We start from the raw sequence: 72,089 nt of genomic DNA on the forward strand, positions 1-72,089 counted from the left end.
TAGAGTGAGGGCAATAATGGTTAAGTTTCCTATCACGCTGAACATGTAATTCAGAAGTAGAAATAAAAAAATTACAATCTGTAACTGAGGATTGTCTGTCAGTCCCAGAAGGATAAACTCTGTCTGTTTTGTATGATTCTTCATCTCTCTTTCAAGATTACAAACTCTAGAAATAAAAAAAAAAATGAGAAACTACATAAGTAGCTTTATCCTGGAAATGTTATGTAAAGGATCCATATTCATAAACATACCCATTTACAAGGTAATCTTCCGTGATGTTGAAGATATGATCTAGAACTGTGCAACAGACATTATTTTAAATAGCACTATAGAAATCAAATCAGTTTTGGAAATTGACCTGCAAAACCCGTAATAGTTGATTTTTTTACCCTTACTTACAAACTTCGAGTCATTTGTAACTAATTCCAAATTTTTGTATTTGTAAAATAAATTATATAAAATCTTGATTCAGTATTCAAAAATAATCCATTCATTTTTATTAACTTCATCAAAATAAAATTATACCAGTATAATGAATTAAGATCAACAGTTAAATTCTGAAACTTTTGATTTCATAATAAAGTGACATTTGCTTAGTGCCCCATTGTAGCCTCTTGCAACTTTTCTATGAACTACTAAAATGAAGACAGAAAATGAAAAAAGAAAAAAAAGAGCATAAGGTTGTAATATCACAACAAAATAAATACTAGTTGAATCTAGGAAAAATTGAAAAGGAGTATAAAGCAGATATACCAACATTTATAAAAAAAAGTAATAATAATCTATTCAGAATGTCAACATTTTGCACGTGTAACTGAGACCATAAGAATAAAAGAGAAAACGCATTGCGTTTCTTCACAATGTCCACTCAGTTATAGATACCTAGAATCCAAACCTACTTTCAGGTTCAGCTTCGTGACAGTGAAAAATCACTGTTTTCTTGTTATATTGCCTATGTCCTCATGTCCCCAGCAATCACTCATATACATAATCATTGACTATGAATTTGAAGAAGTATTTATTGGTGAAGGAACTGTGTGATGATTTGGATGGAACAACAGCATTATGCTAGTACTTTGTTTGTAGTTGTCGGCTTTCAGAATCTCAATGATGAAAACAGAGTGAATAACAGAGCTGAAGTATAGAAATGGTGGGAGCCTGTTAGGAATTAGAAAATGGACTTAAAATTATGCTAATCCGCACAAAATCCAGTTATGTATCTGAGAAAGAAAAACAATGGCTAATGAGACAAAGGACAATCCACTATTAAGGATAAAAGTTTGGCCACTCTTTTTATTGGTTAAGAATGAACCTTTTAAAGTGTAAGTATCTCACAAACACACACACATACACAAAAAAAAACAAAAAAACAAACAAACAAAACATAAGGAACAGTGTAATATGGCTAAGAGTTTAGAATCAAAGCCAGAGAGATCTTTTTGCAAATTTTACTCTATCACTTATTATTAGTTATATGGTCTTGAAAAAATTAATTTCCTTGTTTCAGATTTTCAACTATAAAATGGAGGTGAAATTGTTTTGACCTCAATTATAAGGATAAAATGAGATGTGTACAGAATGAATCAATGTCTAGTAACTGCTTAATAATCAGTGAAGAGATCAGTACACATAAAAACTGTAAATGTGTAGCAATATTTTAAATCTGTCACTTCATACTTTAACATCTCATATAAGTTCCTTAATTAAAGCAATAGTAAGGTTACCAAGAATAGGAAGATTATGTGGGTGGGCATTAATAATTGACTAAATGATAGCAGGTTTGTTTTTTTACTGGCATCAGACCTACACAAGGATGCTGATGATCCCTAGTTTTCATCAGTATCCTAAAATCTCTAACAATTAAATAAGATTAGAAAGAGACATTATAAATTATACAATTCAGTAAAATTCTTGGTTGGTAAATAAAATAAATTTACTTTCTACTGATCTGATTGGGTCCTTAGAATATCCAAGATATTAAACTGAAACTATTACAACAAGAGCATAGCTCAATAATGTGAACAGACAAAACAAATTTCTAAAGAGGAAAGAAATGTTTAGACAATATAAGGGAAATTTACCTTTTTCAAAAAGCAACTTTCATATTAGATGTAAGGTATATATCATGGCATACTTTAAGAGTAAAAAAAGAAAATAATTTAAATATTTAAAAATAAGGAATTCTTTAAATAATTGTATTTATTTCTAAGTGAGGACAATGATGAATATGTATTCTCATTAAAAATAATCTAAAAATATTTTAGATATTACAAAAAGATTTATACAAATTGATCCCATTTTCATAAATGTCCACATATGGTACATGCAAGCACGATTTCTTCAACTATATTAAAAAATAGTAAAAAATAATAAAGCACTCTTTCAGTGAGATATTAAATTATAGTGCATTTATATTTGTCATAAAAATTTATTCATTCTTAGTATCATCCTACTAAAAGACATTATTCAATAAAATACATTTTTTTCAAACGTTTCTAATTTATAAAAGCAAAACAATTAACTGTTAGTGAATTCAGAACACTGGCCAAATATTTTCAACTAAAATAAATCTAGTGATGCACTTCATTTTCCTCTTGACCTGAGGAAATCTTTTTCCCAATTTGCAAAATAGGTAAACTATTTCCAAATAAACTTAGAACACATGCACTGACAGAGAAAAAAATAAACTACATCATATGGCATACACTTTTTCCTTTCTTTTAAATTAAAAAGTATTTAAATTATGTTCCTTCTTGTTAATTAAAATTTGCCAATCGATATCTTTGCCTGTTCTGAAGTTTTTCTTCTTTTTGTTATTAAATACATAATATTTTTCCTTCTACATAATTTAGCCTATTAACTCACATATGGACACTACATTATTTAAATTAACAATTTTATTCCTTTAGGAAATCATGGTTATCTCATTTTATATTTCTTAGCATATTTCTTCTCATAATTTTCTGGTGAATTATCTCTAGGCTATTGATGGAAATGGTAGATCTTAGAGAACCACAAATGAATCTAAATTTTTCTTCCTTGATCTCATCTTCATTTGGCCCTGTTCGTTTTGTTAATATCTCCTTGCTTTAACTTCCACTTTTTCTGCAAAATACTTTGAGCATTCATGTAGGTTCAATGTTGGTATCAGAGTAATTTCAAACCACAAAACAGATTTTTGTTCTGAACCAGTGCAGATCTGGCAATCAGTAATTATCAATGATAAATTGTCATTGCTCAAAGTGTTGATTAAAATTAGCATTTCCAAAAGACCTATTTGTTTCTATCTTTAAAAATGTATTAGAACATGTGAAGTCAATTCTCCAGGAAAAATACCCTCCAACCTTGTTATGTTTGATTGACTTTTAAGATTGTTCAGGCTTTCTTTATATAGAGAACAGTAGAATAGTTTTCCTTCCCCCTACATTTCTAAAGTATTAGAAATGCAGATGCAAGTGAATAAATCAAAACACATGCTCTTGCACTTATAGATTCATAAAATAGAAAATGAGAAATAATGTTTTATTCAAAGAGGAATAATAAAATGTCACATTTAAATCACTGTTATTTATTTGTATGTGACTTATGTGGTATTTGTAATTATTCTTAAAGTTTTGAAAGAAAAGTAATACCATTGTCTGACTTACCATTAGCAGTATATGTTGGTATCTTTTTGTTTTTCTCTAGATTACATGAACAAGGATCAACCATAATGAAACACAAATGTACTTACTGGAAAACAATATTTAATTTTGTAGGCAGGAATATTCATATAAAATAATTTTTCAGGTTAATTCAAATTGGAGACCTAACTGTGACTCTTTAGTAATGTAACTTTTCTTCACTATCACATATATCTGAACATATGGTAATATCTATGCCTTGGATAATAAAGATTTTTAATAAATACCTCTTTTAATACCAAATAATTTATAAAATGTGTGTCCAACTAACTCCACATTGCAAACTCTTGTAAAGATTAACGCAGCTGAGATGATTAGCTTGGAACTTGGGAAATATTTGCTGGTTTCAACTTATTTAAAAGGAGTGAATGCTTTTCTACAGGAAATCTAAGGGGATAGTGTCTCTAAGGAGAAATAAGGAAGATGAAAAAAATATATAAAAGAACTTACAAATGCCAGTTGGCCTTTGTCTTTATAATTTAATTAAAAAATAAGCTTATTGTTTCAAGCATGATGTTATAAAATACCACTAGGGTGGTAACATGAAAAAATATTCATTTCAAGACAACCATGTAGGCACTGCAAACTAACAGATTATTTTAGATCTTCAGTAATGCATATGGGCCAAGATACCAAGATAATTCTTTTTGAGGTTTTGGTGTGTGTGTTTTTTTCCCCAATGTGTGAACCTATCACTAGGAAAACACATATTGGTCCCTAACACAAATACTACTCCTACCAATTTTTTAAAAACAACTGTGTTCAATATTAAGAAAAAATAGAATTTCCACATACTATTATGACTTAACAATTAATATTTTCTTCAGTAATTTGACACTGTGCACCTAAGTTCAACCTTTTTGAAATATTACTAATTATTATAACACCAATCATGTACTAAACATTTACTATGCATGAAATACTATGCTAATTGTTGTACATACATCATTCAATCTAATCATCATAATAGGAAAGTACACATAGTTATGAACACTTCCTTTTTGCTGTTAAAAGGAAACAGTTTACTTGCTCACACTCATGACAAAATTTAGAAATTATGAAATAGGATTGCAATTACATCTTTGATTCCAAAGTGTAGCTTGTTAACCACTGTGCAGGACATCATGTTAAGTAAATGCTAGAAAGCATTTTGACAGCATCACTATGTTCAAACAACAAGGGGCAATTCCAAAATGACACAGGAGCCTTCTTGAAGGCCAAATTTGCAAAATAGTGAGTACCAAAGAAAAATTACCATTAAAATAAAGAATTACAGCATTAAAAAATTCCATAGTGATATCACTATAAATATAAATATCAGTATGATATAGATGTGGATATGACTGGAATAATCCACATCTATAGTCTCTAGAAGAATTCGAATGTCAAATTATTTATGTATAAAAAATTTAAAAATTAGGGGCTCTGCTCTGCTAATCTCATAATTAATGGAGAAAAACTGAAGCCCTTTGCTCTACGTTCAGGAACACGACAGGGATGTCCCCTATCACCTCTGCTTTTCAACATCGTGTTGGAAGTCCTTGCCAGAGCAATCAGGCAAGAGAAAGAAATAAAAGGCATCCAAATTGGGAATGAAGAAGTTAAATTATCACTCTTTGCAGATGACATGATGCTATATATAGAAAACCCTAAAGACTCCACCAAAAAGCTATTAGAAACAATCAATGAATACAGTAAAGTTGCCGGCTACAAAATCAACGCACAAAAGTCCATTGCCTTCCTATATACTAACAATGAAATCTCAGAAAAAGAAATACAAAAAATAATTCTTTTTGCAATTGCAGCAAAAAGAATAAAATACCTAGGAATAAACTTAACCAAGGATGTGAAAGACCTATATGCTGAAAACTATAAGACATTTTTGAAAGAAATTGAAGAAGACACAAAGAAATGGAAAGACATTCCGTGCTCATGGATTGGAAGAATCAACATAGTTAAAATGGCCACATTACCCAAAGCAATATACAGATTCAATGCAATCCCCATCAAAATCTCAATGGCATATTTTAAAGAAATAGAACAAAAAATCATCAGATTTGTTTGGAACCACAAAAGACCCGAATAGCCAAAGCAATCTTAAGAAAAAAGAACAATAATGGAGGTATCACACTTCCTGACTTTGGCTTGTACTACAGGGCTTCAATAATCAAAACAGCATGGTATTTGCAGAAAAACAGACACATAGACCAATGGAATAGAATTGAGAACCCAGAAATAAAACCACATAAATATGGACAGATAATTTTTGACAAAGAAGCTAAAAACATACAATGGAGCAAAGACAGCCTCTTCAATAAATGGTGCTGGGAGAATTGGATAGCCACGTGCAAAAGAATGAAACTGGACTGCTACTTGTCACCATGTACCAAAGTTAATTCAAAATGGATCAAAGACTTAAGCATAAGACCTGACACAATAAACTGCATAGAAGAAAACATAGGTACTAAACTTATGGACCTTGGGTTCAAAGAGCATTTTATGAATTTGACTCCAAAGGCAATGGAAGTAAAAGCTAAAATAAACGAATGGGACTATATGAAACTTAACAGCTTCTGCACAGCAAAAGAAACCATTGACAAAATAAAGAGGCCACCAACTGAATGGGAGAAGATTTTTGCAAACAGTGCCTCCGATAAGGGGCTAGTATCCAGAATATACAAGGAACTCATGCAACTCAACAACAAAAAAACAAACAACCCAATTGAAAAATGGGCAGAGGACTTGAAGAGACATTTCTCCAAAGAGGACATACAAATGGCAAATAGACATATGAAAAAATGCTCAACATCATTAATCATCAGAGAAAAGCAAATCAAAACCACAATGAGATATCACCTCACCCCAGTCAGAATGGCTATCATCAACAAGACAAATAGTAACAAATGTTGGAGAGGCTGTGGAGAAAAAGGAACCCTTATATACTGTTGGTGGGAATGCAGACTGGTGCAGCCATTATGGAAGGCAGTGTGGAGGTTCCTCAAAAAATTACGAATAGAATTGCCATATGACCCAGCAATCCCTCTCCTGGGTATCTACCCAAAAAATCTGAAAACATTTAGAGATAAAGACACGTGTGCTCCAATGTTCATTGCAGCTTTGTTTACGGTGGCCAAGACATGGAAACAACCAAAATGTCCTTCGATAGATGAATGGATAAAGAAGTTGTGGTATATATACACAATGGAATACTATTTGGCGGTAAGAAAAGATGATATAGGAACATTTGTGACAACATGGATGGATCTTGAGAGAGTAATGATGAGCGAAATAAGTCAGACAGAAAAAGCAGAGAACCATGTGATTTCACTGATATGTGGTATATAAACCAAAAACAACAAAAGAACAAGACAAACAAATGAGAAACAGAAACTCATAGACACAGACAATAGTTTAGTGGTTGCCAGAAGGTAAGAGGGGTAGGGGGTGGGGGGTGGGAGATGAGGGTAAGGGGGATCGAATATATGGTGATGGAAGGAGAACTGACTCTGGGTGATGAACACACAATGGGATTTATAGATGATGTAATACAGAATTGTACACCTGAAATCTATGTAATTTTACTAACAATTGTCACCCCAATAAATTTAATAAGATGAAATTTAAAAAAAAAAAATTAGGGGCTCTGGTCAAGATGGCAGATTAGGTAAACACGGTGCTCGCCTCCTCCCATGACCACATCAAAATTACAACTAAACTATAGAAAAACCATCACTGAGAATCACCTGAAGTCTAGTGGAACAGAAGTCCTACAACTAAGGACATTCAGAAGAAGCAACCTCAAGAAGGGTAGAAGAAACAGAGACATAGAATGGGCTGGTTCCACAACCACATGTAGTGGTTTAAAATTGGGAGGGATATCTTGGCTGCAGAGGTCCCCCCAGAGGAGCAAGGGATCTCAGCCTGGCACCAGGCTCCCCAATCAGGGTTCCAGTGCTGGGAAGAGAAGTCCCCACAACTTCTGACTATGAACACCAGCAAACATTATGAGTGAGTCAGAGGGTGGCTGGAGTCCCAAACACTCCTCTTAAAGGGGCCACACACAGACTTGCTGAGGGACTCACATGCTCTGTGTTCCAGCACTGGGGCAGCAGCTCGCAAAGCACCAGGAACATAGGGGAAGGAACTGAATTGTCTGGCCTTAGAGCGAAGCTGGAGGGGCAGCTTTCTTCCAGACAGAAGTGCTGGCAGCTGCCCTTGTTCCTTTGTTGAGTTCACCCCATGCAAGTGCAGGCTGCTGCTATATCTGAGTCTCCATCAACCTGGCTAACCTGTTTGCCTCACCCTGGTTATTCCCTGAGACTCTCTCCCACCAAATTTGTGGGCCCACCCAAGGCACTTCCAGTGACTTTTCCATATAAATGGCCTGTCTTGACTCTGCTGTCATCTTTCCTAAAATCTCTCAAAGTTTCACAAACCCCAAGCAAGCAGCATCTGGCCCCAGCATGCCAAGTACTTCTTGCTGAGTAGCCCTGACTCGGCACTAATGACAGCTGGCCTCAGTTCACAGGTTGGCCTCTCCCAGGCACCTCCAAGCCCATTGCAAGTGGCAACCATCTGAAGGTCATTTTGTATCCCATACCAAGTGGCTCTGGGCAGGGAACAAGCAGGAGCTGACTTTGGCCTGCAACAGAGCCCCTCCCAAGAGGCCCCAGAACCAAGACACCTGGTGGCCAGCTTCAGAACAACTCCCAGCCACCTCCAAAAAAGACACAACCAAAGGGCAAACTGGGCAGGCACCAGAGCCCCACTAAAGCAAATCCTGCCTCATAGGGTCAGCTCTTGTACAACAACTCTTCTACTGCAGTCACATCCAGTCCTCAAAACTAATCAACCTGAGGCAACAAGGCTCAACTACAACAAGAGGGCACACACAACCCACACAAGGGATACCCCTGGAGCACTCAGCTCAGGTGACCAGAGAGACTGAACAAGTTGACACCTACTACATAAGGCCATTCGACTAAGATCGAGAGACATAGCAGCTCTACCTAATACATAGAAACAAACACAGGGAGTCAGCCAAAACATGGAGACAAAGAAATATGTCCCAAATGAAAGAGCAGAACAAACCTCAAAAGAAGAAGAACTGAACAAAATGGAGACAAGTAATCCACCAGATGCAGAGTTCCAAACACTGGTTAAGGATGCACAGTGAGCTCAGGGAGAATTTCAACAATAAGATAGGAAACAGAAAAATGGAGACAGAAAACACAATAACAAACCACTCAGAAACAAAGACTATAGTAACTAAAATAAAGAATACATTAAAGGGAATCAACATAGATTAGATGTAGCACAGAATCAAATCAGCGATTTAGAAGATAAAGTAACAGGATTTCCTTTACAGACGCTGAATAATATTTATGGGGTGATGGCAATGGGAGGTGTTGGTCAAAAGGTATAATGTTTCAGTGAAGCAGGATGAGTAAGTTCTGGAGATCAAATGTACAGCATGCTGACTATAGTTAACAATACTATACTATATGCTTAAAATTTGCTAAGGGAATAGATCTTATGTGTTCTCATTGCATACACATAAAAAGGAAACATGTGAAGTGATGGATATATTAATTAGCTTGATTATGGTAATTATTTCACAATGCATACATATATCAAACCATCAGGTTATATACCCTAAATATATACAATTTCTGTCAGTTATACCTCAATAAAGCTGGGAAAATAAACATAATAAAAAATCTTAAAGATGAAAAAAAAGAAGATAAGGTAGCAGAAAACAACCAGTCAGAACAGCAAAAAGAAGAAAGAATCCAAAAAATGAGGATAGTTTAAGGGCCTGTGGGACAAATCAAGCATACTAAGATTTGCATTATAGGGATACAAGAAGAAGAGAGAGAGCAAGGAATTGAAAACCTATTTGAAGAAATAATAATGGAAAATTTCCATAACGTGGCAAACGAAATAGACATATAAGCACATACAGTCCCAAGCAAGATGAACCCAAACAGGCCCACACCATGACACATTATAATTAAAATGCCAAATGTTAAAGACAAAGACAGAATCTTAAAAGCAGCAAGAGAAAAGCAGTTAGTTACTTACAAGCGAGCTCCCAGAAGACTGTTAACTGATTTCTCAACAGAAACTTTGCTGGCCATAAGGGATTGGCACAAAATATTCAAAGTGATGAAAAGCAAGGACCTACAGGCAAGATTACTCTACCTAGCAAGGCTATCATTTAGAATCAAAGGGCAAATAAAAATCTTCCCAGAAAAGAAAAAGCTAAAGAAGTTTATCACCACCAAGCCAGTATTACAAAAAATGTTAGAGGGACTTCTTTAAGAGAAAGAAATATATATATATATATATATATATATATATATATATATATATATATACACACACACACATACTAAAATGTCAATAACTACACACATATATCAACAATTACTTTGAATATAAATGGATTTAGGTCATCATCAGCCACCCTATAATTTAATGCTCCAATCAAATTATAGGGTGGCTGATGATGACCTAAAATCTATGGGATGCAGCAAAAGCAGTCCTAAGAGGGAAATTCATAGCATTGCAGTCCTACCTAAAGAAACAAGAAAAATCACTAATCAATAGTTTATCTTCACACTTAAGGAATCTGGAAAAAGAACAGCAAAATAAGCCCAAAGGGAGTACAAGGAAGGAGATAATAAAGATCAGAACGGAAATAAATGAAATAGAAACCAGAAAAACAATACAAAAGATCAATGTATCCAAGAGTTGGTTTTTAGAGAAGATAAACAAAATCAACAAACCTTTAGCCAACTCATCAAAACAGAGAGAGAGAGGACCCAGATTAATAAAATCAGAAATGAAAGAGGAGAAGTGACAATAGATACCACAGAAATACAAAAATATTTAAGTAATTACTATGAGCAACTATATGCCAACAAATTTGACAATCTGGAAGAAATGGACAATTTTCTAGAAGCATACAACCGTCCAAGGCTAATTCAAGAAGAAACGGAAAACCTGAGTAGACTGATTACCACCAGGGAAATTGAATCAGTAATCAACAATCTCCCAACAAACAAAAGCCCTGGACCAGATGGCTTTACAGGTGAATGTTACAAAACATTCAAAAAAGAATTATTACCTATTCTACTCAAGCTCTTCCAAAAAATCCAGAAGGAGGGAAGGCTCCCAAACACTTTTTATGAGGCCACTATCACCCTGCTCCCAAAATCAGACAAAGACACTACAAAAAAAGAAAACTACAGGCCGATATCTCTAATGAACATAGATGCAAAAATCCTCAACAAAATATTAGCGAACAGAATTCAGCAATACATTAAAAAGATCATACACCATGATCAAGTGGGATTCATCCCTGGTATGCAACGGTGGTTCAACATCTGCAAATCAATTAATGTGATACACCACATTAACAAAATGAAAAATAACAATCACATGATTATATCAATAGATGCAGTAAAAGCACTTGACAAAATCCAGCAGCCATTTATGATAAAATCCCTTAAGCAAGTGGAAATAGAGGGATCATATCTCAACATAATAAAGGCCATATATGATAAACCCACAGATAACATCATACTCAATGGGGAAAAGCTAAAACTATTCCCCTTAAGATCCGGAACAAGGCAAGGTTGCCCACTATCACCACTTCTACTCAACATAGTGCTGGAAGTTCTAACCACTATAAGACAAGAAAAAGAAATAAAAAACATCCAAATTGGTAAAGAGGAAGTAAAATTGTCATTATATGCAGATGACATGATACTATATATAGAGACCCTAAAGACTCCACCAAGAAATTATTAGAGCTGATAAATAAATTTAGTAAAGTAGCAGGATACAAAATTAATATTCAGAAATCAGTTGCATTTGTATATACCAATAATAAAATATCAGAAGGAGAAATTAAGAAAACAATTCCTAAATCTATGTAATTTTACTAACAATTGTCACCCCAATAAATTTAATAAAATAAAATTTAAAAAAAAAGCAATTCCATCCATTTACAATTGCTTCAAAGACTATAAAATACCTGGGAATAAATTTAACCAAAGAAGTAAAAGCTCTGTACTCAGAAAATTATAAGACACTGAAGAAAGAAATGAAAGAAGATACAAATAGATGGAAACACATATCATGTTCATGGATAGGAAGAATTAATATAGTTAAAATGTCCATACTGTCTAAGGCAATATACAGATTCAACGCAATTCCTATCAAACTACCAATGACATTTATCACAGAAATAGAACATATAATCCTAAAGTTTATATGGAAACATAAAAGACCCCGTATAGCCTCGGCAATCTTGAGAAAGAAGAACAAAGTGGGAGGTATCACGATACCTGACATCAGATTATACTACAAGGCTACAGTAATCAAAACAGCATGGTACTGGCATAAAAACAGACACATAGATCAATGAAACAGAATAGAGAGCCCAAAAATAAATCCATGCCTACATGGTCATTTAATCTATGACAATGGAAGCAAGAATTGACGGTAGGGTAAAGACAGTTTATTCAATAAATGGTGCTGGGAAACCTGGACAGACACATGCAAAAAAATGAAGCTGGACCACCTCCTTACACCATATACAAGAATAAATTCAAAATGGCTTAAAGACTTAAATGTAAGATCTGAAACCATAAAATTTCTAGAAGAAAATTTCGGAAGAAACTTTACAGACATTACCCAGAGTAAGATTTTTACTGATATATCTCCTCGGGCAAGGGAAGTAAGAGAGAAAATAAACATGTGGGATTACATCAAACTAAAAAGTTTCTTCACAGCAAAGGAACCCATCAATAAAACAAAAAGGGATCCAGCTGAATGGGAAAAATATTTGCCAATGATATATCCAATAAGGGGTTAATATCCCAAATTTATTAAAAAACTCACTCAACTCAACTCCAAAAACACAAACAAACCATTTAAAAATGGGCAGAGGACAAGAAGAGACATTTTTCTAAAAAGGACATACAGATGGCAAACCGACATATGAAAAAATGCTCAACCTCACTAACCATCAAAGACATGCAAATAAAAACCACAATGAGATACCACCTCACCCCAGTCAAAATGGCTATTATCAATAAATCAACAAACAACAAGTGCTGGCAAGGATGTGGAGAAAAGGGAATCCTTATGCACTGTTGGTGGGATTTCAGATTGGTGCAGCCACTATGGAAAATGGTATGGAGGTATCTCAAAAATCTGAAAATGGAACTACCTTATGACCCAGCAATTCCACTCCTATGTATCTATCCAGAGAAATCCAAAACTCTAATTCAAAAAAATTCATGCACTCCTCTGTTTATTGCAGCACTATATACAATAGCCAAGGCATGGAAAAAACTGAAATGCCCATTGGTAGACGACTGATTAAGAAACTGTGGTACATTTATACAATGGAGTATTATGCAGCCATAAAGAAGAAAGAAATCTTACCATTTGCAACAACATGGATGGACCTAGAGAACATTATGTTAAGTGAAATAAGTCAGACAGAGAAAGACAAATACCATATGATCTCACTTATATGTGTAATCTAAAGAAAAGAATAAATAAATTAATCAGAAACAGTTTCAGAGACATAGAGGAAAAACTGAGGTTGCTAGTCAGAGGGGGGGTGTGGATAAGGGGGAAAGTGAGGGGATTAGAAAGCAGTCAGTAACCACAAGATTGCCATGGGGTTATGAAAGTTATTTTGGGGAATGTAATCGATAATGCTGTAAAGATTTTGTAGGGTATCCAATGGACACTTGTTTCATTAGGGAGACCACCTCAGGGAAGATGTAGTAGATGCCTGATTATTGCACTGTACACCTGAAGCTGAAGCTGAAAAATAATGAATGTCAACTACAAGTTTATATATTATATAAATATATAATGTATATGGTTACTATAATGTATATAGTTACAAGAAGTAGAGTACAGCATTAGGAATATAGACAGTGGAAATGTAATGGCTGTGTGCCATTACAGAGGGATAGTGGATGGGGGAGGTGGGTTGACACAGTGTGAGGGATATAAACGATAAATGTCTAACGATTGCATTGTTTTGTGCTCTTGAAACTAATTATATATATATATATATATGGTAGCTGATTGGATAAGAAAACAAAAGTCTTATATTTACTGCCTACAGGAGACTCACTTCACATCAAAAGACACACAGAGTCTGAACATAAAGGCATGGAAAAAGTTATTTCATGAAAATGGAAACAAAAATAAAAAAGCTGAGTAGCAATACTTATACCAAATAAAATAGACTTTAAAACAAAGGCTATAACAAGAGACAAAGAAGGACCTAGTAATCCCACTTGTGGGTATTTATCTGAAGAAACTCAAAATACTTATTTCATAGGAAATTTTGTATCTATATGTTCATTGCAGCATTATTCAAATAGCCAAGATATGGAGGCAACCTGGGTGTCCAGCAATGGCTGAATGGATAAAGAAGAGGTGGCACACCCATCTAAAGTACAGAATAAACGAGCAAACTAAACAGAAATAGTCTCAGAGATACAGAGAATAAAATGCTGGTTGCTAGATGGGAGAAGTGGGGAAGAGGAGAAGGTAAGGGGATTAGAAAGCACAAATTGGTAGCCACCATATGGCCACGGGGATATGAAAGACAGTTTGGGGAATATAATCAATAATGTTGTAAAGATTTTGTAGGATGTCAGATCGGCACTTGAGATATTAGGGAGATCACTTAATGGACAGTGTAGATGCCTGAACATTGCACTATACACCTGAAGCTGAAGCTGAATAATATTGAATGTCAACCATAACATATATAGTCTCGGAATGTGGAGTACAGCATAGGGAATAGAATCAGTGGAATAGTAACAGCTATATATGATGTGAGCGGTAGTAGATTGGGGGAGGGGGGTTATTACTTTGTGAGGGGTGTAAATGTCTAACTATTACATTGTTTTGTACACCTGAAACTAATAAAAATAATAAGAGGTGGTATATATATACAATGGAATATTACTCGGCCATAAAAAAGAATGAAATTTTGCCATCTGCAACAACATGGATGGCCCTAGAGGGTAGTGTGCTGAGTGGAATAAGTCAAATACCATATGAGAAAAAGATAAATACATATGATTTCACTTATATGTGAAATATAGAAAACAGGATAAATGAACAATAAAAACAGAAACAAGCTCTTGCATACAGAGAACATGTTGATGGTTGCCAAATTAGAGAGCAGGGTTAGGAGAATGGGTGAGGAGGGGTAGGGAAATAAGAGGTACAAATTCGTAGTTACAAAATAGTCATGGGAATGTAGAAAATAGCATAAGGAATCTACTCAGTAGTATTATAATAACTATGTATGGTGTCAGACGGGTACTGGATTTATTGGGATAATCACTTCATAAGTTATATAAATGTCTAACCACTAAATTGTGCACCTGAAATTAATATAATATTGTATGTCAACTGTAATTGAAACATAAAAATATCAAAAAAAATTTAGTATTTCATTGGGCATCCAGTAAGCACTCAGTGAAAATTAAGAATTATTATGTATAGCTTCTCAATTCAAAGGGAAGAAGGTGGCTCAATAATAAAAATTTCATATCCAAAAAAAAATTTTTGTTTTAAAGTCTCTATTTTAAAACCTCATGGCATATATGAAATAATCCACAGCCAGCTGAGTTCACTCACGAGAGACACAAGGAGATCAAGTGATCAAATTTTAGTGGCAGATCTGGCTTTTATATTGTCATATTCTGTAGCTTTCAGCCATACCATATATTCTATTGTTTCAAACTTATACATCACCTTTATCAGTGACTTTATACTCCTAATAAACAATAATGTATACAAAAGATGTTCCCTGTTTACAAATTACATTTTACATATTTACAACGTTGAAGTTTGTTTGTTTAAATGAAAATCAAAATTAAAATTGCATAGGAAATGCAGCCTTTAAAAAGGACTGTGGTTGGTTATTGTGTCTTGAATAAAGTGCATTTTACTGACATCAATATTTTGAATAGTCTCTTTGGTGCCCCATAAGTGTTAATAACTGAGGTTCATTATAGTAATTATAGTATTACAGTATTACAACAATATAGTAAGACTAAGGTGAGAAGTGTGCCTGTCTTTTGTAATGTGGACAAAGGACAATTGTGGTAGGAAAGTTGAGAAAGAATAACAGGCCTAACATCTGGACCACAAGTGAATCTTCATTTAAATGTTATTTTTTAAAAAAAACATAAGTCAACTATCCAGAAATTAGATTTCAGCTTTTGTTTTTGAACACAGTACACATAGTTTGATATAGTAAATAGATAATTCCAACATCTGGAGACACTGTTTGTTTCTGTATTACTGGGTTTTTTTCCTTAATTATTTCATGTCTGATCATTTGCTAGTCACCGTGTTTGAAATTTTCCTTAATGAAAAAAATTGAGCTAATATGGTTTTATCTCCTTCAGAGAGAATGTTTCTTCTTTTTCTGCCAGGCCAAAGAAGAACCTTTTATCTGCCTGAAACCCTTTCTTCACTTAATTTTCTTAATACCATACTCTTCTGGTGTTTGTCCCTCCTACCTCACTATGTGCTCTTTCTACATATTTTCTGCTGATCCCTCCTTATTTTTCTGACCTCAGCGTGTTGGATTGGCCCAAGGCTCAGTCTTTGGATCTACTGTTTTCTTTCTACTCTTATTCCCAAGGTGTTCTCATTCAGGCTCATGTTTTAAATTTCTTAAATGAAACAATGGGAATATAATGCATAATCTGCTGCCACACTTCATACCATCTCTTTCTTAAATAAAGCATAAATTACTAATAAATATTTGAAAATTGCTGTATATCATTAGCAATCAATAAAATGTGAATTAAAGTGAACAAAACAAAATCGAGAACCATATGATTTCACTGACATGTGTGATATAAAACTGAAAGCAACAAAGGGACAAGACAAACAAATAAAGAAACAAAAACTCATAGACACAGACAATAGTTTAGTGGTTACCAAAGGACAAGGGAGGAGGAAAGTGGTAGATGAGGGTAAACAGTGTCAAATATATGGTGATGGAAGGAGAACTGACTCTGGGTGGTAAATATACAATGTGATATATAGATGATGTTTTACATAATTGTACACTTGAAATCTATGTAATTTTACTACCATTGTCACCCCAATAAATTTTAATTTTAAAAAAAGAACAAAATATTTTTGGATCATCATTTCAGTAAAGATTTAATACACTGATAATGCATGTTGACCTTAGCGTTATTAATTCATCTTCCAGTCTCCAAGGTACTGTCCCAATTCCTAGGTGTATTAATTAGATTTTTGTTTAGTTTTATTTTTCTATATTAATTATATTTTACATTTATTAATCACTTTGAAACAGTGTCACCAATGACACTTTTTTTTTTAACTTAGTTGATCTTACCTATTACACTTGGCCATATAAAGCATTCTCAATCATATCAATTGTGAAAATTTTAAGGGAGGCACTCTGTGTTGAAATTGTATGGTCAAATCATCAGCTTTACAAGAAGAAAAGAGAATTTCTGGTTTACCTTTGCCCGTTTACTAGTCTTTCCTTCTATCTAGCTATTCAGATTATGCATATGTACTCTAGTTCCTTTTTAAATTTAGATTGATATTGTAATTCATGATAAATGTTAGACATAGGATGCAAAAGTTGATACAGCTTGTGCGTGCATCTCCACTGCTACCTTTAAGTGAAAGTTAAGTGAGAAAGCATAACTAGATTATATATGTGTCACTACTAATAATTCTAGTTTAATTGTGAGTTGCACTAAGGATCTGTGAGGATGAAACAAAAACTGAAGCCTCAATGAGAGACTAAAGAGTAAGTACGTTCATATTTCTCAAATCAATGTTTTTCTATTCTAAAATTTGGAAAAATAATTAAAATATTTCCTGTCACTCTCCTAAGTGTGCATATATTATATATAAACACACATTTATATATAAACACACATATGCTTGTATATGTGACTATGCATTTTTTGTATGTAAATTAAATTTTATAATACTTTCTCTTTACTGTGTATATATTTCCCCTTGGCATACTACTTTGCAATTTACCCATGTTTACACATGAATTCTTTATTACTTTTATTTATACAGGATATAGCATTTCCTGTATAAATATATCTGTGTAAATAAATTTTTAATTTATTCACCTATGTTTACTTGTATTTCATTCCACTTTTGGTTATTATGAATAAAGTTGCAATTATCAAGTCTCCCTGTGGACATACTTTTTTTCTCTTGGGTAAATTCTTTGGAATGAATTTACCATGTCATATAATAGGTACATTTTTAATTTTATAAAAATTATACAATTAAAACTGTATCCCAAAGTGGTTTTATTATTTTATATTTCCACTAGCAATACATAAAAATCTCAATTACCTCAAATTTTCCCACACTTGTTATTGTTAGTACATTTAATTTTGACTATCCTAAGAAATGGTGAGTAATATTGTTATTTTAGTTTTCATTACCTTGATGATTAATGATGTTGAGCATCTCTTCATGTGCACATTTGCCATTTATCCATCTTCCTTTGTGAAGTATATATTCAAATCTTTGACCATTTTTTATCGGGTTGTGTGTTTTTTATTAGTAAATTGTATGTGTATATACATATATACAGACATACTATTTTGTATCTTAATCATATTATTCATATAATATGCATTTACTAGTATTTAATATATGTAACATACAAAATACATGATCTTTGTCAGATACAAACATGTTTTATAAATACCTTCTAGCGCATGACTTTTCAATTAACAGCATCTTTCAAAAAGCAGAGTTTTAAATTAGATCTATGTATAATATATTTCAAGTTTATTTTTTGTTGTGACATTTTTATTTATATGTATATCTTACTGTAGCAGCACCTTTTGTGATAAGACTATTTTCCCCCCAATTTGTCTTTTGTTAGTCTATTTCAGTATACATTGTTCTATTCTAATGAGTTATATGTTTATCCTCACCTCAATATCAGTTTTATTAAATTTATTGGAGTGACATTGGTTAGTAAAATTATATAGGTTTAAAGTGTACAATTCTATAATAATTGTAGGACTATTAGGCTACCTATTTCTTTTTGGGTGTGTTTTAGTAGTTTAAATTGTCTAAAATATTTCTGTGAGTTGCTCATAGTATTCTCTTATTATCCATTTAATATCTGAGATCCGGGATGATAGCTTTCATTTCTGATATTTTCAGTATAGTTTTTTTCTCTCGTTGTTTTGTTTTGTTTTGCTTGTCAGTCTTGTTATAAGTTCATCAAGATTATTAATCACCAAAGAACCAATTTTGGTTTCACTAACTTTCTCTATTATCTTTTTGTTTCCAATATTGTTGATTTCTGGTGTTATCTTTATCTCTACTTCTCTTTCATGTTTTGGGTTTATTTTACTCACTCTTTTTTTTCAGGGTTTTTTTTTATTGTCAAAGATTATATACTTGAGTTGAAATATTTCTTCTTTTCTAATATAGATATTAACATTATAAATGTGTGTGGGCTATGAATTATAATATACACTGAACATTTCACAGATCACTTAGAATCAATATTTAACCATTGGACATAGAATGTAGAACATTCATTACTATATACAACCATTTACTCTTCCCTTTCTATTATGGTTATTATTTATATTTTGTATACATACATTGGAAACTCCATCAGATAATGTTATAATTTTTGCTCTCAACATCTAGTTTATGAAAGGATTTGTGTAAAACTGGTATTTTTTCTTTATTTTTAAATGTTTGGTAGAAATCTACAATTAAGATATCTGCATTTGGAGTTCTTTTTGGGGATGATTTAAGTACATATTTGTTACTTTAACAGGTATAGGGATATATAGGTTATGTATTTCATCTTGAATTAGCTTTGGTGGATTATATCTTTCAAAGGATTAGTTCATTTCATTTAAATTGACAATCCTACTTTGCAGAGTTTTTCAAAATATTTCATTTTATTGTTTTAATATTTGCATAACCTGTAATTGTGTCATATTTCTCATTCCTGATAAATTTTATATTTTCTTTTTTTTCTAGCTCAGTCTCACAACAGTCTTATCAATGTGATTCATCCTCTCTAACATTCAGCTTTTGATTCCATTAATCTTCTCTCTTATTTTTCTGTTTTCTATTTCATTGATTTTGCTTTCTTATTTCCTTTCTTCAAATTTAGGTGCTTCTTTTTTGGTATTTTACATGTATGCTGTCTAAAACATCAAAGGTAGTAATGAGAAATTACACGGCAATAACAACATTCATCCTGTTGGGACTCACAGAGGATCCACAGCTGCAGATTCTGGTTTTTATCTTTTTGTTTCTCACCTACATGCTGAGTATTACTGGAAATATGACCATTATCATTCTTACACTCACGGATTCGCATCTTGAAACACCTATGTATTTTTTCCTTCGAAATTTCTCCTTCTTAGAAATCTCATTTACAACGGTCTGTATTCCCAGATTCCTGTACAGCTTATCAACTGGAGATAATACTATTACTTATAATGCTTGCGCCAGTCAAATATTTTTTATTGGACTTTTCGGGGCCACAGAATTTTTTCTTCTGGCAGCCATGTCCTATGACCGCTATGTGGCCATCTGTAAACCCCTTCATTACACGACCATCATGAACAACAGGGTCTGTACCATCCTGGTCCTGTGCTGCTGGATCTCTGGGTTAATGATCATCATCACGCCACTTGGCCTGGGCCTCCAGCTGGAATTCTGTGACTCCAGTACCGTTGATCATTTTGGCTGTGATGCATCTCCCCTTTTTAAGATTTCATGCTCAGATACGTGGTTCATAGAACAGATGGTTATAATCTGTGCAGTATTGACATTCATTATTACACTGATAGGTGTCATTCTTTCATACATATATATCATCAGAACAATTCTAAGATTCCCTTCTGCTCAGCAAAGAAAAAAAGCTTTCTCCACCTGTTCTTCTCACATGATTGTTGTTTCCATCACCTATGGCAGCTGCATCTTCATCTATATCAAGCCTTCAGCCAAAGAAGAGGTGGACATCAATAAAGGGGTATCTTTGCTCACTACATCTGTTGCCCCTTTATTGAACCCCTTCATTTATACCTTGAGGAACAATCAAGTGAAACAAGCTTTCAATGACACCATCAAAAAAATTGCATTTATCTTACACAGGTAGGAGCATACTGAATTTGAACAATCCAGCGAAAATGAAAGATTTGTTTCTTAACATTTTTATGCAAGTCCTAACTACTTCAGTCAGGTTAACCTTTTCATAATCCTTTGAATTTGATTTGCAAGTGTACTTGGAACAAATCATTTCTCTCTCTCTTTAATTTCAATCAAGATTGTTTCTACCATGTAAAGAACATGAGAATTTGTTTCCAGTAAACAAAACCTTCCCTCATCTCTCATTGAGCTTTTTCTAATATTATTAAAAAAGAAGTTATATAACATGTTAAATGTAGTATTCATGTTTCCCGGGAAATTTTTGGAATAATAGTTTTGCTAAACTCCTTTAACGTATGTATGTAAATATACTAAAAGAAATATTTGAAATATAAGAAGATAGATTTCATCTTTGTTTTAAGGTATTAATAAGACAAACTTTAAAATAAAATAACTAAATTAGAAATATAAAGTAAAATTAAAGTATATTATAACCAGGATGTAGATATCAGGAAACTAGAAACAAATAGGATAAACAAAAGATTTAAGCAAGCAAAAATATTTCAAAGGTTTACTTCAAGAAACAGGAGAAAACTTCAGATGACGGGTGCTTGACAATAGATTCAAGCACTCCTACATGTGAGTACACACACAAACAAAAATAACACAAGATAAAAAAAATCAGAGAATTTTGGTTCCGACTCTCCCAGAGTAACTAGGTTGAGCCCATGTTTTCTGCCTAATATAATTATAAAACTGAATCAACTATATGAGGAAATTTTGACAACAAGCAGCTCAAAACTGTGTCACTCTGGAAAAGGGAAACTTAGTAGATGAGTCCACAATTAGCACTAGCCCAATCCACACTATGGACTATGAGCTAGAGACTAAGCTCAACATCATTGCCTCTCTGGGTTGAGTTGGCAGAGATAAGTTCAGCTTGAAGTGATTAATATTCTGAGGTCTGCGCTACACTGAGCTGGGATATTGGCAGAAAAACTCCCTATGTAGACTTGGCTGAGTAACTGAATATATGTAGGGCAAGTATAGTCCAGGTTTACCAGTGAGAAGGCTGAGAATTTAATACAGATACTAGAAGCCAAGCAGCCTGTGGGCTTGGAGTTTGGGTCCAGCCAATGTGAAGAGACCTTATTAATATCTTTTAAAGCACAGGCTTCTAGCTGAACACTGGGAAAACCACTTAGGAGTACCTTGGGAGTAAGGACCACATTCTAAAACAAGAGTCCAAAAACTGAGGTCTGAGGGTAAAATCTATCCATCAGTGCTTCCTGTAAATAAAGTTTTATTGGAACATGTCCACTCCTGCTCATTTGCATATTGTCTGTGGCTGCTTTTAATGGCAGAGTTGAATAGTTTAACAAAGACTTCATGGTCCAAAAAGCCAAAAATGTTTACTATCTGGCCTTTTACAGAAAAAGTTTGCCCATCTCTGGTGTAGAACTCACTTTTTTGTTTTTATAATTTTTTATCATTTGGGAAGAAATAATGAGAGGTAGGTTGCTATGATGTGACATTCTCTTTATCTCCCCAAAAGCCTCTAGGGAGTCACTCTTAAGCTTGTTGTCCAGCTAAAACAATTTGATTAGTCCAACCCTCTGCAATTTCCCCCTTTGTCTTTGAATGTACTTGAAAGGATGAGAATTTGGGGAAGCCAACTATTCTGTCCACCTAGATCTAACAAACCACTAAAGTTAGAACCACATCAGTGTTTTACAGCAAATGGGAAATTCATTTCCTTTGTCATTTAACAGAAAGTTTTGTTCAGCCCACCAATTCCTATAAATCTTGAATCTCACCTCAACCACCCCTGAAAAAAAACAGACTTATTTACAACTCCCAAAGTTGTATGTGTGCAATTCAAAAAATCAAGCCACAGGAATATATTCAGTATGGCTACTGAATTCTGTCAGGCCACCGCACGAACTGCCCATCATTTGGTCAATCCTTTACGTGCCATAAATGCAAGACACTGTTGTTGAAGTTTGGATAGTGCCTCTCCAGTGCTATTTGGCTGAATCATCACAAGTGCTGCCTAATCTGCATTCACATAAAATCAGCCTTTCATTTTTGGACAGATACTAGAAGCCACCGCAAGCTGAAGGGACTCTCCAAGACAGAAAAATTATGTGAGACTAGTTCTTACTAAATTCTGCTGGAAAATTTAACTTTTTTTTTCTTTATTATTAATGAAAGTTTATTGTGGTGACAATTGTTAGTAAAGTTACATAGGTTTCAGGTGTACAATTCTGTAATACATAATCTATATATCACATTGTGTGTTCACCACCCAGAGTCAGTTCTCCTTCCATCACCGTATGTTTGATCTCTTTTACCCTCATCTACCACCCCCTGTCCCGCTTACCTTCTGGTAACCAACTGTTGTTGTTTTTTTAAAGAAACTACATTTACTAATCCTTATGTTTTATCTTGTCTCATAAAGAATGTCTTTTTTGTCGTAGATATTTAAAGTAGATATTGGTATTTTGGGTTGCAAAATGAAAATAAAATACAATATATGTCAAAATCAGATAATTTATTAGATGATTTAAAGTTTACTTTTGATTTTTCCCTCTCTGATAAAATATTAATCATCTCTGAATTTTTACTTCATACCCAAAATAAACAATAGCACATATTTGTTATATATACTAGACTTCTATTTATTTGAGTAATCGTTTAAAGTGCTTGTTTTATTGTGTGAACAGTGAAAAAAGTGAATAACTATTCTGTTTATATAGACTACTTCAAAATTTTGTTACTCAAAAGTTTCATTTTGGAAATTACTAATTGACTGATGGTATTTATCTATACATGGTTTATTTTTGCCTTTAAAAAAATACTATGTAGGTGCTCTGGAACTGTTGATGGACAATGAGTGAGGAATAACCAATTAGATCCATTTAATGTAAAATTTGCACTGGTTACAGATAAATTCCTGCTCTCTAGTTTGGAAATTAATCTTATATTCTCTTTGAATATAAAGGAAAATAGCTATTGTGTTATACAAATTAAAATAGAATTTAGTACCACACTACATTAGCAATACAAAAAGCATAATATAAAGATTTGTTCAAAGAGTAAAACTCTTAGCTTTACTTATCTTTACTTCTTGTACTCTAAGATTCACCAAATCCATTGAAAGCCTGTAAGTAATTCTAAAGAGAAAGAAGACTGTACTACCACACTACCTAGTGATTGTACTACTCTTAGGTATTTATCCCTGATAAAACCTGTACATAAATATTCACAACAACTTTATTAAAACCAAAAATTGGCAACAACCTAGGTGTTTTTCAAAAAGTAAATGGTTGGTCAGACTATTACATATCTATACCATGGGATACTACTTAGTAATATAAAGAAACAAACTATTTATATTGAAGGACATTTGGGTTGTTGCCAATTGGTGGTTATTGTAAAGTAATATAAAGAAACAAATTATTGATACAGACAATTTGAATGAATCTCCAGGGAATTATGTCAAGTGAAAAAAAAATCCCCAAAGTCATCTACTCTATGATTTGTTTGTGTAATACTGAAATTACAGAAATAGACAACAAATTAGTGAATGCCAGTGATGGTGTGGGTCAGGGGAAAGGGATCTTGGTATGGCTAAAGAGGAGTAAAATGAGGGATCCTTGTGGTAATGAAATCTTTCTGTACTTTGTGTGATTATCAGTATCCTGGCTGTGAGATTATACTGTAGTCTTGTAAGATACTACCACCAGAGGAAACTGAGTAAAGCATGCATTAATTCTTCTGTATTATTTCTTACAACTGCATGTGCATCTATAATTATCTCAAAATAAAACTTTTAATTAAAAAAAGAAAAATCCACCACACTAAAATCAAAGATAGAAAAAAATAGTATGTTCTAGAATGATTGTAGAAGCATTATTCATAATAGCATAAAACTAGAAACTATATAAAGACAGAAACCGAGTATGGATAAATAAAATATAGTGAATTTACCTAAAAGTATATTACAAAGCAATTAAGAGTTAATGATCTACAATCACATGCAATAATGTGGGAGGATCTCACTAACTTATATTGAGTGAGTCAGACATAAAATATCGTATGCTCTATGACTCCACAACTATAAAGTACAGAAACATGAATAACTAATCTATGTTATTACAAATCAGGGCAGTGATTGTTCTGCCAAGGGTGAGGGAGAATGTTTAGGGGGATATTTAAAAACTTACGATGAAGCAAGCACTAGGGAAATTTTTTGTGTGATGGTAATGTTCTGTTCCTTGATTCTGTTGCTAGCTATATGTATATGTTCAATTAATGAAAATTCATTGTGATGCGCAATTAAAATATGTGTACTTTTATATATGCATATTCCTTTATAAAACATTTAACAGTTTTAGTGTGAAAATTTTTAATTAAAATTAAAAATAAAATTCACGTATTAACTTGCCTTAGAAGAAAAGTCAGGCATTTGCTTTGTTTTAATACCATCATTGCATTTCTATTATGTGTTTAATACTATTCTTATGCTTTTATGTCTCTAAGGAAACTGTCCCACTGCTACCTGTATTTTTTGTGTGTCAAAGTTCATTATCAGAAAATTCATTACTGGCTTTACTACATTAATCACAAAGGACCCTTTTGTTTATTTTTCACTGGGTCCCTATGCACCAACAGCATATTCAACAAATACAATAAATGTCATTGTTAGTTGAAAATTTATAGGACACCCTATATCTATGTCCAGAAAAGATCAGGCCATCAATTTTTCCATAACCAGTTATTAATATTCCCTTAAAATATGTATGTATCAGTCTTTACTTCCCTTTCAACTACTGAATGTAAAGAAGTTGTTTCCTAATTTTGTTATTGGAAACACTATCTAGTGACAGGATCTTTGAATACAACGTTTTGAAGATCTGTGGCATTCCCAGGGCTTTCTATGAATGTGGATTCCTGAAAAAATAAGGTGACAGCATGTACATATCTTCACTAAAATATCTTATTCAAGTTTCAGTCCGAAGGATATGTGTGGTGAAAGTGTCAACAGAAGTTATGAAATACTGTCAGAAAAGTAAGTATGATACTTTTTTAATTTAAAATTTTAATAACTACTTTGAAAATTGTCAGGAAGAAAAACAATGATAAAATAACTCTAGATTTGAAGAACATCCATTTTGGGTGGGGTATTTCATGCTTTGTGTAGAAACGATTTGGAAATTTCATGAGGTAAATTCATAGTTACTTCTAAGTTATTTTTAATGGCTCCTGACCTGTAAATAAGTTCCATTCATGACCAAAGCTAGCTTTGAATTACTAAAATTAGTCTTCTTCCTACTTCCGTGTCCTCATTCGAACAATTTATATTGTGGAAGGAGGGAAAAAATAACCAAAACCCATTAGCTCATGCCTGTGTTTAAAAGTTTTAACATGAGAACAACTCAATTACGAGGTGAGCAAGGAGGTTAGAGATTTATACGGAATATTGAAGAGAGTCAATCAAAGCTCAGTATTGTACAGACAAGTGTTTCATATTCAAATTCTCAGCAAGTATGAGGAAACTAAGGTTGTCTTAATCATGGGATAGAATGAAGGGGTTGCAAGACTGAAACTTGTTTAGCAGCTATTTGTTGGTCAATTTGGGTTGAACAAGAGGAATGGTGAAGAACACTTGGGGATGTAGTTTTACTAGTGTTGAGTGGAAATGCTTCAGTCTTTCAGAGTGTATCACAATAGTTAACAATAGAAGGTCAAAAACCTGAACTTTTACAAAAAGATTTGAATCATAATAAATTATTAGTCACACAATGAAACTTTGTCAGATTTTCATGTACTTCTTCTTAATAATCACAGTGAATTCTTGGACATGGAGAAAATAAGAAAAGAATTCAGAAGCTTGCCGAAGAGATAATGGATGGAACGTAGAGATAATTGTATTCTACAACACAAGTTGGCCTTTTGATCATCCCTCGAGGGACTCAACAATAAATGCGAGGGTATAATTACACTAACACACACCCTTTTCCTTAAGTCAAGTTCAACATCCCTTTTGTGATCAAACCTATAAATCTGAAGGCCATGAATGAGTTACTTAGTATCTCCATGAAGGAAAATCCATAGTGCTAGGACCACTGATTAAAACAATTGAATAGCTACCAATGCAAATGAATTAGTGACAGCGGAGGAAAAACAGTATACCAGGTATTATCCCACCCTGTGAATGGCAGAGTCCCTGACATCTGGTTTCCTTACTTCTCCAGCAGAAACACTGTGCATTTAAGAATGGCATTAGCAAAAATAAATAGGGGATAAAATTAAGTAAACTTTGTTTTGTTTATTTTTATTCTGCATTTGGTTAGTATGACAAAATGAGACCCCAAACTGACAAATATGTCTAGGGAGTTCTCTACTGTCAGGCCAAGCAAACAAGGTGAAAAAAGATTATAGAAAGAGAATGACTTGTAATTTAAAGGGAAAACTTAGTCTCACTAAATATTGTGTTAAAAAAAAAATTGTGTCAGGCTTAAATGATCTCACTGGCAAATTAACCTTACTGCCTTTGGAGGAAAGATTTCACAAGAAAACAAAGCAGAATAACAAGAAATAAAGGAGTTCGTGGAGTATTCATGAAAGATGAAGTGTCAGTATTTCTCACTCAGAACAGAGAGAAAACGTAAATGAATGTAGAGATTTGGCAGATAACCATATTAGAAAGCAGAAGACATATAAACAACAGAGCCCCAGGTCAAATTATTAAAAAAGTAAAGTCTGTCCTTTGGAACATTCATAGTTATCAAACCACTCCTTTATTTTTAATAATAGCATGTAATTAATAATACTGTTAGCGTCCTTTATTGAATCTTATTAAATTTCTTTAATGTATTGGATATGAAATATGAATATATTTTTAAGATCATGGGTGTAATGGTATTAAAAACCTAGAGAACAGATGCCTTAGGTAGTATGGTTGGAGGAGGAAGATAGGAAAACAGAATGTACAGGAAATAGAAAAGTGATTATTGGAAATGATGGCATTTTTATCATGCATAGGTGTGACCAATTAGTTCATCTTTACAATTAATCTTCTCCTTGTAAATATGATATTTTCTTAGAATTTCACTAACTTACATGAGGAAAGGAAAATAGGACATCTAAATTAGTAATGTCAGAGACATTAAAAATTTAGGTAATCCTAATACAGACATGAAAAAGAAGAAATTTGTCTTAAATCTCTGGCTATTACAATGAACCATATTGTTGTGAATTGCGGATGAGAGGTTGAGATGGTGGTATGAAAATGGAGATTGTAAGGGGTAAAGTGGATGAGCTTAAAAGGTAATGAAAAACTAATATGCTTAGGATAGTCAACCTGATTTTTGCCTCAGGGATACCCAAATTAAAGTAAGAGAAAATCTCAATTTGAGGCAAGCTATCTGAAAGACTGCAACTTCTGTGATGATACTCAACCTGTAGCCAACATTTCTTCTCCAAAGAGGATCAAAATAATCTGCATGTGCCAAGATTCCAAGATATGTGATGAAGTATCAGCACTTTTAGAAAAGTTTAGCGTTCCAAAAGAAAGGGCCCAAAGCCAAAAGGTGACATTTCACTGGAGAAACTTCTGTAGTAGCTCTTTAAACAAGCAAACAAAAACAAAGAAAAAATTTTCCAGTTCTAATAATGATTAGAGAAGCCAAGTTCTGTATAAATTGAAGATCTACATTTTGGAAAACAGCACTACATTTCATTACTTGCATTTCAAAGATAAAAAAAAGTTGAGAGTTTAAGAATGACACTCAAGTTTGCTATCAGGTTTAAGTTCCTAATATTAATCTCAGAACTAGGTTATGGCAGTGTCCCCAAGTCTGAAAAGTGTCCTAGAGATGTTAAGAAGAGTGCTGAAGAATACCCGCTCCATCAGGTAAAAGTGGGAGCCAAACCAAAAATACTAGGTTGGTGCAAAAGAAATTGCGGTTTTTGCAAGTATTTTTCACCTTTTAAACTGAATACTTTTGCACCAACCTAAAATTATTTTGTTGTTTTCCCAACTGTATCAATCAGATAATCAATCACATCATCTAAGATTGAGTAAAATAATGAAAGTTGAAAAAAAAGAAAGAAGTTTTCTTGAAGAATTCATTTGATCTCGCTCACTCTTCCTACAAAGGAAAAACAAAACAAAACAAAGAATTAAAAGAGAATTCTGTCCTTAATTTGTAATTCAATAACAAGAATTAAGCAAATCTCTTTTGCTAATAGAAGCAGAGAAAGAGTCAAAATTATACTGGAAATGATTACTCGTAGGTCAAAAAAGGAAAAAATCACATGTGATCTGGCTTGCCTTTATGGCTCACCTCTTGTTCTCATGTGATAATTGAGAGACTCCTCTTATCAGATTCGATTTCTCAAATTGTCCTTGCAGACTGGAGACAAGTCAGAAGTTAGTAATGAGAAACCATACAGTAGTAACCACATGATCACATTAGGATTAACCCATAATCCACAGATGAAGTCTCTTCTTTTTAGTTTTCTACCTGTCACCTTCATATTGAGTATAAAGGAAACATGACTATAAACACACTCTTATTTGTTCATTCTCACCTTAAAACTCCCATCTATTTTTTTTCTCAGAAATGTCTCATTCTTCAAAGTCACACTCACAAGTGTTTGCTCCCAGATTCCTTTATAGTCGGCCAACTGGTGATAATACCATTACTTAACAATGCTTGTGCTACTCAAATATTTTTTGTCATACTTTTTGGAGCAACAGGATTTTTTTCTCCTTGCCGCCATGTTGTATGATCACTATGTGGTCATACGTAAACCCCTTGCATTATGTGACCAACGTGAACCAAGCGGTCTATACTCTCCTTGTCCTTGGCTGTTGACTGGCAGGTTTGTTCATCCTCCTCCCTCTACTTTATGTGGGCTTTCAGGTAGAATTCTATGACTCCAATGTGATTGATCGTTTTGGCTGTGCTGCATCTCCTCCCCTGAAGATTTCATGTTCAGATACACAGTCCAGACAGAAAATGATCATTACCTGTGCTGTGTTAACATTGATTATCATGCGCATTTGTGTGGTGCTGTCTTATACTTACATCACCGAGGCTATCTTGATTTCCTCTGCTCAACAGAGGAAAAACGCCTTTTCCACCTGCTTTTCCCGCACAACTGTGGTTTTTTATTACCGATGGCAGTTGCATCTTCATCTATATCAAGCTTCAGCAAAGGAAGGCGTGCCTATTAATAAGGGAGTGTCAGTGCTCACTATTTCTCTGGCCACCACGGAATCCTTTTATTTGTACCCCGAGAAACAGGCAAGTGAAGCAAGTTTTCAAGGATTCAATCAAAAGAATTAATATTTCTATCAAAATAAGAGGATGAAGAAGCTCAGAAATAATGTTCTCTTCTGAATATTCTAGTCAATTTTGCTACATCCAAAACTTTTGCCAGTTTAGCCTTCTTTCGAAAATTTAAAATGTTCACTACAAAAATCTATCTTCATATCATTACTTCCTCTTGTATTGTATGAAAAAAATAAACATGTGCCTTTCCTCATTAAAGTAACAATTTTTTTTCTAGAAAAGTCAATCCTAAACTCAACTCTTACCTAACCTTTTTACAATACAGCCCCCAAAAATAATTATTTCACATGATTAAATATTTAAATAGGGACTTCTGGGTAAAGTGACAGAATTTGTTAACTAATAATGATATCAAAAGGATAAAACACTGAAAAAAATTACAGAAGGAATGAAAACCAAAGGAATACTTCATTATCAACAATAAAATACAAAGATGAAATTTATAACAAAATCAATTCCAGCTCCAATTAAATTTTGTATAACACCAAAGAAGTAAATGCAAAGGGTTAGGAAACTGGAAACATTAGCACTGTAGAAACATACAAAATTTATGAAAGACACAGTAAGATTGATTGGCTTCACTCTAACATAAGAGAGACCTTTGTTTTTTTCAAAAATCATATAAAGTAATAATGAATTACATTGGCATGCCCATATGGTAAATCAAATGCACCATAGAGTTTCATAAAAGTGTAATAGATGATAAAAAGCAAGTGTTAGACCACACGTCCTACCAGCACAGGTTCCTCTTCACCCCTTGCTTTGGACCTCCTGCCTCACCTCTGCTGGAAATGGACCCCCACTGCTTCTGCCCCACTGATGGCTCCTGCACCTGCACCGGCTCCTGCAAATGCAAAGACTGCAAATGCACCTCCTTCAAGAAGAGCTGCTGCTTCCTGCTGCCCTGTGGGCTGCACCGGGTGCGCCCAGGGCTGGTCTGCAAAGGAGCATTGGACAAGCGCAGCTGCTGTGCATGACGTCAGGGGAGAGCCTGCTCCCAGATGGAAATAGAGCAGCGTGTTCATACCACGTGTTCTACTGATGTGTCTCATTTGTATACTCTAGCTTAATTATTTTTCTATTTTTCATTTTTATTTTATTTTTGTAAGAGCACTTAACATGAAGTCTATCCCATTTACAGATACTGAAGTGCACAATACAAAGTTGTTAACTAGAGACACAATGTTGTGCAGCAGATCTCACAACGTACTCATCTTGTATAACTGAAGCTTTAACCCCAATGATTAGCAACTCCTCGTTTTCTCCTCCTCCCTGTCCCTGGTAACCACCCTTCTACTCCCTGCTTCTATGAGTTTGACTATTCTAGATTCCATATATAAATAATATCATACAGTATGTGAACCTATAGGTCACTTTAGGCAACATGGACATTTTAACATATTTCATTGTGTGTTCACCACCCAAAGTCAAATCTCCTTCTGTCACCATATATTTGATCCCCTTTTCTTTTTCTACTTCTCCCTCTACCCCCTTTCCTTCTGGTAACAGCCATACTGTTGTCTGTGTCTGAGTTCTTGTTTTGTTTATTTGTCTTGTTCATTTTTCACTTTCAAATTTATATCCCACATATGAGTAAAATCACATGGTTCTCAACTTTGTCTGACTTATTTTGCTTAGCATGATATTCTCAAGATCCATCCATGTTGCTGCAAATGACAGTATTTAATCTTTTCTTATAGCTGAGTAACTTTTTAAATTAAAACCAAAACACAAGGTAAATGAAGAAAAGTTCAAGAAGTGATTAAAGGTAGCAGGAAGAATAAGACAGTACCATTAATAAATGGTGTTGGAACAACTGACTAATTGCATGAAGGCAAGTTTAGATTTAGCTTGTCTTGTAATCAAATGTTATTCAAATAATCAAAGCTATAGATGCTAATAAATTAAAACCTAAAGAGTCTATCTAGAAGAAAACGTAATGAAATGCTTATATAAGGTACATGTCAGTAATGCCTTTCTAATAATGAAAGCAAATTTTAAAATTATAAAACAAAAATTAGACATATATTAATACATATTAATAAAGTATAACAAAATATTGTTATATTAAATCTTACATAAAATTAAAATATTTAAAACATATGACTAACAAAATATAATTATTCATATAATATATAAAATATGTATAAAATGATAAGTACACAACAACACTCCAATTTGTGAAACTCATGTATAGTCTAATGTAAATGAAGAATAAATGACTGATTAATATCTGAAATATTATTTTTCCCAGTTAGCAATCTATTACATTAAATTAAAATGAAGCAATTTTTTGTAAATAAATTTAGATGACTGGTTATGCCATGTTTACACTTATGTGTGTAGTTGCTGTATCTTTCAGTCCTTTCTGACACTGTTCCAATGGCTTTGTTTTAATTATATGCTAAATTAATAACTTTGAACCAGGGTCACTAAAGACAGTTTCATTTGATTTTATTTTTTGCTGTTGTTTTAATTTGTTTAGTTGATCCCAGTACACCTATTGCAGATTAAGTAGATAAAAACCCCTTTAGTCTTCTTAATATGAAACATACTAAAATAAAATTAATCTCCTTTAAGAGTGTTGGGTCAGATTATCAATTCTTCAAGAACCAAATTTTTCTGGCTTTCCCCAAATGTTCACTATTCTTTCCTTCCACTTAGCTATCCAAATCCTATATTCTAATTTTTCAAGTAGGGCGGATTCTAAAATGAAAAATAATATGACTTGCAGGATATGACAATCAAGATATCTCTGTGCCTTTATTCCCAGAACTATCTATGAGTGCGTGTATAGTTCAGGAAAAACATAGACATCCATGTTACTATTAGAATATTCTTGTTTAATGTTTTGTCCCTCTACAGAATTTTGTGGTTAACTACAACTCAAGACTGAATGATTATTATAAAAGTAAGTATTTTGACATTCATATCAATTTACTTTCTCTGGAATGTGGATAATATGCAAGTAATGATGCTTACTTTCTTCTAAAATCTAAAAGGTTTATCATCATAGCCCATAGAGATACTAAGTAGAAAATCTGGGATGAGAATTGAAAAAATAAAGTCAGAATGTCAAATTTAGAGAAATTCTATGAAAGAAAATAATTTTACTTTTTCCACTAATGAAAATAATGTAAGCTTTCTAACTGATAACACTCTTCCAGCAGCACGAAAAAATGTCTTTACCATGACTACCTCCATGAAAAAAAGTATCCTTGCCACCATTAAATTGATACACCAATGAAATATTTTCCAGAGGCAAGATTTTGCTCAGGGTATGTCCATAATTCTAAACCTATGATTGGGCTGTGTTCTGGAAGTAATCCTGTACAAACCAGAACTTTATTTTGGATGCTCCACAAACAATGAGTACTATTTAAACAACGTAAAGCATTTACTTGAGATTTACCAAGAATATAGCAAGAAATAAATTCAAGGAGCAGTATGTTGTCTAGAGAGAATAGAATCAGACTATCGCTCAGAACAATGTAATTCAAACTGATATTGAAGACATACCCTTTTTTGAGAGTATAATAAGCTTTGGTATTAACCCCAAGGATTGCCTTCTCTATACTATTCTCACAATTAAGAGATACTACTCTCAGCCATTTTTTATGCTTTTTTATTTTTCAGCTTAAAAGAAAAGACAGTATTTTTAAAAGAATATAAAGCATAAAATTATAATTTGATTGTAGTGTTTTAGAACAGGCACAACTCTAGATTCTTATATTCTTATATAAACATTTTGTACCACCCTCAAGACTCTCTTAATCTGTTTAAGAGGATAAAGTTAACTTTATCTCTTCATAATCTATAATAAATAAGAAAAACCTCGAGCTCAATAATCTCATATCTGGGACACAGTTCCATAAATAAGCAATAAGCCTTGTGCCGTGTGCAGGCATATGGCATATGATAACCTACTTGACCTAGTCCAGGACAAATTGAGGTGCTTTATCAAAAGTTATTCTAGTTGCAATGTAGAAAATGGATTGTAATGCTTTTGAACAAGATAGGGATATAAATTTGGGATGGATTTGAATCAAGGTGAGAGATTTACTATGTAGCACTGATTCATAAACTTTGATTGAGATAGAATCAAAAGTTAATGGCACCTGACTAAAAACTAAAGTGAAAAATGAAAGGGTTCTGAATGAAATCCAGGTTTTCTGGTTTAATAGTTGATAGAAGTTAGTGTCATTCACTGAAATGTGGAATACAGAAGGAGTGACAGGTTTTCCAGGATTAAGTGAGCAAAGAAGGAATGGGGCAAGGTATGAGGAAGACAGCTCTTACTTCAAGAGGAAGAGACAACAGGTTCAATTATCGTATTATGTTTGAAGTGCCTATTAAATAGTCAAATAAAAAATCCCTGTTGTTACTTGTCTGAAATATATGGAACTGAAATTCAGAAGAGAGCAATGTACTAGATTTTAGGGCACAGATAGCTCTTGGCAATTGAAAAGTCAATGAGAAGTACAGGAGAGTGTAGAGTTGGAAGACAATATAGAGTGGAATATTCAGTATTACCTATATTTAAGATGTGCAGATAAAAGAAATCTATAAAGAATTTTAAGAGAAGTACCCAAAATGAGGACAAGCAAAACATGTTATCCAAAAAAAAAATCAATAAACTATCTAAGAACTTGAAAAGACATTCACCTTGAAAAATACAACAAAGGAATAAAGTAAGATCAGAATTATATCCTTTGACTTTGGCATTAAGGCTGACATTATTACTTGGGCAAGGATGGTATTAATTTATTAGTGAATAAAGAAGAGAGATTTAAGATGTTCCGGCAATCAACAACGGGTAATTGTGTAGAGAAAATATCTATAAACAGCATGGAAATTAAAGAGGAGTAAAACAGGATAACATACTTAATCTTTAAAAATTGTATTTAAGTGTGATCTTGAATATACAACCAGTTAAGTCAGTTGTATCCTGAGCTGAGATGAATGATACAAGAGAAAAGTAGTTGATATCTTGTATTTAACAGTCCTCAAATTATCGTAGAAAACTGATTGAACAACAAAATTGTGTGGGTGTGTATGTGAAACCCTAGTGAAAAAAGTATGAAGATAAGGTGTTTCTAGAAAAAAAAATGAGAATCAGAATAAATGGCAGGATTTAGGTTCGGATTTTTTAAATGCAAATAATTTTTCTTGATTTTTAAAGAATGTTAGTACAGAATGGAGAACACATATTTTAAAAGAGATGATTGGGATTTCTGCAGGAAGAGAAGTACATGGAGCTCAAAGCCCTTTTCAGGGGAGATCTTTGTAACTAAGTTTTATAAAAGTCATGAAATCCATAATGAAAAGCAGAAGGGAATAATTCGAAATAATTTGGCATTTGTTCTTTCTGAGATGTTATGTTCCTTTTGATCACTGAGAAGAGCAAAGATTCTTTTCCCCCAACTACAGGCAGACTGCATAAAACACCAAAGGTAATAACAAAAAATCACACGACGATAACAACATTTATCTTGTTGAGACTTACAGAGGATCCAGAGCTTCAAGCTCTGGTTTTTTGACATACATTCTGAACATAACGGCAAACCTGACCATTCTCATTCTTACACTCATGGATTCTCATCTTACAACGCCTATGTATTTTTTTCTTCAAAATTTCTCCTTCTTAGAAATCTCATTCGCAACGGTCTGTATTCCCAGATTCCTGTACAGCTTATCAACTGGAGATAACACCATTACTTACAATGCTTGTACCAGTCAAATTTCTTATCTGGACTCTTTGGGGCCACAGAATTTTTTCTTCTGGCAGCCATGTCCTATGACCGCTATGTGGCCATCTGTAAGCCCCTTCATTACACGACCATCATGAACAACAGGGTCTGTACCATCCTGGTCCTGTGCTGCTGGATCTCTGGGTTAATGATCATCATCACGCCACTTGGCCTGGGCCTCCAGCTGGAATTCTGTGACTCCAGTACCGTTGATCATTTTGGCTGTGATGCATCTCCCCTTTTTAAGATTTCATGCTCAGATACGTGGTTCATAAAACAGACTGTTATTATTTGTGCAGTGTTAACATTCTTTATCACACTATGAGGTGTGATTCTTTCATACCTATATATCATTAGGACAATTCTAAGATTCCCCTCTACTCAGGAAAGAAAGAAAGCTTATTCCACTTGTTCTTCTCATATGATTGTTGTTTCCATCACTTATGGCAGCTGTATTTTCATCTATATTAAACCTTCAGCCAAAGAAGAGGTGGACATCAATAAAGGGGTATCTTTGCTCACTACATCTGTTGCCCCTTTACTGAACCCCTTCATTTATACCTTGAGGAACAAGCAAGTGAAACATGCTTTCAATGACATATTCAAAAAGATTTCATTTCTTGTCCGCACTAAGCTTGCAGTATATTTGATTAATCACAGAGAAGAAAAAATAATAACTTAAAATTATCTTTAAAAGCCTAAACACATTTTTATTCTTATTAATTTAAAAGCCCAGTCAGGTTAACCTTCTCACAGCCCTTTGAATCTTGCTTTGGGTACCCACTATGCACAAGCTGCAACCTTTCCCTCCTTTCAACTTAACTTTAACCAGGACAAGGTATCTCATTAATAGAAAATCAAAATAGCTTTTTAGAATATAAAAATCTTCCTTCACCTATCACTCACTCATTTTACACAACCTAAAAAGAAACTAAATAGGATGACGTGAATAGTATCAGTGACATTCAGGAAATTGTTGGGACTGTATTATGTATGGACTCCTTTTAAAACTTTTTAAATACTTAAAGAATAATTGGAAATTTAATAAGAATCTTCACCCTTACTTTCAGACAGTAAAAAGATAAACTTTAATATAAGGAAAACCAAAACACCAGCCAATATATAATAATTTAAGCTTTGCTGTAACCAGTGGAGAAATAAAGTTTTATAAGCAAAGTTAAAACAAAGTTTCTATTAAGAAAGTTTGGAAACAAATATTTATAATTGAGAAATTTATAAATCCCAATAAATTGCCATTTGTGACAATATGGATGGATCTTGAGATTATTAAGCTAAGCAAAATAAGTCAGACAGAAAAAGTCAAGAACCATATGATTTCACTCATAGTGTGATATAAAAATGAAAGCAACAAAGGAACAAAACAAACAAATAAAGAAACAAAAATTCATAGACACAGACAACAGTTTAGTGGTTACTGCGGGGTAAGCGGGGAGGGGAGATGGTAGAAAAGGGTAAAGGGGGTCAAATATATGGTGACAGGAGAACTGACTCTGGGTGGTGAGCACACAATGCAATATATAGATGGTGTATTATAGAATTGTATGCTTGAAACCTATGTAATTTTACTAACCATTGTCACGCCAATTAATTTAACTTTTAAAAACTCTAACTGAATAGATGAATGAATAAATTATGAATGAATATCTAACTTGGAAAGATAAGAGTTGTTCAATACTGGCACAAAGGAATATTTTGAAAATTTTATTTTGGAAACAGTAAAGAATTTACCATAAAGAATTCAGTAGGTTAGATTATTTAGATTATACCTACTTGATGTTATCACAAAAAAATAGAAATAAAGAATATAAAAAATAAAAATTAGTGAACACATAATAGGTCTTTAGTATGCCAGATAATGTAGTAAATACAAACTAAATAATCATCTACTGAACGTTCTTTTTCTCCACATTATCTTACCTACAGCAACTTCAGTAGTTTTATACCGTTGTTAGCACAATTTAAAAAATGTTCAAGATCACACAGTTTCTAAGTGATTGAGCTATGATTTCAATGCTTCTGTCTTCTCTTATATTGCACTCTGAATTCCCTACACGCCTTTCTTTCCAAGAAAATGAAAGACAATTTGATTTGATGAAGAAAAGATATAGACAACCAAATGAGTTGTAAAGTACTCAAAATAAATAATAAAATGAAATATATATTGAATAAATAATATAATGAAATGAAATATATACATATATATATGTAAGAGTTAGATAAAAGCAGATTAAAGAAAGAGTCAGAAAAAAAACAGATTAAAGAGAAAATAATCTGGAAACTGAAGACGTATCTGTGAATCTCTGACATGTTATTAATAACTAGCCACCGTGAGTTTCCAAAAGCAATGACCACAGCTTATCTTCCAGCTTCCAAATCTTATACGACTCATTTTTTTAAAACTCTAACCTGACATCAGATGACAATAGAATGATCCAGCACAGTGCACTCCTTGTCAGCTTTATATCCATATACACATGCTGGGTTTCATACTAATTTCCAAATAAAGGAAAAGCAAAATCATGCTTCCACCTACCATAATGGGACTGTTTCTTGTGCATCGTAACCTCCTCAGAAGAGAAGACACAAGTCCCACTTTATCCTTTTGGTGTTTTGATGATAGGCATTCCTGTTCTAACTGAGACACACTCCCCTGTGATAGTCTGTAACTTAGCTACTGATACAGGAAGTTAATTGTTATTCAATATTAACACCATATTTTAGATTATAAGGGAATGGAAAACTGGAAAAAAAATAGAAAGAAATGTGTGCTGTGGGCAATGTTGATAATGGGAGAGGCTATGCATATTAGGGGCAGGATGTATTTTTTTCTCCCACCCTGACGTTATATTTTATTGTCTTAGCACATTTGTATTTATTTATAAATAAAAGAATAATTACTGCTCAATAAAAAAAGAAATGTGTGTATGTGTTAAGGATAAAAAAATATCACCTACTTGATTTCTGCAACTAATCGTGTGGCTATAGCTAATATTTAAAACTTTCTTCTGTTCTCCTTTCTTTTTGTTGTTTGGTTTTACATTTATTTTTATTGAGATATAGTTGACATACAACACTGTGTAAGTTTATAAGCAAAGTTATACAACAGGTTGGTTTGTAGATTTATATATTGCAATATGATTATCACTGAAGCATTTAACTAACACCTTTAACATGCCACACATAGTTATCGTTTCATTTTGTGTGATGAGAACAAACTTGCAACTAGTAGATAAATACATTCTGGAGACCTAATGCACAGCATAGTGATTATAGTCAACAATACTATAGCATAAATTTCAAAGTTGCTAAGGGACTAGATCTGCTCCCATTCAGTATCCCTTTGCCCTTATCTAGCATGTCACCTGATCATCGAATCTTTCCAGTTGGAGTGACCTAAATCTTCCTTCCTGATGAGTATATAATATTGTGTTGGGTCTATTGTGTTATAATTATCATCTATCATGGGATATGAGACTCTGAAGAGGTGTCCTAGGTAATATTCTGAATTCTAGTTTTAGTCTTCCCTGCCACATAATTTCCTCTTGGTAATCAGAATTATTTACCCCAGCCAGTACAATAACCCACTTCCATACCTGTTGATCAATAGCACGATGAGTAGAAATGGACAGGTAATAGTCTCATCTTCTAGTTTAATGGAACTATTGTTGTGCGGCCTAATGGAAGCAGTCCTCCCTTAAGAACTAAGACTTATAAACCAGAAAAGACTGAAGTTACGCAGATGAGAAGCCAAAATTTCACTAGCCGACCAATACTTAACAGACACAATACAATATCCATAACTTGATTCTCAGAGTTTAGTAACCTGGCTTTGGGGAAAATACCATATAAAATATATTGATTCCTGATTCAGAGCATTTACTGCATCCAGAGGATGATATTGCAGCCCTGCAAAGTGTTGCCCACCAGCTGTCACTCTAACTACAATTACAAAAGGCCATCCCATTGTTCTTTCAGGCCAGTTTCTTCAGCGTGATAAAGGAATACTTCCATGAGCATGAACCAATTACTGCACTTCATTTGCTTTAAAACGAGTTTCCTTATTAGGAATCTTGTATGCAATATCATGATTCTGAATAAGGTATTCACTAAATTCACAGATGATAGTTTTGGAAAAAGCATTGTAGGAAAGAAGGAAAAACTATATCCAGAATAATTCTCTATTCTAAAGAGGAAAACAAAGGTTTTTCACCTTACATCATAGAAGTGATCCAATATAATGATAAACCCATGAGATGGCTGGCTGGTAACCACAGGGAATGGTGGCATATGAAGTTCACTGTTGGTCTGTGCTGTTGGTAGAGAAGGCACCCAGTGGTACCTTTAACCAAATCGACCTTATTGGATTCATGAAATGATAAAATGATATAATATCAATCCATATTATTATCATCAAAATAATAGTATATTTTAAAGGTCAAAATCATCACAATATAAAGAGACACAACTAATAGCTTTTGATATACATTTCTAGCATGAGTATATATATGTGTGTATGTGTGTATACATATATACACACTATGCATACAACTTAATTGATTTTATATTAACAATATGTCATTCATATTTTCTATGTGAATATAAATATATCTGTGATTATTAATTTTATATGTTAACTTGTCTAGGTCACACTACCCAGATATTTGGTCAAACATTATCTAGCTATTACTGTGAAGATTATGAAGGTATTTTTTAGACAAGATTACAATTTAAATCAGCAAAATTTGAGTAAAGAAAATACCCTCTATAATGTAGATGGGCCTCGCGAATCACCCTTAAGAGAATAAAGACTGATGTCCTCTGAGGAAAAATATCTCTCTCTCTTTCTCTCTCTCTCCCTCTCTCTCTCTCCATATATATGTGTGTGTGTGTGTGTGTGTGTGTGTGTGTGTGTGTGTGTGTGTGTGTTTATATTTATTTATATTTACCACCTTGAACAGTGTGCAGAATATATAATAGGTTCTCAATAAATGTTGAAAGAATAAATTAAAGACTGTGTTATAGAAAATGGGGGAAAAGTTATAGTAGCTGGAGTATGCAAAAAAAGAGGATTGAATGATATATGCACATGTTTATTTGGCATTGTATCTAAGTATCTAAGTGACCGTTCCTAGCTTTTTTCTCAGGGTCTCGTTTATCCTCTCAATAGTCTGTTGCTGTAGTGGAGGTATTTTTTTCACACATTATTCTCTGACAATTCTAATGGTTACTGTAGACAATCCTTCCCAGGGCCCGCTACAGATGTCCCATTTAGACCAAGGAAAACAAAATTATGAGTTGAACTGTGTACTGATTCTCTACTTTTGTGTAGTTGCAGAGAACTCTTTAGTACAAAGAAAGATGCTGAGACTTTTTCTAAGACAATTTATTAAGATTATCACATTCATTCTAATGGTTTCCATTTCCATTTTGGGACCACATGTATTTTTCAGTTTATCTGTTGGGAAATATATATCAAAAACCATACAAATATAAAAAGTTTTCTTCCTACAACAGAGAATATCTCCTACATAAATAGTTTGGTGTATAAGCAGTCATGTGTGCACAGATATTTATAGAAACACTTTAGAGCAGTATTTTTATTATAAAAAATGTAAATAACTTAAGTTTCAAAACTTGTGGTACATAGTGTCAAAGCAATATTAAAATTACTATATAAATTTAGTCATTAGAAATTGCTATAAGTCTCTGTATGTTGATAATCAAAGATGACCATAATAGATAGGTTGGATGAAAATGAAAGATTATGACACTTTTTGCAGGCTTACTGATTTGTTTATGTATGAGTGGGAAAATCTCTGACATTACTTTTATAAAATAATTTACACTGATTATCTCTGACATTTTTTCCTTTTTACCCACATATTTTTCATAATATCTATGAGTTACTTAATGTAAAGAAAGTAGGGAAAAATGTTCTTATGCCAGTTTTATGGCATTAGACAATATAGGGGGAAAAACTTTTATCATCTGCCTTACATTGTCTGGCACCATCAAAGTGTGTCTAATGTGATTGTTGTGTTTTCTTTTTTTTCCTTGAGGGCACTTTCCCCATTGCTGCATGTGTAAGGTTGATTGCCAAAACTTTATATTAATATTCCTTAGTGACTTTTAAACCTGGGTCTCCAAGGACTCTTTTGTGGGACGACTTTATTGACTCATTATAAGTGAAATACATGAATTAACTAGCCATAGTATTTAGTGCCAAATATATTGTCCTAACCAATAAGTTCGTAAGATCAACTATTCCTAATCACCCAATAGCCAATCGTATGCCTAGCCCTTTAGATTAGGAATTCCTGTATTTAGCTAGCAAGAGAAGAACATATCTTCTTGGTTTAAAACGGCAGAGGCATTCTCATTGAAGAAGCTTGCATGGTGTAGAAGGGCCATGGGCATTTCCAGGGCCTTTTCTAGCTGAATGTGGTTCCCTGGAAAACTTAGCATTCATGTGTCTCCACTGGCACATTCCTTTTCAAAGTGTCTCATTATGAGTATCTACAATAAACTGTCAATAGATGCCATGAAGTAACTTACCGCTTAAAGGGTAAGTATGAAAATGTTTGCAACTTCAGTTATTTTCACTGTATTTAGGCATGTCTACTGGCAGGAGGGGGCGAGGTAGATGGGAAACATTATGCTCTATTTCTCTTTAAGCAAAATGTTAGACTTAAAAAAAACCATATAGTGAATACTAATGCTAGCATTCTATGAAAATATCCTACAGTCATTTATGAGATACAGTTGTTTTCTAAAATGATGGCCCCAGAAATCATTATGAAGCCTGGTTGGGGAAGATTCACAAATAAAATCTCCCACAAGCACACATATACACAGAAAATAAAATAAAATCCAAATGCACACACACATATCAATAGCAGACTAATATATTGACTGAGATTTTATTTATTTTTGATGTTTTTCAAAATTAAAATATTATGTGAAAGTTAAATATATACTTAAAGTAGGATTTATTCAATATGACTATGTTGGCCTTAACTGCTTAATACCCCAAAAGTAACCTAGCCGGACAATCAGCTGTAATGCATCTTTTGGAGCAAATATTAATATAAGTCTGGGTATTATATTACATTACATTATATTACATTATATTACATTATATTATATTATATTATATTATATTATATTATATTATATTATATTATATTATATTATATTATATTATATTATATAAGACCTGCTCTTATATTATAGTAAAATAAAACCGAGTCTTATATTTTGCTCCAAAAGACGAATTAGAGCTGATTGTCCAGCTAGGTCTTATTTTCAGGGAAACACGATATATACACAAGACTGGATTCAGGTAAAAGCAAGATGTTGATTATGAAAGATGAGATAGTTTTAAGACCTGATCAAAGCTGAACACAATGTCAAGAGAACTACTTGGTAGTAAATTGAGGTTGTGAAAGAGGAAAACAAGACAGAGGTTCTCAGTGTGAGCTAGAGTCACTTCCTGATGAGGATATTAGAGGGTATAATATTCAGAGGATATTAGATTTCCATTAGACTTTACGTACCCTGAGCCTCAATCAGTAACTCTGCCCTATGATGGTGTCTGTCTACCATGGAAATTTCACTGGGCCTATAGTAGCAGAAGACAGGTTCACTTGATTATACAAAAGAGAGAAAGACATTGTTCAAAGCTCTAGTAGCACACATTTCAAGGCTTTCTGAGGGAAATATTCTAACTCAAGAAAATGGCTTATTCTTAGAAGATCCCTTCTGCATTTAGTTACGGTAAGAAAATGTGGAGCCCTGAAGACATTACTGTCAAATTAGAAACTAGTGATTATCTACCAATATAATTGGGGATACAAGAGAAATAACTCTCACGGAGCTACTGATCAAAATTACATAGTAAAATGTAATTTTACAGTAAAATGTAATTTTTTTGTCTTAATTACCAATAGAAACACTTTCTTCATAAAACCAAACATTCAGGTAAATGTGCATCAATAATCAGAGTAAACTAATTGGAACCTGGATTCCAATGTCACTATGTTTGGCCATTTATTATCTAGGGAAATAGACATATACTTTATCCCTCTGTGCCTCAGTTTTCCCATTTTTGAAATGAAGATAATATACATTCCCATCTCACCTTAGGATGTCCCAAGGATTAGAAGGATTATATACGTAATATACTTAGTATATACTTACTAGAGCTTGACAAGAAGTTCATAAGCGTGTCCTATTATTAGTATGACTATAATGAGTTAAGACATAGAGAAATACATAATGGAGTGCTTTAAAAAGGCTGGTGAGGTTGAAAGCCAGACAGTAACCGATTGAGAAATGAATGCAAAATGTAAAAATAGAAGCAAAGTATGTGGACTTGAAAGAAATGAGACAGGAGGAAATACAGTGTCCAGGTGAGGATATTCAACAACTTTTGTCTTGACTTTTTCTCCGTAATATGTAGTATAAATGTGCTTCAATCTGAGCGGCTAAATGAAAGCATGAAAGTAGAGTTTTTATGCTCTTCATCAGTTCGTTCATTATAGTCAACATTACCTCACAATATGATAAAAAAGTGCAACCATATTATCAGATTGTACTATACACTGTTATTCAAGGTATAGATATGAGATATAGGTAGTGAAGTTTAGAGACATGTAAAGTTACAAATTTGGGTGTTTTAGAATCAAAACATATTTTGACCTTTTAATAAATAACCAATAATTTAAAAGCAATCCAAAAGCAAATAAATATAAATTTCAGAGGAATCTAAAATGCTTTGTTTGGGTCCTGATCTGAAACTTTATTTTAGGATTTTAACAGTCTCTAAACTTTAAAGCAAAACAATGAAAATAAAGTGAATACATTTTAAATTTAGCTTGAGTTGAAGGAAAACATTTGGTTATAATATATGAATTGAAAAATAAAAATAACTTAATTTGAAAATGCAGAACCCAGAGTAGAAGTTAAAATGGTTAATTCATTATAAATTAATTATAAGAGATTAATAAAGCAAATGTTAGACTATAATTCAATAACTAAAATTTCTAAAATAATTTCAGTTGGTCGTTATGTATAAAAGATTGATTAGAGAGCTCAGCTCACCATAAAATAGGAAATGTATTGCTCAGATCAAGTAAAACCAATGGATGTCGGGTGAGTTGAATGTGCAAGAGTGTTCATCACTGGCTGTCACTGAATTCTGCAGTTCAAATCTCTCTGACATTTACATGTAGGTCTTGCAAAATCCAGAAGTCAATAATGAGAAACCACACAGCAATAACAGCATTCATCCTTCTGGGACTGACAGAAGATCCTCAGCTGCAGGTCTTACTTTTTATTTTTCTATTTATCACCTACATTTTGAGTGTAACTGGAAATCTGATCATCATTACCCTAACTATGGTGGATCCCAAGCTTAAAACTCCCATGTATTTTTTCCTCCAAAATTTCTCATTCTTAGAAATCTCATTTACAACTGCCTGTATTCCAAGATTCCTATACAGTATATCAAGTGGAGACAGAACAATTACCTATAATGCATGTTTCATTCAACTATTTTTTACAGATTTATTTGTGGTAACTGAATTTTTTCTTTTGGCTACTATGTCATATGATCGCTATGTGGCCATCTGCAAACCCTTGCATTATATGATGATCATGAGCAACAAAGTATGCAAAACAATGATTACCTGCTGTTGGATGACAGCACTTATACTTATCCTACCACCACTTAGCTTAGGTTTTCGTCTGGAATTCTGTGATTCTAATCTCATTGATCATTTTGTATGTGATGCATCACCTATGCTGAAAATCGCATGCTCAGAGACATGGTTGATTGAGCAGATGGTTATAGCCTGTGCTGTAATGACCTTCATCATCACTTTTATATGTGTACTTCTCTCCTACATATATATCATCAGGACAATTTTAAACTTCCCTTCTGTTCAACAAAGGAAAAAAGCTTTTTCTACCTGTTCTTCCCACATCATTGTGGTTTCTATCGCCTATGGCAGCTGCATCTTCATCTATATCAAACCATCTGCAAAAGAAGAGACAAACATTAATAAAGGTGTGTCAGTGCTTATTTCGTCCATATCACCAATGCTAAATCCTTTTATATATACTCTGAGGAATAAGCAAGTCAAACAAGGTTTTAGTGACTCACTCAAAAAAATTGCATTTCTCATAAGGAAGTAAAATGTAGCTAAGTTGATAAACCAGCTCAAAAGGTGCACATCTATTTAATGTTTTCCATAAAGCTAATAACCAATATTTTAATTCCTTAGCCTATAGTGTAATCAGGTTGTTGACCTCATAGCCATTTAATTAATATTCCCTTCAGTTAATTTAATGAAGAACTAAGTATTGTATAGTGTTTATTGATAGACAAAATGTCACTTTTAATCCTTAAACCACAATGTACCATGATTAAGTCACTACTTTCCTTCTTTTCAGATGATTTTCCCAGATAATTTTATAATATTGGTGTGGAAGTCATTCTTAAGCAATACAAAAATTCTTTCCTCCATTAAAAAATTGACAGATTTAAAAAACAAACTTTAAAATATCTATAGCAAAATTAAAAATGTAAACAAAATCATTAAAAAAGGAATATAACTAAAAGAATAGTTTTATGACACAGTTAACATGAAAGGCTTAATACCATAAATAAATAAGAAGCTTCAATGAATCAATAAAATTACAATTTAATATAAATTCCAGTATAATAATTAGATATTTAATTCACTATAAAGTAAATGAAATTATCTAAAACAATATTAAGGATTGGTAAAGAACAATACACCAAAGAACAAAAGATTAAACATTCTTTTCAAAGGCACCTCGAACATTCACCGAGACAGCCCTTATGCTGAAACATAAATCTCAATAAGTTTAAAAGGATCAAATAGTGTAAAATATGTTTCCTGTGAACAACCGAATTCTATTAAGATCAATAAAAACAATCTGGAAAATCTCCAATATTGAGATATTAAATAACGTACTTGGATCACACTTCAGCATGGGACAATGATGAAAGAAGAGAAAATATTTTGAATTGCTTAATAGTGAAGAAGGATGGAAATGATGAAAATAAAAGCAAAAAAATCATTAAAATGTAAAACTAATTTTTTAAAAGATCAAATAAATTAAATAATAAATAAAATTGGTAAACTTCTACTTACAGAGATCAAGAAATAAAGAATTAAAACACAAATTACCCATTGTGCCAGTTAAATCGTTCCTCTCAGCTTCAAATTTAACCTTTAATCTGTTATAATAAATAAATGGATTTCTTTTAAGCATTTCTTTAGTTTCTGGGAGCAAGATACTAAGATACTTATGTCATAAGATTCTAAGCTTGCTCAATACAGGGCATTAGAGAAATACTACGGGAAGAAGGGGCTTTGCCTGCTCTGTTGGTTTTCAAATTGCACCCCCAACACACATTTGCGCGCGCGCACACACACACACACACACACACACACACACACAAGCACGCGTGAACGTGCAGAGGACAAAGAGAGAATAAAGAAAGAGGCAGGCCTCCAAATGATAGATGGCAGGTTAAATAAGCAAAGGAATTTATACACCAGTCTTGGGTGGCTGCAAAACAAGTAGATCTCCTCACCTGCCGCCAGAATCTTAAAAGTTTACAAATGGGCCTTAAATGAGTTTAGTCATATACACAATCCAGTGTACACAGTCCACAGTACTCAGCAACACCTTACTCTCTCAAGTCTGTGTTCTTGAAAAAGCTCCTACTATGGGAACTGTGGGCAGAGCATACATTCCAAGGACAAGGGAGGGAGTGAGGAGCCTCTGATAGCCCAGGTCCAGCTTGCGGGTCAACTGGTCGTCACATCCTCTTAATGACCTCCTCCAGCATGTTAGTTCTGGCAACTGCAGTCCCTCAGACGTGTGGGTGTAAGGACATCTACCCCAGCCACTCACCAGACACATATAGCCCTTCAGCAATCTGGCCTAGCTGGTGATTACTATTTACATCCTTCCTGAAGTGGAAGAGTTCTCCCCACCCCAGTTGCACCCCCACTACCTCTGCACAGCGTCATGCTCACCCACTGACTGACTATCCAGTATCCTAAGGTCTTCTTTTCACCTGGTGCAGGACTGAAGACTAGTTTAGGCCCAGGAAAACCTATGAACTTCTCTGCCATCCAGTGGATTGCAACCACACCTTCTGCAATGAGATTTGAACCTGTCTTGGAGAGTCAGCCCCCCTTCAAAACTGCCCCTCCTTGTTAAGCTCTCCCTAAGTCTTAGGGTATCTTCTAGAGTTCTTATATCTTATGGTTACTTTTTTATTATAGATTAATAATTCATTACATTAAACTTCCACTGTTTAAATCACTGTGTGTTTTCTGTCTGCTGATTGAATCCAGAAAGATATACTAATATAAAGAATATAGGACAGAACATCAATATAATCCTCTAGATAGTAACATATTAATAAGGGAAGATTATGAACAATGTTAAACCAATACCTTTAACAACTTACATGAAGTGGAAAAGTTATTTGAAAGACATAAATTATAAACCTGACACAAAAAGAATTAGAAAATCTCCATACCTTTCTTTCTGTTATAGAAAGTGAATTAATATCTAAAAATCTTTTCACAAAGAAAACTCCAAACTCACGTTACCTCACTGGTGAATACTGTCAAAGGGATGAATACTCCAATCTATGAAAATTATTTCAGAACACGTGGGGAGAGAACACGTTCTCACTCATTTTATGAACCTCGCATAAATCTGTTACTGATATCTTGCGTGATACGCCCAGTCAAAGAAATTACAAGAATAAAAGTGTAGACCAAGATCCCTCATGATCACAGATGCAAACGTCCTTAACATGGTAACAAACCTTACAACTCAATAATAAAAATAACTTATTAAAGATGGTCAAGAAAATTTATTAGACACCTCATAAAGAAAGAAATATGAGGAGCCAATAGGTACATGGAAAGAATCTCAATATCATTCATTAATTGTCAGAAAACTCGAATTATAACTAAAATGAGTCAAACACTCACTTGAATGGCTACAATTAGAATACAGGGCTACAGCGTAAGTCATGAGCGATATGGGAAGCAACTGGAAGTGCCATACATTGCTGGTGAGCATGTGAAATGATATCACTTGGGAAAACATTCTGGCAATTTCATAGAAAGTTAATCATAGTTATCATATATCTTAGCAATTCCTCTCCTATTTACCACCACCCCTCAAAAAAAAAAGAAATATAAATCACAAAAATGATATACATCAATATATGTAGCCACTTTATTCATATAGCTCAAAACTCGAAATATCCCAAATGTCCATCAAAAAATAAATGGAAGAATATATTTTGGTATACTCATATAATGGAAAATTACTCAACTACAAAAAAGGAATAAACTGCTAGAACAAATAAAATGCAAATTTTCAAAATAAATTTATGCTGAGTGAAAGATGCCAGACACAAAATAGTACATGCTGTATTCCATACACTTAAAATTCTGGAACAGGCAAAACAAATCTATAGTGACAGAGCATGTCAGTGATTGAATGAGATAAGACAGGAGAGAATTCACTGCAAAGCATCATGAGGGAATGTCTTGGGATAACAAAGATATTATATACTTCATGGGGTGGTGATTACTTAGGGGGATATATTTTTCAAAATTTCTAAAACTTTACACTTAAAATGGATGCATTTTATTGTGTATAATTTATACCTCAGTAACCATTTAAAAAGCAAAGAAAATGAGCAAACTAAAATATAAAGGAATATCATATAAAGGAATATCTACATGGCAATTAAGCATATGGTATGTGACTACAGACTCACATACATACACTGACACAGAGTCTAAACGAGTTGTAAAATTCTCACACGCTGCTCATAGGAGTGTAAGTGATACAACCACTTTGTAAAATGACTAGCAATTAAAATCTTAGGTATATTACCACCAGCAATGTATGCATATGTAAACAAAATTATATATAAGATATTCTTGCCACTATTATTGAAAATAAGGAAGAACTGGCCATTTTAATGTACATTAAGAGTAGTGTGAATGAACTGGCATATTTCTACACTGAGATGTTCTACAACATTGAAAAAGAACAAGCTATTGCTACATGTCATAAGTTTTTGGATATCACAAACACAAAAAAATATTGCACAAAAGAAGATGAACACAAATACAAGTGTATTAATTCCTTTAGGTGAAGTTCAGAACCAAGCAAGAGTAGTATATAATAATAGAAGTTAGAATAATGGAGACTTTTGATCGAATCTTGCCTGACAGAGAGAGTTGTCTTAATTGCAGGTAATATTCTATATCTTGATCTGGGTTATGGTTATATGATTGCATATATTTGTAAAGATTAATTAACCAGTAAAATTTAATTTTGTGCCCTTATTGTAAATGTGTTATACATCAATATAGTATTAAAAGTAAAACAGAGAAATTTCTAGGAAAAAAAATCTAAGTGAATTCATCACTAGTTTTCCTACACTAAAAGAAAAAAATTATAAAGTACTCTTTATAACTAAGAAAAACAATGACATGCATTCTTGAATGAGTAATAAAGAAAACAAGAAAATAAATTGGAAAGTTAAATACACATTGTCTGTATAAAACAATAATAAAAATTCCTTGCATGGCTTAAATATATAGAGAATTTTAAAACATTAAATATTTCAGGAAATTTCACATTTCTGGAGATAACTGCTACAAAGATTGAGGGCTTTTTAATAAATTTCCTGTATGCTAGAATAAAGAATAAAAAGAGAGGGTTGATAAATTCATTCGTTTCATTATCACTTTAGATTCTTTAAAAGTGGACAAATTAAACTCTTACATCTTTTAAGTTCTTTAGGAAATAATCCTGTTTAAAAGATAGCAATTCAAGTTTTAGGTTTTGAAAAAAAATCCATATTCTATCTAAACATCACATACCCTCTACTTAAAAATGAAAGTGATGGATATCTTCATTACCTTGGTTGTGGTGATAGTTTCATAGGTGGATTCATAGGTACAAACTCATTGAATTGAATAAATTAAATATGTGCAGGTTTTTTAATGTCAATTATACCTCAAGAAACCTGTTTTTAAAAAGAATAAACAAAATAAAACTGGGGGAGGAAGAAGTTGTAACCTTCCTTATATTTTTAATGCATAAGGATTAGAGCATTTTATTTCACAAATCAATTTTCTAGGACTACTTTTAAAGAACTGTGTACCTATCTAATGTACGAATATCTAAATGTGGGATATTTCTAAGTTATGAAGCTTTATTACTGCAGTATTTACAGTATCATTTGATCTTAGATTGCCTGTTTAAATAGTATATCTAAGTACTTGTTATTGGAAAAATATTAGGAGGTAAATTTTCAATTATAGGTTTAGAGTGTTAATTTACTTAGCACCCTTTTTTGAAGTAAATTTTAAAATGTCTAACATAAACCTAGAAAAATATTCAAAAGAATTGGCAATGGGAAAATAAAACTAGAAGGTAGAAAATGTTCAGTCTTAAGGAGAGCTGATCTTTTCTCTTGAGGAGTATAGTCATGTGCTTTTTTAACCATAAGCTTAATGTTAAGCCGATTTGGTTAAGAGGAAATAATATTGGGAAGAAATATGTATTCCCTACTTTTCATATTTCTCTCCATGTAGAGGTGCATTCTATTGAAGAGTAAATTTCAAAAACTTTGAAAAGCATACCTGATTCATGCAATTAGTCAATGAGCTATTCAAAATATTTTATTCAATTAATTTAACAATGAAACCAGTAAGATGGTAAAGCTTTTTCAAAGAAAAATTTAAGGAATAAACATTATATAATCAAAAGACTGCTATTCAGTGTCTAATACATATTGAACTGGTTAAAATCCTGTAATGCCATAAAACTATAATCTTTAGGATATGTTTTCTACTGAGCAGAAATCTACAGCTGATGTGTCACTTTACGGTGTCTGGACTTTAAGCAAAGCATAAATAGCCAAGTCATGCCTGTACATTTCCTATATAATTAAATAATTTTTGGTGTGCTCCAATGTTCATTGCAACTTTATTTACGGTGGAGAAGACATGAAAACAACTAAACATCCTTCGATAGACAAATGGATAAAGAAGTTGTGGCATATATACACAATGGAATACTATTCGGTGGTAAGAAAAGATGAAATAGGACTATTTATGACAACATGGTTGGATCTTGAGATTATAATGCTAAATGAAATAAGTCAGACAGAAAAAGTAGAGAACCACACGATTTCACTGATATGTGGTGTATAAACCAAAAACAACAAAAGAACAAGACAAGCAAATGAGAAACAAAGACTCATAGACACGGACAATAGTTTAGTGGTTACCAGAAGGTAAGGGGGAAAGCGGGTAGTAGATGAGGACAAAGGGGATCAAATATATGGTGATAAAAGGAGAACTGACTCTGAGTGGTGAACACACAATGTGATTTATAGATGATGTAATACAGAATTCTATACCTGAAATTTATGTAACTTTACTAACAATTGTCACCCCAATAAACTTTAATTTAAAAAAAAAATCCTGTAGTGCCAAAAAACTATAATCTTTAGGATATGTTTTCTACTGAGCAGAAATTTACAGCTGATGTGTCACTTTATAGCGTCTGGACTATAAGCAAAGCATAAATAGCCAAGTCAAATGCCTGCACATTTCCTATAAAATTAAATAATTTTTGGATGGACCTGTTGAATAATAACATCATATAGACAGGAAGTCATTCTGCTTCATTTCTAAGATTTGGAGTTTTTTTCAATAATTCTTTTTTTTTTTTTTTTACTAAATTTATAGGGGTGACATTAATTAGTAAAATTATATAGATATCAAGTGTACAATACATCATCTATATATTGCATTGTGTGTTGTGCAATCTACTAGCCTCTGTCTCCTACCTATCCTTCCCCTGGAGTTGAAAAGAGACTTACCTGACAGGCGGATTTTGAATAAAGATTTGGGTATGTTAGATCCATCCTATTCCATTTCCTCGTTTATATTGTCTCTTCTACAAATAGATGTTAGACTGTTCAAAGTCATGCAGTCAAAGAGTCTGCTCCAGATGGTGGGGTACATTTGGGTTTCTAGCATTGCCTGTCTGATAGATATGACTAACTGGAGTTTCTTATTGGGATGTTCAAAGCCAAGTTTTCATCACCACTATCTATAATAAAACTGGTATTTTAATCTTCATTTACTTACCTACCTTCTCTCTCTAGTTGACTCAGAACTCAAGCAAGAAATAATGGTGGGATTCCTTCAGATCCCACAATCCCAACAGTAACAATGACAGGCCCAAACACTTTGGTGTACATAATGTGGTATTACCTTTGGAAGCAAAATCTGGTAATGCACTTCAAAACTCTAAAATGTAAGTGGCCTTTGCCTCAGAAATTCCACTCTGATGAGTTAAACAAAGGAAATTGATAAGATTTTTAATATGTAACTTTATAATAGTTCTATATTGAAGCTTTACTAACTAATGGTTTATCCATAAAAGGAGTGCAATGTAGAAAAATTATAATGCAAACCTATATTTTTACCATAGAAAACCATTTACAGTTTGTGGCTTAGAAATTGACTATACATATACCTACTACTCTTGAGTACATTTATACCAGGGGGTGCCAATAAAAATGTATACACATGACTTGTATTCATCTTTTGTTATTGGTGCATATTGAGAATTACAATTTTAATACAGTTTTTTCCTTTCTTAAAATGAGTATACATTTTTTTTTTTGCACACTCTGTATTTTTTTCCATTGGAAACACAGACATAAAGCAATTGTTGTCTTCTGTTAACACTTTGTTATCTATGGGTTGAAGAGTCACCAGAAATATTTTTTCATCAGACATCTATTGTTTTGCACTTGGAATGTGTCTAATAAAACTGCTGCATCTTATTGTCTCCAAGGACAAGATTCCCACTGTGCCTCTGTTAGATATTTTGCCAAAATTCAGTGCATATTAGATTCATTAGTCATGTTTGAACTTTGGTCACAAAGGACCTTTTACTTATCCACACTGGAGCCCTTGTACATCCATAAGAGCCTGAGATAATAGAAGTCATTTTAATTCATTGGGCAAAATTCAACTTGGCCCAGAGAAATCAGAAATCATCTCTTTCAAAATCTTCTAAAAATCACCTTACATTTATCAGACATTTAAAATAAATGACTTTTCATTTCAGCTTTGAGACATAAGAAATTTCTTCCTTGGTTTAAAGTGGAATAGAGTCTTTAACGAGAGTCTTTCGGCAACATAGAGAGCACTTTCTGCTGCAAAAATAATTATCTATGAATGTATATGTCTTCATGAGAAGGGCATTGGTGCACATTATTTAACCCCACTTATACTTCCAGTTTCACTTTTGGGACTATCAGGATTACACAGTCAACTAAAGCCATGATTACCTTCCGTAAGAGTAAGTAAGTTTTCGTTTGGTGATTTCAGTTTCTTCCTTCATTCAACATTCTAGTTCCTTCGTGTCTGGAAAACATCAGACTAATCTATTTAAAAATCAGAGATGGCAATATAAATTGGATATTGGATATCTCTGAAAAAGAAAATGGTTATTTCTAATATTATTTTGTATTACAAAAATGAAATCTGAAGAGATTGGACTCATTGGAAATATTTATTACATGCATCAATAGAAATGGGTTTGTTAACTGTTCACTCTTTTTATCTTGTGCTTAATATCTATCGCACTACCAGTCATATCATAGATTCTCAGTAAATATGTTTTGAATTAATTTATGAGTACTCATAGGAACAGGAGGGACCAACAGAAGTGATCTGCTCTACAATGTCACTCTTACCAAGAGTGTATGTATGTACTGGAGGTGCCAAAAAAATGTATACACATTTTAAGCGATGTTAACACTTTGGTCAAAGTTGCTCAAGCAGTAGTTCACCATAATCAGAAGTGTCTGGATGCTGACAGTAACCACTCTGAGCATCGCTTGTATTTGCAGAAGTCAAACATGACTTGTATTCATCTTTCGTTACCGGTATATATTAATACAAGTTTTTTCCTTTCTTACAATGTGCATACAATTTTTGGCACCTTCTGTATATCTATAATATCCTCCATTAGAATGCCAAATTATCAGCAATGTTGTCTTTAGTGATCAATGAGCTACTTATAAATGCAAATATTCCTTGAAATATACTAAATAGAAAATACACCAGAATGAAAGTGGTTTACCAGGACATATACTAAATACCCCAGTATCACAGAAGTGTTGGTGATTAGAATGGGAGGAGAGTTTGGAATCTGGAACAATGCTCTGAGTTAGGATACCACAGTGAAGTACTGACAGCTTAAGAATTTTCTGCTTGGTTCAGAAGGGTCAATTCCTACATGATCCTATCTAAAAGGGTACCTGATTATCAGCTAATTATTTCTCCCGAGCCTAGATTAGTGCTCCTTTTCTATAGATACTTATAAACCATAGATAATTTCTTGTCTATAATAGCCTGATGCTGTTATTCATTACTGTCTCAATAAAAATGACATCCCTCAATTCCCCAGACCTTAGGAAAATACTTCTCTAGGTTTCTTGTGGGGTAGAGATTGTTAAAATAAGTGAAACTATTCATATAACAAGTTAATTTTTTATGGGAAATTATTTTCTTCTTTAGAATGGAGGGAAAACAAAAGACATAAACTCTTTATTTACAAAAGTAAATAGCTGTCCATGGAATTAACTACTTAAAGCAATGTGGGATACCTATTGCCTTGTGTTAGAATTGTACTCTCTGAACTCTGCCCTTAGGATTTCTTTTCAGAACATTGAACAGGTTATCAGAGGCACCAAAATTCACGTGCTTTATAAAGAATGCAGGAAAGAAGGACAATCACTATAGTGGTCATTGATTAGTGCCCTCATGCATTCGCATAAGTATTAGAGAAAGTTATAAAGAAAAAAAATAAGAGAAGGAGGATTGTGAAGGACAGAAAGTAGAGGTAGTAGCTTAACTTAATATCTGCCAGGCACTCTGCATAGATTATCTTAATCAACACAATTCCATGAACTAAATAGTATGGAGGAAACTGAGCCTAAAAAGGAAAGGGAAATGAGAACACTGCAGTCCTATTCCAGAGACGATGTTAAAAAACACAGGAAGTGCTCCTTTTCTTACTAGACATCAGTCTACACAAAAAATCAGTTAATTTTTACCTATCAGCTTATATAAAAATTTAAAAATATTTTTAAGGTCATTTCAAAGACATGCTAAAATCATTTTAAAGAAAACATTTTAAAATACATTTTAAAGAAAATAAGACAAATATAACAGTCATTCTTTATTTCCACAAGCTTTTTTTTAATTAAAGTTTATTGGGGGTGGTAACGGTTAGTAAAGTTACATAGTTTTCAAGTGTACAATTCTGTAATACATCATCTATATATCACATTGTGTGTTCACCACCAGAGTCAGTTCTCCTTCCATCACCATATTTTTTATTCCTTTTATCCTCATCTACCATCCCCCCCTTACCCTGTGGTAACCACTAAATTATTATTTATGTCTAGGAGTTTTTGTTTCTTCATTTGTTTGTCTGGTTCTTTTGTTGTTTTCAGTTTTATATACATATCAGTGTAATCATATGGTTCTTGACTTTTTCTGTGTGACTTATTTCGCTTAGCATAATAATCTCAATATCCATCCATGTTGTCACAAATGGCACTATTTCATCTTTTCGTGTGGCAGAGTAGTATTCCATTGTGTACATATCCACACCTTCTGTATCTCATCATCTATTGAAGTACACTTTGGTTTTTCCCATGTCTTGGCCACCGTAAGTAAAGCTGCAATGAATATCAGAGCACATATATCTTCTTTTTTTTTTTTTTTTTTTTTTCAGCAGTGGTAATTTTTTTTTTTTTTTTTTTTTATTAATTAGTTTCAGGTGCACAAGACAAAGCAAAACTTAGACATTTATCATTTATATCCCTCACACTGTGTGAACCCCCCTCCCCCCATCCACTATCCCTCTGTACGTTCCCAAAACCTCTCACCTTCCCCTTATCCCCACCCCCCCGCCCCTCTAGCAACCCTCTGTTTTTTCCTCCATGTTTCCAAAACTGTTTCTGATTAGTTCATTCACTTATTCTTTTCTTTAGATTCCGCATATAAGTGAGATCATATGGTATTTGTCTTTCTCTTTCTGACTTATTTCACTTAACATAATGTTCTCTAGGTCCATCCATGTTGTTGCAAATGGTAAGATTTCTTTCTTCTTTATGGCTGCGTAATACTCCATTGTATAAATGTACCACAGTTTCTTAATCCAGTCATCTACTGATGGGCATTTCGGTTGTTTCCAGGTCTTGGCTATTGTATATAGTGCTGCAATAAACATAGGAGTGCATAAAGATTTTTGAATTGGAGTTTTGGATTTCTCCGGATAGATACCTAGGAGTGGGATTGCTGGATCATAAGGTAGTTCCATTTTCAGATTTTTGAGATATCTCCAAACTGTTTTCCATAGTGGCTGCACCAATCTGCATTCCCACCAACAGTGCACCAGCGTTCCCTTTTCTCCGCATCCACGCCAGCACTTGTTGTTTGTTGATTTATTGATGATAGCCATCCTGACTGGGGTGAGGTGGTATCTCATTGTGGTTTTTATTTGCATTTCTCTAATGGTTAGTGAGGTTGAACATTTCTTCATATGTCTGTTTGCCATCTGTGTGTCCTTTTTAGAAAAATGTCTCTTCATGTCCTCTGCCCATTTTTTAATTGGGTTGTTTGTTTTTTTGGAGTTGAGTTGAGTGAGTTTTTTATAAATTTGTGATATTAACCCCTTATCAGATATATCATTGGCAAATATCTTTTCCCAATCAGTAGGATCCCTTTTTGTTTTATTGATGGTTTCCTTTGCTGTGAAAAAGCTTTTTAGTTTGATGTAATCCCACATGTTTATTTTTCCTCTTACTTCCCTCGCGCGAGGGGATATATCAGTAAAAATCTTACTCCGGGTAATGTCTGTGAAGTTTCTTCCTATATTTTCTTCTAGGAATTTTATGGTTTCAGATCTTACATTTAAATCTTTAAGCCATTTTGAATTTATTTTTGTATGTGGTGTAAGGAGGTGATCCAGCTTCATCTTTTTGCATGTGTCTGTCCAAGTTTCCCAGCACCATTTATTGAATAGACTGTCTTTACCCCACCGTACATTCTTGCTTCCATTGTCATAGATTAAGTGGCCATATAGGCATGGATTTATTTCTGGACTCTCTATTCTGTTCCATTGATCTATGGGTCTGTTTTTATGCCAGTACCATGCTGTTTTGATTACTGTAGCCTTGTAGTATAATTTGAAGTCAGGTATTGTTATACCTCCCACTTTGTTCTTATTTCTCAAGATTGTTGAAGATATCCGGGGTCTTTTGTTATCCCATATAAATTTTAGGATTATATGTTCTATTTCTGTGAAAAATGTCGTTGGTAGTTTGATAGGAATTGCGTTGAATATATATAGTGCCTTAGGCAGTATGGACATTTTAACTATATTAATTCTTCCTATCCATGAACATGGTATGTGTTTCCATCTATTTGTATCTTCTTTCATTTCTTTCTTCAGTGTCTTATAATTTTCTGAGTACAGATCTTTTACTTCTTTGGTTAAATTTATTCCCAGGTATTTTATAGTCTTTGGAGCAATTGTAAACGGAATTGCTTTTTTAATTTCTCCTTCTGATGTTTTATTATTGGTATATACAAATGCAACTGATTTCTGAATATTAATTTTGTATCCTGCTACTTTACTAAATTCATCTATCAGCTCTAATAGTTTCTTGGTGGAGTCTTTAGGGTTCTCTAAATATAGTATCATATCATCTGCATATAATGACAGTTTTACTTCCTCCTTACCAATTTGGATGCCTTTTATTTCTTTTTCTTGTCTGATTGCTGTGGCTAGAACTTCCAGCACTATGTTGAATAGAAGTGGAGAAAGTGGGCAGCCTTGCCTTGTTCCTGATTTTAAGGGGAATGGTTTTAGTTTTTCCCCATTGAGTATGATGTTAGCTGTGGGTCTATCATATATGGCCTTTATTATGTTGAGATATGATCCCTCTATTCCCACTTTCTTAAGGGTTTTTATCATGAATGACTGCTGAATTTTATCAAATGCTTTTTCTGCGTCAATTGATATGATCATATGATTTTTATTTTTCATTTTGTTAATGTGGTGTATCACATTAATTGATTTGCGGATGTTGAACCACCCTTGCATACCAGGGATGAATCCCACTTGATCATGGTGTATAATCTTTTTAATATATTGCTGAATTCTGTTTGCTAGTATTTTGTTGAGGATTTTTGCATCTATGTTCATTAGCGATATCGGCCTGTAGTTTTCTTTTTTTGTGGTGTCTTTGTCTGATTTTGGGATCAGGGTGATAGTGGCTTCGTAAAAAGTGTTTGGGAGTCTTCCCTCCCTCTGGATTTTTTGGAAGAGTTTGAGGAGAATAGGTGACAATTCTTTTTGGAACGCTCTGTAAAATTCACCTGTAAAGCCATCTGGTCCAGGGCTTTTGTTTGTTGGGAGATTGTTGATTACTGATTCAATTTCCTTGGTGGTAATCAGTCTATTCAGGTTTTCTGTCTCCTCTTGAGTTAGCCTTGGGAGGTTGTATGCATCTAGGAAATTGTCCATTTCTTCCAGGTTGTCAAATTTGTTGGCATACAGTTGCTCATAGAAATTTCTTAGGATTTTTTGTATCTCTGCGGTGTCTGTTGTCACTTCTCCTCTTTCATTACGGATTTTATTAATTTGGGTCCTCTCTCTCTTTTTTTTAATGAGTCTGGCTAAAGGTTTGTCAATTTTGTTTATCTTCTCTAAGAACCAACTCTTGGATTCATTGATCTTTTGTATTGTTTTTCTGGTTTCTATTTCATTTATTTCCGCTCTGATCTTTATTATCTCCTTCCTTGTACTCCCTTTGGGCTTATTTTGTTGTTCTTTTTCCCAGATCCCTTAAGTGTGAAGATAAACTGTTGATTAGTGATGTTTCTTGTTTCTTTAGGTAGGCCTGCAGTGCTATGAACTTCCCTCTTAGGACTGCTTTCGCTGCATCCCATAGATTTTGGGTCGTTGTATTTTCATTTTCGTTTGTCTCGAGATATCTTTTGATTTCTTCCTTGATCTCCTGTTTGACCCATTCATTGTTTAGTAACATATTATTCAGCCTCCATGAATTTGTGTGTCTTCCAGTCTTTTTCCTGTAGTTCATTTCTAATTTCATAGCACTGTGGTCAGAGAAGACAATTGGTATGATTTCAATTTTCTTAAATTTATCCAGACTTGCTTTGTGGCCTAACATATGGTCTATCTTGGAGAATGTTCCATGTGCGCTTGAGAAGAACGTGTATTCTGCAGCATTGGGGTGGAATGCTCTGAAAATATCGGTTAAATCCAAGTGGTCCAATGTGTCATTTAAGGCTGTTGTTTCCGTATTGATTTTCTGTCTGGAAGACCTGTCCCTTGTTGTCAGAGGTGTGTTGAAGTCCCCTACTATGATAGTGTTACTGTTGATCTCCATCTTTATGTCAGTCAATATCTGTTTTATATATTTAGGTGCTCCTATGTTGGGTGCATAGATGTTTACTAGGGTTATATCCTCTTGTCGAATTGATCCCTTTATTATTATATAGTGTCCATCTTTGTCTTTTAATATTTTCTTCATTTTAAAGTCTATTTTGTCAGAGATAAGTATTGCAACTCCAGCTTTTTTCTCATTTCCATTTGCATGGAATATCTTACTCCAACCCTTCACTTTTAGCCTGAGAGCACATATATCTTTACGGATAAATGTTTTCAGATTTTTTTGGGTGGGTACCCAGGAGAGGGATTGCTGGGTCATATGGTAATTCTATTCTTAATTTTTTGAGGACCCTCCACACCGCCTTCCATAGCGGCTGCACCAATCTGCATTCCCAACAGTGTAGGAGGGTTTCCTTTCCTTCACAGCCCCTCCAACACTTGTTACTATTTGTCTTGTTGATGATAGCCTTTCTAACTGTTGTGAGGTGATAGCTCATTGTGGTTTCTAATTGCATTTCCCTGATGATTAGTGATGTTGAGCATCTTTTTATATTGGCCATCTATATGTCTTCTTTGGATGGAACTGGAAAAGACCCCTAATAGCCAAAGCAATCCTAAGAGAAAAGAATAATGCTGGAGGTGTCACACTCCCTGACTTCAGCTTGTACTAAAGAGCAACAATAATCACAACAGTATGGAATAAGCAGAAAAACAGGCAAACCGACCAATGGAATAGAATGGAAAACCCAGGAATAAACCCACATAAATATGGACAGATAATTTTCGAAGAAGAAGCTTAAAACACACAATGGAGTTTCGATGAAGAACCAAAAACACACAATGGAGAAAAGACAGCCTCTTTAATAAATGGTGCTGGGAGAATTGGAAAGCCACATGCAAAAGAATGAAACTAGACCGCTATCTGTCACTGTGTACCAAAATTAACTCAAAATGGATCAAAGACCTAAGCATAAGACTTGAAACAATAAACTGCATAGGTACTAAACTTATGGACTTTGGGTTCAAAGAGCATTTTGTGAATTTGATTTCAAAGGCAAGGGAAGTAACAGCTAAAATAAACGAACGGGATTATATTAAACTAAAAGGTTTCTGCACAGCAAAAGAAACCATCGACAAAATAAAGAGGTAACCAACCAAATGGGAAAAGATATTTGCAAACAGTGCCTCCGATAAGGAGCTAATATCCAAAATATATAAGGAACTCATACAACTCAACAACAACAACAACAAAAAAAAAAAACAATCCAATTAAAAAATGGGCAGAGGACCTGAAGACACATTTCTCTAAAGAGGACATACAGATGGCCAATAAACATATAAAATATGCTCAACGTCACTAATCATCATAGAAATGCAAATAGAAACCACAATGAGATATCACCTCACAACAGTTAGAATGGCTATCATCAACAATACAAATAATAACAAGTGCTGAAGAGGCTGTGGAGGAAAAGGAACCCTCATACACTGTTGGTGGGAATGCAGACTGGTGCAGCCACTATGGAAGGCAGTGTGGGGGTTCCTCAAAAAATTAACAATAGAATTACCATATGACCCAGCAATCCCTCTCCTGGGTATCCACCCAAAAAATCTGAAAACATTTATCTGTAAAGATATATGTGCTCCAATGTTCATTGCAGCTTTATTTACAGTGGCCAAGACATGCAAACAACCAAAGTATCCTTTGATAGATGAATGGATAAAAAAGTTATGGTATATATACACAATGGAATACTGTTCGGCAGTAAGAAAAGATGAAATAGGACCATTTGTGACAACATGGATGGATCTTGAGATTATAATGCTGAGTGAAATAAGTCAGACAGAAAAAGCAGAGAACCATGTGATTTCACTGATATGTGGTATATAAACCAAAAACAAGAAAAGAACAGACACAGACAATAGTTTAATGGTTACCAGAGAGTAAGGGGGGAGGGGGATGGTAGATGAGGGTAAAAGGGATCAAATATATGGTGATGGAAAGGAGAACTGACTCTGGGTAGTGAATGCACAACGTGATGTATAGATGATGTATTACAGAATTGTACACCTGAAACCTATGTAACTTTACTAACAATTGTCATCCCAATAAACTTAAATTATTTATATATTATATATATATTATATATATATATAAATATATATATATAATATATATATAATATATATAATATATATATATATATATATATATATATATATATATATAAAATATCTCCAGTAAAAAAGTCTTAAACACACTTCAGAGAAGCTGAACTGAATAAGCTGAAACAGGATAAACTATGTGATAAGTATTCATTGCCAGTTTACTTTAAATTAATACACATGTAAACTTTTTTTTGAAATTTTTCTTAATTTTTTTAATTTAAGTTTATTGGGGTGACAATTGTTAGTAAAGTTACATAGGTTTCAGGTGTACAATTCTGTAATACATCATCTATACATCACATACACATGTAAACTTTAATGCAAGGATTTTTTTAACAAAGACCATTGCTAGGTTTTTTGTTTTTGTTTTTGTTTTTAAGTGACTTTTCTGCTGGAAGCATGTCTGGAGATAAGTAGTGGGGAGAAAGAAGCACTTTTATTGAAAGAGGACTTGTATTTCAATGATGTTTATAAGATAACATGTTGAACTGACACCAATTACGGCTAAATTGTAGATTTATTAGAAGAATAAAATACATGATTTAAAATGAATAGCAGTTTGTGTGACACGGAAAAGTGATCAAACATTGGCATGTGTTATGTGTTTGCCGATTGTATAGGAATCACGCTCAGATTTACTTCTCTTGAGGTTAGAAGATGGCCAGGACTCTGGACTCATATAAAGTCCTCCTTATTGTTTTAAACAGATTGGGCAAGAGACAATAATCAAGGATGAAAAACCAAACCGCACTAACAACCTTCATTTTGCTGGGACTGACCGATGACACGCAACTGAAAATTTTGCTTTTAATCTTTCTATTTCTTTCCTACATGTTGAGTGTATCTGGAAACCTAACCATCATCATCCTCACTCTGATTGATTCCCACCTTAAAACACCAATGTATCTTTTCCTTCAGAATTTCTCCTTCTTAGAAATTTCCTTCACAACTGCTTGTGTTCCAAGATTCTTGTATAGCATATTATCTGGAGACAAATCCATTACCTATAATGCTTGTGCCAGTCAACTCTTATTTACAGACCTCTTTGCAGTAACAGAATTTTTTCTGCTGGCCACCATGTCCTATGACCGCTATGTGGCCATCTGCAAACCGCTGCATTACACAACCATCATGAACAGCAGAGTCTGCAAGAACTTCATCCTCTTCTGTTGGGTAGCAGCTCTGATCATCATTCTCCCACCCATTAGTCTGGGTTTAGGCCTGGAATTCTGTGATTCGAATGTCATTGATCATTTTTGCTGTGATGCATCTCCTATCCTGAAGATCTCTTGCTCCGACACATGGTTGATAGAAGAGATGGTTATAGTGTGTGCTGTGTTGACATTCATCATCACCCTCATGTGTGTAGTTCTTTCCTACATTTATATCATCAGGACTATTCTAAGGTTTCCCTCTGCCCAGCAAAGGAAAAAAGCCTTTTCCACGTGTTCTTCCCACATGATTGTGGTTTCCATCACTTATGGCAGCTGCATCTTCATTTATATCAAACCTTCAGCCAAGGATGACATAGCTATTAATAAAGGGATTTCACTCCTTATTACTTCTATTTCACCAATGTTGAATCCCTTTATTTACACACTGAGAAATAAGCAAGTGAAGCAAGCTTTTCATGACTCAATTAAAAAAATTGCATTTCTTTCAAAGATGTAAAAAAAAAGGAGTCAATGAATCCAATTAAAAGGAAGGATGAATAGACAGAAAACCTGAAGCTTCTAATACTATTTGTCTCTGCATGATTTATTCTCCAGTCATACTGACATTCTCACTTTGTTTTTAAACTTGCTATGAACCCTACCTATTCCATTTCTTACTCTCCGTTAAAACTTAATTTTAAGGTGTTTATTCTTACTATCTGGCAGAAATTGATACTTGCCAAACATGTTGGTTATCCCTGAAAACACAGCAGACCACACTTTTCTGCCCTATTTCTGCACTGTGAGGTGTGGCTATGTAGCCTATGTCATTGCTGACAGAATGTATGTGGAAGTAATGTGAACCATTTCTAGACCTGCCCTATAAAAATATCCAATACATGATCCACCATTCCTTTTTCCCACCTACCAGCCAGACGTCCACGTTTAAATGACTTTGTAAACTTCACACTGATGATGAATGAGCTCGATCTTCCATCTCAGCTATTGTGTTCGCCGAAAGGACAGGCTGTCAGGGCAAGTTTGATAAAGTTTCTCTTCTGCCCCTCCTCCAGTCAGTGGTCATCAGATTTGACAGGTAAAGTATCACAAAACTATTCCTGACACTTAGTAAGGGAGCCATATTCAGAGTTAGATCTAATTTGGCTACATGGGAGAAATGATGACCCGCCCACAAGTATCATTAGAGGTACATACTGTTAAAATTAATGGTATAAACATTATGTCTTGACCATTGGCACCCTCCTCTTCAGACACCCATAAATTCAAATCTGGCCCAGAACAATCATATGAGGGAAAATAGTATTTAAAATAATATATACAAAGTTGTAATACTTACCCACCCCTTTTTCAAGTCTCCTGGTCCTACAAATCTTTCTAGTGAAGTGCCTGTACTTCCTCTCATATTCCCTTTAAGAATGCAATTATCTAAATAAAATTTTAGCTTTTCAATGTTTTTCAATCACTTTTTAAAATAAACAGTTTAAATTACCTTTTCCAGGGGTGGTGGGTTAGCTCAGTTGGTTAGAGTGTGGTGTTGATAACACCAAGGTTGCCGGTTCCATCTCTGCATGGGCCACTGTGAGCTGCGCCCTCCTTAAAAAAATAAATAAAGTAAAATTTGTTTTTTAAAAAAATTACCTTTTCCAGTTTTCAATGAGTCTATTGCATTAAGGACATTATAGGAAAAAATGTCTATGTAATATTTTGTTTTTCTTGATCTTTTATGTACATTGGTAGCAGAAATAGTTTTAACTTTATCAGAAGAAATATATTCAAGACACCCTACAGTGGTTTGTACAAGTAGATGTTGGTCCCTCTGTCAATCTCTTTCAGATTCCACAAGCTTAACTGAGAGGTACAAAACTGAGGAGTAGCCCCTGTACAAAATTTGCCATTCTAAATCATAATCCCCACTACATTGGAATTATTACAGGTCAGGATAAATAGAATAAATATGAATGAGCATTTTAAGACGGCGCTTGGAGCTTAAGTGGCTTTCTCACATCCTTCAATTGATATTTCACTATTAATTATTTGGCGACATCCTAATAATTAATCCTTTTTTATATGATTCTTCAAAAGTGTGTTTCTCTGGAAGGCTGTCATTAATCGATCTCTTTTAAAGGGATTTCAGCAAGTCATGTTTTCCTTTCTGCTACTATACACCCTGTCGCCTTGGTGCTAGGTCACAGCTTTGACCCACCACCAGCAGCTGTCATTGCTCTGCACCCTGATTTTATGGAAACTGGGTCTCCAAGGACCCTTTTGTTTATTCATTAAGTTGCAAGTTTGCTAAATAAAACAAACACCAACCTTGTAAATGTGCAAACTTCTTTCTGCCCAGGGAAGTCAGAATATCAAGATCTCCCAAGCCTGAGAGAGTTGCTGATACTTCTCAGAACTGGTTTTTATTTTCAGGTATAAGCAGCATGAGGAAATACTGCTTAGGTTTATAATAACCCAAATCTTTTGTGATGAAAATTTTACAATTTTTGGTGATAACAGAAAGACAATGGTTAGTAAACTTGCATAGGTTTCAAGTATACAATTCTGTAATACATCATCTATAATCACATTGTGCATTCACCACCCAGAGTCAATTCTCCTTCCATCACCATATATTTGACTCTGTTTAACCTCATCTGCCACCCCTTTCCCCCTTACCCTCTGGTAACCTCTAACCTATTGTCTGTGTCTATGGGTTTTTGTTTCTTTATTTGTTTGTTTTGTTCCTTTGTTGCTTTCAGCTTTATATCCCACATATCAGTGAAATCATATGGTTCTTGACTTTTTCAGTGTGACTTATTTTGCCTAGCATAATAATCTCAATATCCATCCATGTTGTCACAAATGGCACTTTTCTTATTGCATAGTACTATATTGTATATATATACCACATCCTTTTTATCTAATTATCTATTGAAGGACACTTTGGTTGTTTCCATGAGGGGGGTGGTAGAAGAGGGTAAACGGGGTCAAATATATGGTGATGGAAGGAGAACTGACTCTGGGTGCTGAACACACAATGTGATATATAGATGACGTATTACAGAATTGTACACTTGAAACCTATGTAATTTTACTAACCATTGTCGCCCTCATAAATTTTAATTCAAAAAGGAGCAAAAAAAGACATCAGACATGTATGAACATAACAGTAAAATGGTAGAGAACATCCTTTTTATTAGTAATATATTAAATATAAATGGAATAAACTTTCCAATCAAAAGGCAGAGATGACAAAATGCATTTTTAAAATGACCTAAGTCTACACTATCTACAATTCACAAACTTTAGATTCAAAACCCAAGTAAGTTTTAAATAAAAGAATCAAAAACTATATTATCACCCAAAGGAGAACTAGAGTAATATCAAACAAGAGACCATAAGACAAAAATTGTTACTAGAAGCCAAGAGGGATATTTTAAAATGACAAAACGCTATCAGAAAGACGTAATTATATATTAAACTAGCAAGAGAGCCCCAAAATCCATAAAGCAAAATCTGACAAAAGGAAGAAAGAAATAGACAATTCAAAAATAATAGTGGGAAACTTCAATACTTCACTTTCAATAATGGATAGAACAACTAGGCAGAAGATTATCAAGTAAATAGAAGATATGAACAACACTATAAACCAACTAGACCTAACAGACATCTATTGAACACTCCACAAAACAATATCAAGATACACTTTCTTCTCAAACACACATGGAAATTCTCTAGGACAGATCATATATGTGGCCGTGTAACAAGAATCAATATGTCAAAAAGGATTTAAATCACACAAATTATATTCTCCAACCACAATAAGATTATAAATCAATAAATGAAGAAAATTTGAGAAATTTACAATTATATGAAAGTAAACAACACATTCCTAGATTGCCAATGGATTAAAGAATAAATCACATGACAAATGAGAAAATACTTTGAGATGAATGAAAGCAAAAATGCAACATATGAAAACTTACAGAATGCAGCTCAAGCAGTACTTACAGAGAAATTTATAACAGAAAGATCTCAAATCATTAACCTAAACTTCCACTTTAAGGAACCTGAAAAAGAAGTGCAAACAAAAACCAAAACAAGCAAATAAAAGAAAATAATAATAATTAGGACAGAAATTAATATAGCCACCGCAGCCTTTTAAATTTAGTGTTAATATGATATATCTTTCTCCCTCCCTTTACTTTTGTCTTTCCAAGCCTATATTTGAAGTCAGTTTCTTGTAGACAGCATACAGGAATACAAAAAAAAAGAAAAAAGAAAGAACGAACAGAAGTTTTTTAAGTTTCTCACATGGCTTTTGTTTTTTAATTCACTGTGACAATCTCTGTCTTTTAATTGCTATATTAGACTGTCTCATATATCAACACGGGCTGTGAGGAGGCGAGAAGAGGCGATTTTGGGTTAAGCTTTTAAGAAAGAAAGAAACAGAGACTTAATGCAGTTATATCTCAGAGGGCCAAGTGTCTCGCAGCCTTGAAAGACTGGAGCCCCGATTCGGACTGATTGACGGCTTTTATTGATTGATAAGCATACAAGGAAGTGACATTGTTTTAGACACGGTCTGTGAGACTCATCCATGACGTCAAAAAACTACCTCAAACCAAAATTGTTTGTCCCAAAACAGCCAAAGCAGAGAGTCCCATGATGACTACGGTGCGGTATGCACCTCCCTGGGGGGCAAAGTCTCTCATGTTGAAACAATTCTATAGAGCTGAGCAGAGAGAGCTTGATCTTATCGCTCCAAAGACCTCTCTCACAATTAGGTGAGAGGGAGTAGCCAGAGTTAACAGCGGCTTTTCTCAAGCCTGGGAGAAAGGGAGACAAGGCTCCTTCCCAGATCTTGCAAGGCAGCTCATGGGGGTCTCTGCGGGGTTCCACCTGGCTTGAGTTGTTCAGCCCGTGGGGAATCTTACCCGTCATTGGCTGCAAACCCTTCTTTTGGAGACCAAATAGAGAGACACAAGGTGTAACAGACTCAGTCCCAGAGAAGCACAGTGTCACAGACTCTTCTTTCCCTAGGGAAAGATGCGGGGGGGGGGGGGGGGGGGGGACGACAAACGGCTAGGCTGTTGTGTGACTACATTAGACCAGTAACATTTAAAATGAATATTCAGATCATTTTAAGCTTTCAAAGACCCATAAGGCAAAGAAAAGTGACTTAAAGGTCAGGTGTTTGACAAATGATTTTCCTTCTGTCCAACCTTTAATGTGTATAAAGAATGTTCTGTGGCTTGTTTCCCCTGCCCAGGAATTCCTGACCCTTCTTTTGTTTCCATTTTTCCCACAATAATGTAAAATTACATAAAAGTTAAGACAAACCAAGGATTCAGCAAGAAACAAAAAGTGATTATCCTCTAAGCAGTATAAATAAATTACCATATTTTGCCGTGTATAATGCACCCCCACATTTTTGGCCCAAACTTTCAGTGAGAAAAATCTTTCATTTTAATTTTTTAATTCAAATTTTTATTTGTTTATATTTAGGTATTTGTTTTTTGTATTATATTTTTTTTATTAAATTTATTGAGGTGACAATTGTTAGTAAAATTACATAGATTTCAGGTGTACAATTCTGTATTACATCATCTATAAATCCCATTGTGTGTTCATCACCCAGAGTCAGTTTTATAAAGGAATGTTAGCATTTATTTTTTAACATAATACGGTACAAGAAATTTTATGTAACAAATAATTACAAAATATAAGAAACAGATACAAGGCACAATAAATTTTATGCACCGGTAACAAATTTACGATATTTACCCATCATAGAAGGCCAAGAACTCTTCATTGTGGAAAGTTCATTGTAATTTCTCAAAACTGATTATCGTATTCCAGGGTATTGTTTTGCATACAGATATCATTGATTTCTAGAGTTACACTTTTAACTCATAAGCATAAATTAAAAACATTTATATAGATATGGAATTAGTACTACCTAAGTGTCATGCACATCCTTATTTTTCCCTCACAAATTGGGCAAACAAGTACTCATTGTATGAGGCAATAATACAGTAGTGACCATAAGTATCTTAAATGTCCCCCAGGCACAGCCTGCAGGAGTCCTCACTATCAGACATTTCCTGGGTTTTCTTGTGCTAAAACTCTTTAGTGACTGTTCTTCAGTTGCTTTGCCAAGGTGTGTGTGTGTGTGTGTGTGTGTGTGTGTGTGTGTGTGTATCTTTATATACAGTTTAATTTATTCCAAAACACTTTAATAACTAAAAAACATCCCCACAAAAAGACTGTCTGCCCCAAGGGGGAGAAAAGGGGAGAATTCTTCTATACCTCTTTCAGATTCTGGTGGCTCCTAGAATTATTTGACTGTGGCAGCATAATTCTAATATCTGCCTCCATCTTCACATGGCTTTCTTCCCTATGTCTCTGTTTATTATTCCCTTCTTATAAGGTCACAGTCATTAGATTTAGGGCTTCCTAAATTTCTTAGCTTAATTACATCTACAAAGAACCTTTTCCAAAAAGGTCACAGTTGCAGATTCCACAGGTTAGAAGTTAGACATATCTTTTTCAGGGATATTACTCAACCCACTACAATAGTCAACTGATTTATAACAAACGTGCCAAGACAATTCACTAGAAAAACAATAGTCTTTTCAACAAATGGTGTTATTCAACTAGATAGCCATATATAAAAGTATTAATTTAGTCATCTTTCTCATGCCTTACACAAAAATTTACTCAAAAAAAACCATATAACTTAATGTAAAAGCTAAAATTCTGAAACTGTTAGAAGAAAACATAGAAGTAAATCTTTGTGACCTTGGATTACACAAAGGTTTCTTAGATATGACACCAAAAGCACAAGCCGTAAAAGATAAGCATAAATCAATTTGACTTAATCCAAATTAATTTTATTTTTTTGCTCAAAAATTGGAAAGCCACGCAATGGCAGAAATATTCAAAAATCACATATCTGATAAAATACTTGTATCCAGATTACATAAAAACTCTTACACCTCAACAATAGGAAAAACAGTTTACCAATTTTAAAATGGGTCAAATATCTACACAGATACCACACCCAACATATGCAAATGTCAAATAAGAATATGAAAAGATGCACAACATCATATGGCATTAGGGAATTATAAAGTAAAACAACAATGAGATACCACTCTATACCTACTCAAATGGCTAAAATTAAAGATTGGTCATGCTAAGCGTTGGCACTGATGTTGAGCAACTGCAACTCTCATGCATTGATAATTGGAATGTAAAATACTAAACACATGTTGGAAAACAGTTTGGAAGACTCTTTAAAAGTTATGCATACACCTAACCTATAAACTAGCCAACCATTCCACTTCATTCCAAGGTATTTACCCAAGAGAAATGAAAGCATATTTCCAAACAAACCTAGTATACAACTATTCATAGCAGCTTTATTTGTAATAGTCACAAACTGGAAAGACCTCATAGGTCCATCAATATTGGAATACTACTCAGAAGTATAAAGGAATGAACTATTGGCACACATAAAAAGAGGAATATCTTAAATCCGTGCCCTTTGAAAGAAACCAGAGGGAGAAAAAAACCTTGCATTATTGTATTTACTTAAACTTCTGCAAGAAAACAAACTAATCTACAGTGACAGACAAATTATCAGTGGTTGCCTTAGGAATGGAGGAGTGCAGGAAGAGGAGGGCACAAGGGATTACAGAGATGCCCAAGAACACTTTGAGGTTGATGGACATGTTCACTTTTTTTATTGTGTTAATGTTTTCACAGGAATGTACACATGTCCAAAGTTATCAAATTGTACACTTTAAATATGTGCAGTTTATTGCATGTTGATTTTCCTTCGATAAAGCTGTTGAGAAAAATAAGAAAGTGAAATAAATAACCTGATACTTGTTGTCCTCTTGTCTCCAAGGACCTGGAGCCAAAGCAGCTTTCATTACTTTGCCTTGCCAAATAAAATTACTCCAAAGTCACTAGTGACTTTTCAGTGTAAACCACAAAGGACCTTTGGTTTATTCATTTATTTGCAGGTAGAGAAAACTCACCAAAAAAATCAAGGTTGGTACTGTTCAAATCTCTGTCCCTGTCCAGAGA

The 72,089-nt window shown here is 33.7% G+C and overlaps 4 protein-coding genes and 3 pseudogenes across 4 annotated transcripts in view; 6 read left to right on the forward strand and 1 right to left on the reverse strand.

Moving 5' to 3' along the window:
* Positions 1-144, reverse strand: part of LOC109439237 (olfactory receptor 6C70) — a 989-nt gene extending 845 nt beyond the window's left edge. Inside the window, exon 1 of the mRNA XM_019719500.3 lies at positions 1-144. This exon is cut by the window's left edge and continues 845 nt beyond it. Coding sequence (XP_019575059.1) covers positions 1-144 — 144 coding nt within the window.
* A 19,833-nt stretch (positions 145-19,977) lies between these two features.
* Positions 19,978-20,916, forward strand: LOC109439231 (olfactory receptor 6C2-like). Its single transcript, XM_019719493.3, has one exon. It carries the CDS (start codon positions 19,978-19,980, stop codon positions 20,914-20,916), a length of 939 nt encoding a protein of 312 aa, XP_019575052.2.
* An 8,797-nt stretch (positions 20,917-29,713) lies between these two features.
* Positions 29,714-30,268, forward strand: LOC109439225 (olfactory receptor 6C2-like; annotated as a pseudogene).
* Positions 30,269-31,065: 797 nt separating this feature from the next.
* Positions 31,066-31,251, forward strand: LOC109439238 (metallothionein-1A pseudogene; annotated as a pseudogene).
* Positions 31,252-35,652: 4,401 nt separating this feature from the next.
* On the forward strand, positions 35,653-36,706 carry LOC109439224 (olfactory receptor 6C2-like; annotated as a pseudogene).
* An 8,597-nt stretch (positions 36,707-45,303) lies between these two features.
* On the forward strand, positions 45,304-46,242 carry LOC109439230 (olfactory receptor 6C68-like). The gene has a single exon (XM_019719491.3). The coding sequence runs from the start codon at positions 45,304-45,306 to the stop codon at positions 46,240-46,242; it is 939 nt and encodes a 312-aa protein (XP_019575050.3).
* A 17,316-nt stretch (positions 46,243-63,558) lies between these two features.
* Positions 63,559-64,497, forward strand: LOC109439232 (olfactory receptor 6C2-like). Its single transcript, XM_019719494.2, has one exon. The coding sequence runs from the start codon at positions 63,559-63,561 to the stop codon at positions 64,495-64,497; it is 939 nt and encodes a 312-aa protein (XP_019575053.2).
* Positions 64,498-72,089: the final 7,592 nt, after the last annotated feature.

This window comes from Rhinolophus sinicus, chromosome 1 (assembly GCF_057876585.1).
Source record: "Rhinolophus sinicus isolate RSI-liver-muscle chromosome 1, RSI-T2T, whole genome shotgun sequence".
NCBI classification, from domain to species: Eukaryota; Metazoa; Chordata; class Mammalia; order Chiroptera; family Rhinolophidae; genus Rhinolophus; species Rhinolophus sinicus.

Bases quoted from the DNA above. Each gene is read 5' to 3' on its own strand.
- LOC109439232 (XM_019719494.2), top strand. From the start codon at position 63,559: ATGAAAAACCAAACCGCACTAACAACCTTCATTTTGCTGGGACTGACC.
- LOC109439230 (XM_019719491.3), top strand. From the start codon at position 45,304: ATGAGAAACCACACAGCAATAACAGCATTCATCCTTCTGGGACTGACA.
- LOC109439231 (XM_019719493.3), top strand. From the start codon at position 19,978: ATGAGAAATTACACGGCAATAACAACATTCATCCTGTTGGGACTCACA.